We start from the raw sequence: 72,089 nt of genomic DNA on the forward strand, positions 1-72,089 counted from the left end.
TTGTGAAACTCCGGAAGAGGATTACGTTGAAACTTCAAGCAAAGTTGGCTATTAAGGAAATCAGCCGCCATAATTACACCCAAGATACTTGGACAGTGGCTTCCAAATCCACAAAAAAATTCCCTCGAGAAGGAGATTGGCAGGAGACTCATGGGAACATCAATTCCTACTCCGACCTGTTCACGATTCTGATTTAGAAATATTGTACGTTTCTATCACGGTCTCTGGGCTAAAATCCTGGAATTTCTGTCCCCGAAGGCATTCTGGGTCGGTCAGAGCACACAGACTGCAGCGACTCAAGAACGTAGTTCACTACCACTTGTCAAGGGTAGCTTCGAATACACAATAAATACTGGCCCAACTAGATGCCCTAGTGTGATGAGTTACTAAAAATGCCAAGTCTAAGTTGGTTGCGGCAAGTGTAAACGTGGTGCTTAGATCAAGGAAATGACAGTTGTCATCACAGAAGCTTTGAATTAGAGAATCTTAAAGTAACGGTAATGGGCTATTCAGCACAACGTGTCCTTCCTGTTCCAGATAGCTCTAACCAGCTGCTCCCATTGTCCAGCCCTATTTCTGAAGCTAAATAAACATACAGTTATCCTTTCAAACCTCCTTTGCATTCCACTTGCACCACCCTGCCTGGCAGCATATTTCAAATCCTAAACAGTTTCTGCATGAAGACGTTGCACCTCATTTTGTTCCTAGCTCGCTCTATTTTGCTGACAATCCAGAAGTTTTGACCATGACTACTGACAAACGAACCAGTGTAAATAGAATATTCAAATTAGCCTATCACATTTGTTGGTAGTTTAAAACAAGTAGTACACTTCTTAATTTCTCCTGCTCCTAGAAGAGGAAGTCCAACTTCTCGAACCTTTCCTTGTGTCTGAAATACATCATTCCGATTTTCATTCTCGTCAAACCATTTCCATAGCTCTTGGGATTTAAAATTCTTCCTTACGTAAAGTTACCACAGTTGTGCACGATACGCCAAATATAGTTTGACCAATTATTTGTAAATATATAGCATCATTTCCTCGGCTTTACATGATTTATAATCCCTAGGATCCATTCAAACTTCTTACCAACTCGTGTACCTTGCCTTGCCACCTTTGATTTCCTACCTACGCTGTCCCTCGCTCCTTAAACTGAGATGATATCTTTTCCAATTCTTTCTGAACGTTCTGATGGTAGTGATTTCTGAATAATCGCCAGCAATGCCTAAAGCATCTCCTCCGCTATCTCCATCGAACTATGAGGGGTAACCATCTGGTCTTGGAGGTTTATTTATCTTTTGTCCTTTCAAATTCTCCTCTCACTTCTGCCCTCTGACTCTCTTGAAGTTCTGGCGAGCTGCTGTTGTCTGCAACCATGAAAACTGATGCAAAGTAACTATTTAATTCCTCTGCAATTTCTTTGTTTCCCATAATTACTTCTTCAGTCTTATTTTTCAACATTCAAATGTTTGCACTTGCCTCTCTCTAATGTTACAACACGGTGGTGAATACTTCTACTACATAACACAACACCCAGAAAAGCTCACCTCGCCTCGTAATCTGTTCAAGTATGAGTGACAGAAAACTCCCCAAATTCCACTACTTAACGGAAGATAAGCATACTTTTCTTTAATTCCAAAAGTGAAAATGAAACAACAACTATTTGCACCTCGAAGCCTCATTTCTCTTCAAGGTATTTATTTTGATCTGCCTCCCACTCTATAACAATATTCCAATCAATTAAAAACGGCTGTCGTCCTTGGTCTGTCTTCCTTCAGATGAATATCTCCCTGGGTCGTCTTTGGTCTTGTACAGCAAGATGGCAGTTGGTCACTGTCTGACTAAATGTCAAAATACTAACTTCTTTCGACATTAATTTCAAGTTCTATTGGGTTTCCGTATTCTGGGGCATAACGTGAAGTTATTGTTTGAAGTCAAAATCGTGTAAAACAGACAAATGTTACATAATTTCAACAATTCTGTACATGATTGTGATCCATGTACAGAACTTTCTTGGACACATTATTCATGACGTAAACATTATAATGTTGTAAGGTGAGTATCAAACTTAGTAATTACCTATCTATCACAGAGCATTTTCTCTGCTGAGATATGAGTTTCCATGAAAAATTGTCAATTGGCAGTTCAAGTCCTTCATCATCTTCCTGCAGCAGTACAGGTCCAACTCCTATGTCGCTTGCTTCGATTGCAAGTTTGAAGAGATTTTAAAACGTTTGGCGTAGCTAAAGTTGGTGCGGTGATTAATGCTGTTTTTAAATTCTCAAATGCCTACTGGCATTGTTCTGACCACCGAAATTTTGTGTTGTTCTGAGTAAATCTGTTTGCTGTTGGGAACAACCCTCTGGAAGAATCTGCTCAGCTGCCAAAAAGTGAAGTACCTCCTTCTTTGAGTTCATTCATGGAAATTCCTCAATGGCCTTCCTCTTTGAGTTCTTTGTGGTCAACATTCCTTGACGCATGTTATGTCCCAAGAGAGTCACTTCTACTTTCACTAATTCTGTTTTCTTCAACTTTATGACCAGTTTTGCTTCTCTTAATCGTGCAAGGAATTCTGCCAAGGAGACCAACAGATCTTTCCAGGGCTCACGGAATATCACTACATCATGCAATCAGAGGACACAGTTTGTTAACCCAACCATAACTGTGTTCATGGGTCTTTGGAATGTGGGTGGTCCATTCTTCATTCCAAAGGGCATCTGTTAGAATTAATATAGCCTATTTCTGGTTACAACTACAAAATTTACTCTCGCTTTCTCTGATAATGATATTTTCCATTAACCACGCAGTAAGAGCAACTTTCTGATGTAACTGGATTAACCAACTTTCTCCCTACAGTCCTCCAATCTTGATATTGGGTATGAGTCCGACTTTTTTGATGCGCTGACCTTTCAATAGTCCACAAAATTGTTTACTTAAATCATTTTTAGAAGCTAACAGCATCTGTGAACTCCACTCACTTTGACTCGGTTTGATCATATCTTTGTTGCGCTTCGCATTCGCTTGCTTTTGGATCTGTAGGGGTATTGTTTTATCAGACCAGCATCCCCTACATCCATCTCAAGGGCAATAGTATTAGTCCTCACGACTTTAGTCCTGAATATGTTCTCATACTGCTGCAACAAAAGGTTTCATTGGATTCTTTCCTCCTGAGACACATATTTCACAAACCTAACCCAAGCCTCAAGATTTCCTCATTGTTTTACGTATATTGAGGCTCATCCAACGCCCCAACATCTAGATTGATTCCTGAACATTCTGGCATCAAATTCTGGTGCATTTCTGCCAATTTCTCATCTGCACTAACCTGCCTTGGTCTCCATTTTCGTCGCAGGATTCTATTTTTAAACTATCAACCCTCTGGAATGTTCACTGCTTTCTTTTCAGAGTACCCATCACCATAAATATGTTTTATGTTCTCATTTATCTGTTGTCCGTCCATTTGACATTCAGGATTAAAGGCCAGTGCCTGACCGTCTGCCTGTTCAGGTTGAACAGTTCAAACCCGAACTGAATTTTAACTCCTTAATCTTTATCTTTGGTTTTTGTGTCGTTATGTGACTTATAATGGTTCTACATTGTTCCTATACAGTCTTCGAAAATGCCATAGCGATTTTCTTTTAACTCCTCATTTCCCTGGTCATCCCTGGGTACTCCACTAGAGAGGGTCTCATTCCCTCCTTGGATCCTGCTGGATTTCACCTAAGACCATACTGTATTCCTATAATTGACACTCTGTCCATCACTCCCATTGTTACTTCTCCGCATTTGAGTTGGCATTCAATCTTTATCTGACACAGGGGAAAGCTAAATTACAGTCCATCTATTCCACAAATTCCCACTCTCTCGGGTAACAAGCCAGAAAGAGCGCAAATACGGTCATCTATTATTATTAGAGCTTGGTTAGCCCCGTATTTCTGAAAATTAAACCTTCTTTCCCTTCTGCTCCTTTCCGTCTAAGTAGCGAAGGTGGTAAGTTCTTCATCGAGATCAGGACGTAACGACAGACCGAACACCTGTCTCGGCTGTGCACTCTCCTGCAGCTCCTCGGCTTTGTTTGCTCCTTTCACTAATTCCACTGGTTTCGTTTCTTCTATCTCATCTTTCCGAACAGTGCCTATCTTTAACAAAAACACTTGAGTTTTATATCCCACTTTACCTCAATGGAAACAACTGAGGCTTTATACCTCTCTTTCACCCCATTATCCTTACTTTTAAGGTAAGTAATCACCGATGCCCCCTCTTCCTTGATTTTTAGTGTGTCATGCCCACTTCTCCTAATTTCTATCCTACTCAGGATTACATGTTTGCCTAAAGCTCAACATTGCCGTTTGCAATCATGTATGTTTATCTGCGATCTTGCTACTCTTCTCACTTTTGAAAGTTCCACGTGAATTGTTATCATCTCCCAAAGTGAGATTTTGAACTTTTTCAACAGAATCAACTCTCCTAGAACGTGAAAGGCATGATATATTTATATGGCTGCACCCGTCTATCAAAATTACTGTTTAGTTTTTTCGAACTCAACAAACGTCTGACCTGTTTCCTTCTTTATGTTTCTGTACATCTATCATTTCGCTTCTGGTGAAATTCATAAGCTCTGGTACAATCCAAAATAGCCAGTTTGACCTCAACATTATCTCTTAACCCCTCAGCTGACAGGGCTGCAAATATCTCACTCGCTCTGCCTACTAGTTTCGCCTGAAGTATATTTACCCGGTCATCTGACCACTCTATCTAAATTAGATTCCTCAAGTTGTGGAACAGGCCGTTCAGCCGAAGCAGTCCACACCGACCTTCCGAAGAGTAACCCACCCAGATCCATTTCCCTCTGACTAATGCACCTCACATTGGGGGCAAATTCGCGTGTCCAAATTCACCTAACCTGTACATCTTTGGACTGTGGGAGGAAACCGGAGCACATGGAGGAAACCCATGCAGACACAGGGAAAGAGTGAAAACTCCACACAGACAGTCACCCGGGACTGGAATCGAACCTGGGACACTGGTGCCGTGCGGCAGCAGTGCTAACCACTGAGCAACTGTACCGCTCCAAGCTAATTTTTCAAATTAAATACAGAAGGCATCGACATCTTTCTCTTCAATATGTAATAGCGTCAAGCTTAATCTCCTTCCTGTGACCTTTAGTTTCGTAATTAGGTCGCAACTATTGAAATTCAAACTGTCTCTCTTACTCTCTCTTTCCTCTGTCTCTCTCTATGTGCTCATTGAAGAATCTTCTCTCTCTTACTTTTTCTTGCCTTCAAACTGCTACGACGCGATGGTGAAATCTTCTGCTAATTGAAGCAAATACCCAAGAAAACTCACCTCGCCTCGTCATCTGTTTAAGTATGAGTGAGAGACCACTCCACAAATTTCACCATTTAAAGGAAAAATATCAATGCATTTTTCAACTCTAAAAATTAACATTAGACAACAACTGTTTGAACTCTAAGCCTACTTTCTCATAATTTTTGTTATCTCCCTCCCACACTGGAACAATATGATAAACCAATAAATAAAACCTATTAAAATTCCATCAACTAAATCTTCTAAACCGCCCACCAATGTCATCGGTCTGTTTTCTTTCAGCTTCAAATCTCCCTGGTCATCTTTCGTGTTTTGCTGCATAGATGTTACCTTTGAAAAAGAGACGTTTGATAGAGAGTGTTAGCTTGGCACATACTCAGACGATGGCAGTTTGTCGCTTTATGTTTGACCCAAAATGCCGACTACTGCAGACATCAAACATTGGATTGTCTCTTTTGTTCGATGTTGTAAGAAACAATAAATTCAAATTTGTTGTAGCCTGGAGCATAATGTATATTCGAGAGTGTAATGCTCGAAAAACACAGCAGGTCAGGCAGATTCTTAGAACCAGAATAATCGAAGTTTCGGCCGTAAGACCTTCATCAGGGCCGAGGCTTGTGTGTTGGAGATGAGAGTTAAATAATTGGAGGGGTTGGGTTTGTAAGTAGCTATCTGGGAAAGCAATAGTTAGAAGAAGGTGAAGGAGAAGGTGAAAGGTCAGAGGGGGTGAGTGATGGACGGGTCTGCAGGGCGGTGCCGAGTTGGGGACTTGGGACTGGCATAATGTGTCGGGTGAGGAAATGAGGAAAATGTTGAAATCCACATTTATCCCGTGTGGTTGCAGGGTAACAAAGGCGAAAATGAGGCACTCTTCCTCAAGGCGTCAGGTCGTAACGTTCAGGAAACAACACATATACTAACGATAGGACAGCCTGATATAATTTTTGTGGTAAATATTAGAATCTTCACAACAGAATGTCATCACTCGACACTCGGGGTGTCAGGCGAGATTCAGAGAGAAATTAACTTTGATAACCCTGCTGCAAGTTGGGTTATTAAAATCATCTACAAGTAAGTGCCAGTGGGAGTGGTGTATTTGAATTTTTAGAAGACTTTTGATCCGTCAGAAATTTACCTGTACCTCTACCATTGTCATTTACTACATCCGTTTCACCGTATGTGGTCTCCTCTGCATTGAGGAGACAAGACACTTTCTTGTGGATTATTTTCAGAGAGCATCTATGGGACACAAACAAACACCAAACACGCTCCATTGGCTGAACACTTTAACTCCCCTTCACACTCCGTCAGGGACAACAGCCAAAAACATAATTTCAGTTGATCAGTTAAATTCAAACTATTGTGAAAAAAGCCCAAAGTTCTTATTTTCAATTTTCCAGTACACTCTGAGACATCTTGTCAGTCCCTTGACATGTGCTTGCAAACTCGCGGTGCAAAACAAATTTCGCTCTCTCTTAAAGGTACAGAACACACCTTTAACTGCATAACACTAGCCCGTTCAGTATTCAGAAACATCTTGCAGTCTTTTTAATGCTATTAACAAACTTGCTATCATATTTTGCCTTCTCCTCGCTGTTGAGGTGTTTTGTTTGATGTTCACTGGCTTTTAAAGGCTTCTCAATCCTTTGGATTCCCAATAATCTTACGACATTGTATGCATCCTCTTTTGTTTTAATCCTGTCCATTACTGTGTTTATAAGACTTTGTTGTGTCGTCCTCACTTCAGTATGGTTATTCTTCCTTGAGATGAATTTCAGCTGGAACACCGAATCATCCGAGAAACTCCTGTCAATACTGCTCCATCGTCTTCCTTGCTCGGCTTCCCATTCATTCAACTCTGTCCTAGTCCTCCCTCATGTCTTTGTAGTTACGTTATTCAATTATAATTGTGTCCCATACAAATGTAAGCAATAGAGGTGAACTGAAAAATCGTGATATTGAGATGTTGGAACATGAAAAACCATTGGGGAGAAAGAGAGTGAGACAATATGGATGAGAAGAAGAATAAAATAGAAAATGACATACATTGAAGACAGAAGAGGATATATTTCCCTTTTTTGGTGCAATTCCCATGTGCTTTGGTCCTTTCTATTGTCTGTGCATAACAGAGCAATATATTCACATTCAATGTGTTATGAAAAACTTATAACTCTAATAAAATGACAGACACCAGCTATTGGCAGAAACTAGCAGGTCAAGTTATTTATTTACTGGTAAAAAGTGGATTCATTGAAATAAGGTGGGATACCAAATACAGGAATTTATAACACACATCCAGATACGAATGAGAGGCTGGAGCAAGGAATCCCAAAAAGGCGCTGGAGGAGGATCGTTTTTGAAAAACGAGGATATACTGAGGATCAAATAATATTTCGTGTTCTTGTACAGTACATGCATTACTTTGTGAACTGTGTCTCTGTTGTTAATTCTTGTTATTTGTGCACACATGAATAATATATTCCGCCTTCAGGAACACACTGATTAAACTATGTATATGAAATCATTTTTCTACCAAACATTTACATTATCCTGTTTTATTGACATTGTCACTCGTAGTTTCTTCTTCCAAATGGATTCGGTTGCTTTCTACGCATTTACTTTTACTCTGTCTGTGAAATAAACAATATTCGTGGCTGGCGTCACTATGCAGCTTTTTTTTCGTTTCTTAACCAAAGACAAATCTGCCCTGTCTCTGATCCTTTAATCTGCGGTTTCAATAAAGAAGATAACTGTAAATATATCATATACGTTTGGACTAAGGCCAAAGAAAAAGACAGACAAATTATAAATTCAAGTCACGAAAACTGTGCAAAACGTTGTTTTCAGCTTTGGTTTATAAAAATTGAACTGCTTTGTGTTGCAGATAAATGTTGTCCTATTAGAGCAGGGAGAGGAAATTCTGAAGAAATCCACACTTCTTCCATACTGTCAGATTTTCAATTTTTAGTTTGGCAGTTGGTTCCGGAGACTTCAGTGCCGTAAGAACCTCTCGATTATCTCAATGGAACGTGGTTACAGAGAACATTGTATGTGGATAACACAGCACAATCATCAAGCCTGTGAAGTGGAGCATTAACTTTTTCCTTCACCCCTAACATTGACAGATTAATTGGAGATGGGCGATAAGGCCAATAGCAGGCGATGTCAACATTCCAGCCAGAAGAAGTGCTATTGTGACATATAAAGGCTGTCGTGAAAGGAGTTAACAGGACATGGTTGTTCAGAGACTGAATGATGTCAGTCTCCATGGATCTGAACTGTGTCAACAGAGGGTTTCTTTTGTTGTGTGGATAAGCAACTTCTTTCAATATGTTGCATCATTGTCTCAGCGGTCACGTCATCATCATCATGATCAGGATTAGCAGAGAGGGAGAGATCAGTATCTGAGAATAACAATTGGGATGTTCTAACAATTTATAAGAATCTGACAATAATAGAGTCGAACATTACAAGAATGTATCATAATGTGAGAACGAAGATTGGAATATAACAACAATGCATCAAAATCTGAGAACGATAGAATGGAATATTACAAAAATGGATCAGAATCTGAGAACCACAGACCGGAATGTTCCAAATATGGATCAGGATCTCAATGTTCAAACAATCGACAGAAGTTTATCCTATGGTTTTTTGTTGGTTTCTCATTATTGGAAATGGATAGTGTGGCGGATAGAAGGTGTACTCATGATTATTCAGGCAGGTTACTATCCCATCCTCGCTATTGTTGGTGTTCCTGGTAAGTTTGTCTCTGTTCATTTATTAATTCTCTAAACCATTGTGAACAAAATCGCGTTTTCTGTTATCTATAGTTGGGGAAGACGTGAACCATTGTATTCACTTACATTCACAAACTTCATTTTTATTCCTTTGATTTCATACCTTTCACTAGCAAATATATGAGGAGGAACAAAACATTTTATAACAACGGAAGCCCCATTTTATCCGACGCTGATTTATATTTCAATATTCCTTCCCTTACGAAACCTGTCCACTACCACCACCATAATACATTCAGTCTTCACTTCTTTTTCAGTGCTTTTTCAAAATAAACCATCGTCTTGATATTTGAGGTGACAGTGCTCTTCCAATCACTCCTCCAGCTACAAATAATTTGATAATAAACTTATTATTCTCTTCACCTGGGCTTGTGCTGGTGCAAAATGTGAAGCCGCGTTGACTCTAAAATGAGATGTTACAGATTTCTGTCACCTCTTTCAGCATAATCTGTAAAATCACACATGGGTACAGAACTGTGCTATCGGTGCCCATGAAATGGCGGTTCTACGGAACTTTTTTATGCTCGAACATGTGATTCCTAGAGTGCGTAACGTGTCCATCATCTCCCAAGTGCAGTGCCCAGATGTGTTCACATGGTGACGGAGGCTGTTTGTCCTCACTGAAGGGAATCTTTGCAGAAGAATTTACGGGACAGAGTAACTGATAAAAGTGAGAAACTTTGTGAGATTAGAATTAATAAAGATAAATTAGACGAAGAACCTAATTCAATGGAAGGTTGATAGGATGCTGCACCAGACTAGTCCATTCCATAGTATTCAGGAAGGTGGCAAAAGAGCTAATGAAATAGTTAGAGAGTCATCCCTTTGGTCCATGCCAAACATCACCCAGTCTAAATTAGTTCCAACCGACTGATCTTCCTCCCAATCCCTCCAAACATTCCCTCATCATATATTTATCGAAATGTATACCGAAGGTTGTAACTACAAGAAAGAATCGTTCATTATCCTTTAAAGTTGTTCCTAATCTGAAAAATCGAGAAAGTAGTACGCCGTTAAACAAAAACAAAGTAACTTAACGATAGGACAACTTGATTTCATTTTTGCGGAAATATTAGAATCATTACAACAAATGTTATCATTAGATACTCGGGGAATTACTGTCAGGCTAGAATTAGGGAAGAGAAATCATCTTTGATAATCGTGCCAAAACGTATTGTCATTAACGCATCTGTAAGTAAGTGCCAATTGTAGTGGTGTATTTGAGTGTGCAGAAGACATTTGACATGTTGTTCCACAATGAAAGAAGGAAGTCAGAATCCAAGGGTTAGGGGCGAAAATACTCCATGGATTAAGAATTGGTTCATGGAAACAATAATGGAAGTGGCATCCTTTTCTCGACTGAATGCCGTTACTCATGAAGTATCATTTGTATCAGTATTTGGACCATAAAACCGTGGAAGACATAGTAATGAATTGGAGGTTGGACCAAATAATACACATCTCACTTGGTATTTATTAAATGGTGCGAGGTTCAGAAGTATTGCTTAAAGTGAACTGATTGCCCTTGATCGTGTGTGTGTGTGTGTGTGTGTGTGTGTGTGTGTATGTGTGTGTGTGTCTGCGTTGCACAGTGCTGCTGTCATTCGGAATATTGCTTTTAGTAATACACCTCCTGACACAATAAAGCCTATTCACGATCCACATTCAAATGTCAGGAGCGTGACGGAATATGACCCATGAACTGGATGGTTATGTAATGATGGTGAACCTTTAACAAAGTTATTTTCACATTTGCAGCTTTTTCAGAGTTGTCGTAAATTCAGAGTTTTCACAGTGTCTAGTCAGGATGGGTTTTCGGGGCCAATTTTATTATACCTATAAGAAACTAACTCAAGCAAAAAGCTTTCACGATTACACAAAAATCTTGTTTTATGAAAGGGGAATGGCGAGTTCTCCGCCCTCAACTTAAATTTGGTTTGAGCAAGCAGTCAGTTTCTGTGGCTGCTGATCAAAGTGACAAATGGATGGAAGAAGATGTTTCATGCTAAATCTCTGCATCTCTCGCTCCCCTCTACGACACAGACCTTTTCGTTTAAGGGGTGGCTATGGGGCTTGTTGCAGGCATTTGGATCAACATCGTTAAGTTGGGATAGTCTTGTTTATTTTCGGACACGTTAAGTTATTCTGCATTATGTTCACTTTTGTTTGTGCTTCATTCTGTCGTGTGTAAATAAATTATGGTTTGTTTGAAGCTGTGAAATTTTGAACAGCGGAATCACTCCTGAAATTTCCACTGTACACTTGATGAAAACAACTGGAAGATTCAGTATCTCTGCTGGCTTGTTGAAATGCATTGAGGGTACCTGACATGATCCATAACAGATTGGAGGCTGGTTTGAGGATTTTTCCATAATTCCAATTTGAGATTAGCGTTGCTGATCTCAAAGGAAACGAGTGACAGGTGTTAATGTCATTTGTTGTGTGTTGAATTCGTTTGGTTTCAACATTGCTGGGATAGCTGTCTCAGATACTAAGAGTTTTCTGGCTGTGGATGAAATGATTCCGGGAACTTTACAAAAGGTGAATAGCTGACAATAGCTGACAGTTTGGAGTTTGAGCTGTCTCCTTCCGTGAGAAAATGAGAGATAATTTCACCAAATCTCAGCATATAAAATTGCTGGAAACATGATCAGAATGTTTAGAGACGACGATAATTCAATTGAAAATAAATTGCGTTAGAGGAAAATTGAAGGAAAGTGCGAAAGAAATGGAACTGTTTGAGTTCCGGTTGAAAGCAGAGGAAAGAGAACAAGAATGAATCACTTTTGCAGATTCAAAAGAAAAAGGAAGAGAAAGAGACAGGAAGAAAGAGAGAAGAGAGAGATAAGCAGACCGAGAAAAGGAAGAAAGCAGGGGAGTTTGAGCGTCGGGCATTGCCAGATAGGAAATTCATTTTAAAAGAATGGTAGACGAAGGCTGAATGTAAACTTAGTGAGGAAAAGCGTGAGGATGAGCAAACCTACTGTAGCGAAAGGCCGAGTGAGAATCTATTTGAATATATTTACGCATTACATAAATTTGTCAAGAGGAACGGAGAAAACCTCTTTTTTGAGGAGGTGGTTATACAGATGCACTGGCACAAGAGCACGCAGGTTCTGTTGATCCACACAAAACCTGGAAGTAGATCTCGTGAGGTATTTGCATCCATGCGGAGGTGGAATCTGAGGCGTATAAGGAGATGAAGGAAACCATTTAAAGTGCACATGAGCCTGTGCCAGAAGCCAACAGACAATGTTTCAGAAATCTAAGGAGGCACCCATGACAAACATATGTTGGGGTTGAGAGGCTCAAGCGAAGGGATTTTGACAGGTTGACAAGCGCATTAAAAATTCAGCACATTTATAACGTTCTTACAGAGATTATTAACTTGAAAGAGTTTAAAAATACACTTCAGGAAGTAATAAGAACTCATGTGAGAGGACACAGAGTGAAAATGACAACATTAGCAGCTGAAAGGGCTGATGATTAGGAGATAGCCCATAAATCAAATTTTCGCTTCAAACATCACTTTCAATCTGTAAGGGATAGAAATTGGAGAAAAGATAAATCCTCACGTCGAAAGGGAAAGAGCGATATTGGTGAAAAGCATGGGACATCTTACTAAAGAGTAAAAAGGATGTCATTGAAGCAGATGTAGATGTTAATAAGCTCGGGTGTTTGCACTACAATAAACTACGTCACGTACAATCACAATGATGGCGTGTTAAGAAAATAACTGGATGCCTGATGTAGGAAAACAAGATATGTCAGTGAATTCAGTGGGACGAAACACAGTGGCGGCGAAAATGCTACACCAGAATGTCAGATATGGACGCGGATTCGTTAAGGAGTAACTGCCAAATCTGCTTAAACCTCATGCAAAGATGAAATTTGCTTGCATAGGCCAGCAACAGTATGTAAGTACGTTACAATACTTAGAGACACAATATCCTATGATGTTGAATCTTTGATGTTGAAAAATGAGTAGATAGGTACCTCTGACGGACTATTGTCAAGAAACGGTAGTCGTAATGGGAATTTACGGTGAGAAAAAAAATCTTGAAATTACGTCGAGTGATTTCTGAGTCTCCAGCGAAGAGTGGAGATGTCATGGTAGGAGTACTGGGAAAACTCTCAGTTCCAGGAATAAAATTTGTCCTCACTGATATAAGGGGTTCACAGATAGGAGTGCTATCGAATGTGGTTGAAAGGCCATTGGAAACTCAGGCAATCTAAATATTGTGGGACATATATGCTGGGTTGTTTTGCGGACTCTGGGATAACAAGGTCTAAATGTCAACAGTTGAAACACGGGAGATCAAAGAGTACAGATAACAAAGTTGAAGTTGTCATGGACTATCGCAGAACCCTCAGAACAAATCCAAGAAAGTAGCTCGGTCCCTAACTTTGATAATTATTTTAAGCCAGAATTTCTTATTATTTAGAAAGCCATAACTTGATTAGATATCGTCGCTGTGGCCTTCTGAGGGGCAGGTCATGCCTCAAAAACCTTATTGAATTCTTTGAGGATGTGGCAAAATACATTGACGAAGGTAGGGCAGTGGATATGGCGTCCACTGATTTTAAAAAGGCGTGTGAAAAGGTTCCCATTTGTTGGCTCATTCAGAAAGTAAGGAGGCATGCGATGTCGGGAAATCAGCATTGGCTGGTTCATAGCAGACAGTGTGTGGTAGTAAATTGAAAGTATTCAGCCTTGGAGTTGGTAACCAGTGGTGTTCTTCAGGAGTCGTTTCTGGAAGCTCTGCTGACTGAGATTTTTACAAAGGACTTGCATAAGTAATTGAAAAGTTGAGTTAGCCAGGATGCCGAAGAAACGATGGTTGTTAGAATGGTTGATAGTCTGAAAACCTCTTGTAGGTTGCAACGGGACATTAACAGGATCCAGAGATGGTTTGAAAAGTGGCATTTGGAGTTCAACCTGGATAAGTATGAAGTGATTAACTTTGGAAGGACGAATTTGAATGCTGAGATTACTTTTAAGGGCAGGCTATTTGACAGTGTGGTGTAAAAGTGAGACGTTGGTATCTCGGTCAAAGTTGCCAGTCAAATTGATCGAGTTGCAAATAAGGCAACAAGTGTGTTGGCTTTCAGTCGCGAGAGGGACCGGGTTTAAGTGACATGCGGTTATTTCCCAGCTCTATAAAGACCTGGTTCGATCACACTAACAATATTAGGTTAAGCTTCAGAGATGCCGGTGTTGGACTGGGGTGTACAAAGTTAAAAATCACACAACACCAGGTTATAGTTTAATTGGAAGCGCACGAGTTTTCGGAGCGACGCTCCTTCATCAGGTGATTGTGACAATCACCTGATGAAGGACCGTCGCTCCGAAAGCTAGTGTGCTTCCAATTAAACCTGTTGGACGATAACATGGTGTTGTGTGATTTTTAATATTGGGTTAAGTTCTGGTCGCTGCATTATAGTAAGGATGTAGAAGCTTTAAAGTTGGTGCAGAGGAGTTTTGCCAGGAAGCTGTCCGGACTATAGTGCATGTCTTATGAAGAAAGGTTCAGGAAACTGTATCGTTTGTCACTAGATTGAAGAAGGATGAGCGTTGGCCTGATGGAAGTGTGTAAGATGATGAGAATCATAGATAAAACTGATAGTCAGAGATTTCCTTCTCCGGGCGGAAATGTCTATCACTGGAGGACATAACTTAAGGTGATTGCAGAGATGTTTACAGGAGATGTCAGATGTAGGTTCTTTACGCAAGGAGCGGTGGGTGCATTGAATCCACTACTAGTTGTATTCTTAGTGTCAGATATATTAGGGACTTTTATCGACTCTTGGATACGCACATGGACGAAAGTACAATGAAGCTAATGTAAGCTTGTTTGATCTGCTAGTAGGAGAAAAGGTCGTTATAGCATCGATGACCGAAAGCTCTGTATTGTGCTATACTGTTCTATATTCTGTGTTCAATACCTCATATTAAATTGGGCAATAAAGAAGATGTCAAAAATTAGAAAAAAATATTGAGTTACTTTCTAGAGCAAAAATTCGATATGCCCCGCAAGAGTACATAGTGTCGCATAGGGAGATGTTTAAATAAGCTTGGATGTACGAACCTGATTATGCCTAGTGTGGATGTAGAAGATACTGTTCGGATTTAGCATAATCCACTAAATATGGCTCAGTTTCAGAAAGAGATCTAACTCATCCTCCAAGACGGAATAATCCAATTGAGTTAAACTGATTAGAACTCATCCATATTAATAGTGTCGAAATCAGATGGTATCTGACTGTAATAAGTGAACGATCGCAAATTCAATGCAGTTATGAAGACTGTTGGATGTCCGACTCTGTGTTTGGAAGGCAGGGTTGAAAAGGTTGGGCAAACATATTTCTCAGATGGACTTGCTCAAAGGACATTGGCAAGTACCTTTTCCAAAAGACCAAATAAAGTTTTCGGTTTTGTAATGTTGAATAGACTATATCAATTCAAAGTCAGGCTATTTCGTACCAAATAATGTGCCTGACGTATTTCATGGATTAAGCAATAAAGTCGTTTCTGGATGACCAAATTGTGCCACATACATATAGATAATGTGTTAACTTTTCGTCAGACATGGAAGAATCATTTGTAACATTTACCAAAATTGTTCGATTGACTTCGTTAGGTACGCTTGGTTTTCACCTTGGAGAAAGTGAGAACTGCAGATGCTGGGGGTCAGAGCTTAAAAATGCGTTGCTGAAAAAGCGCAGCAGGTCAGGCATCATCAAAGGAGAAGGAGAATCGACGTTTCGGGCATAAGCCTTTCTCCAGGAAGGAGGAGCATTCTCCTGCTCCTTTGGTTTTCACCTTGGTAAAAGTGATTTTTTTCCGAAGCCCAAAGCATCTTCCAAGGCCATGTTATTGTTCATGGACAAATGGACCCACAGGATGAAAAATAAAGTTAACTGGGAGCTTTCCATCCTATCGAGCAATGAAACTGATTGGATTTCATTGAAAATTTATACCAAATTTTAACATTGTGGCTGCTCCAAACACTGAATTGCTAAAGAAAGGCAATGGGTTTCAATGAAAAGGGGACTGTTAGAAGGCATTTGACAGCCTAAAACGTGTGTGAACCTCTGCCCCAGTTTGAGACAGACAAATTAATGCAAAGCCGTTCAAGGTAGCTATTGATGCGAGTGTTGTGGGTTTCAGTGCTATGTTCACGCCAGAAGACAACGAGAAGAAAGAAAAGACCTATCAGGTATTTCTCAAGATGTTGAACATTCATCAGCAGAAATATTCGATAGTCTAGAAGGAGACTTTGAGCTTGTGGTTGGCATCATAACTTTTTAAATGTTTATGCGACGAGTAATGCATCTGAGACAATCATATACACGAATCAGAACTCATTGAATTTTGTGGAGAAACGTAAGGACAAACATTCCAGAAAGGTTATTTGGAGCTTGTCGTTACAGTCAGTCAATTCGAAGATTATGCATGTGGAGGACTAGAAAACATGAATGACGACGTATTTCCGAGACTTGGATGAGAACGAGACTTCGATGACAGGAGTATAGCAGGTTGCAATCGGATTTAGTGTGCATGCTTGCATGTTTGAAGCATATATCATCTATATGAATGTTGCAGTGCAATGAGAATTTAAGATTAAAGTGTTTTAAAATGAATATATCTTTAGATATTGTTGTTTCGTTTTATCAGGGAGGAGCTGTGATGATGCTACTCCGTCAACGAGGTTATGTTGTCATTGGGTTTTGTTTCAGAGAGGTCGTATTGGAAGACGTACGGGATTTCAAGTCTGGATAGGTTTTAGGGCCAGTTTGATTATAGCTAATAGATGCTGCCTAAGAAAAAAGGTTTTCACTTGTAAAGAAAATCACTTTTGCACGGAAAGGGGAGCAGCCAGTCCTCTCAGCTCAAATTTTCTTCGATCTGGTTTGCTTTTCGCAAGCAGTCAGTTTTGTGTGGCTGCTGGTTAAAGGAACAGTGACATGAAATAAAGCGTTCCATGCTGAATCTCTCTGCCATCTCTCTCCTGCAATATTCTGTGTTTGACTTTACCTTAAGGGCTGTTTATTCGGAATACTGCACCGATTTGAGGGAAAAAGAAGTATTAAGTTGAAGTAGTCTGTTGGGTTTTCGGCTAGGATAAGTCATTCTGCATTGCGTTCTCGTTTGTTTATGTTTCATTTAGTACTCTGTAAAGAATTTTGTTTTGTATAAAACAGAGGGACTTTACCAGATGTGCCACTTCTGAAATATTCACTATAGATATCGTGAAAATAACTCGAAAAGCTGTGGTATGGGCTAACTTCGTGAAATATTGCGATGTTTCCTGACATGGTCCATAACAGGTTCAAATTCAACAACACTCTTGAAGCTCAACAACATTCAGGAATAAGTTAGAGGATCGACGGGTATTACATACACATGTATGCACCCCCTCCACAACCAACAATTAACAATGGTGTCTAACATCTTCAAGATTTATTTCAGAAATTCACCAAAAATCCTCATATTTCACCTTCGAAAGCGAGGACCACAATATAGAACATAGAACATAGAAGAATACAGCGCAGTACAGGCCCTTCGGCCCTCGATGTTGCGCCGATCCAAGCCCACCTAACCTACACTAGCCCACTATCCTCCATATGCCTATCCAATGCCCGCTTAAATGCCCATAATGAGGGAGAGTCCACCACTGCGACTGGCAAGGCATTCCATGAACTCACGACTCGCTGAGGAAAGAACCTACCCCTAACATCTGTCCTATACCTACACCCCCCCACCCTTAATTTATCACTATGCCCCCTTGTAATAGCTGACTCCATACGTGGAAAAAGATTCTCACTGTCGACCCTATCTCAACCCATAATCATCTTGTACACCTCTATCAAGTCACCCCTAAACCTTCTTTTCTCCAATGAAAACAACCCCAAGTGCCTCAGCCTTTCCTCATACGATCTTTCTACCATACCAGGCAACATCCTGGTAAACCTCCTCTGCACCCGTTCCAGTGCCTCCACATCCTTCCGATAGTATGGCGACCAAAACTGCACACAATACTCCAGATGCGGCCGCACCAGAGTCTTATACAACTGCAACATGACCTCAGGACTCCGGAACTCAATTCCTCTACCAATAAATGCCAGTACGCCATATGCCTTCCTCACCGCACTATTTACCTGGGTGGCAACTTTCAGAGATTTGTGTACATGGACACCAAGATCCCTCTGCTCATCCACACTACCAAGTATCCGACCGTTAGCCCAGTACCCCATCTTTTTATTACTCTTACCAAAGTGATTCACCTCACACTTAGCTACATTGAACTCCATTTGCCACCTTTCTGCCCAGTTCTGCAGCTTATCTATATCCCGCTGTAACCTGACACATCCTTCCTCACTGTCTACAACTCCTCCGACTTTCGTGTCATCCGCAAACTTGCTCACCCAACCCTCTAAACCCTCCTCCAGGTCATTTATAAAAATGACAAACAGCAATGGTCCCAAAACAGATCCTTTCGGAACACCGCTAGTGACGGCACTCCAAGATGAACTTTTGCCATCAACTACTACCCTCTGTCTTCTTCCAGCCAGCCAACTCCAAATCCAAACCTCCAACTCACCCTCAATGCCATACCTCCGTATTTTTTGCAGAAGTCTACCATGGGGAACCTTATCAAACGCCTTACTGAAATCCATATACACCACATCTACTGCTTTCCCCTCGTCCAACTCCTTAGTCACCTTCTCAAAGAATTCAATAAGGTTTGTGAGGCACGACCTGCCCTTCACAAAACCATGCTGACGATCCTTGATCACATTATTCCTATCCATATGTTCATAAATCCTATCCCTTACAATTCTCTGAGATTTTGCCCACAACAGAAGTGAGACTCACCGGCCTATAGTTACTAGGGTTATCCCGACTCCCCTTCTTGAACAAGGGAACCACATTTGCTAGCCTCCAATCTTCTGGCACTACTCCTGTAGACAACGAGGACATAAAAATCAAGGCCAATGGCTCTGCAACCTCCTCCCTTGCTTCCCAGAGAATCCTAGGATAAATGCCATCAGGCCCAGGGAACTTATCTATTTTCACTCTTTCCAGAATTTCCAACACCTCTTCTCTACATACATCAAAGCCATCCATTCTACTTAATTGTGACTCAGTACTCACATTGACAACAATGTCCTGTTCCTGATTGAATACTGACGAAAAGTATTCATTCAGTGTCTCCCCAATCTCTTCAGCCTCCACACGCAACTTCCCACTACTATCCTTGACTGGACGTATTCCTACCCTAGTCATTCTTTTATTCCTGACATACCTATAGAAAGCCTTAGGGTTTTCCCTAATCCTATCAACTAAGGACCTTTCATGTCCCCTCCTTGCTGCTCTTAGCTCTCTCTTCAGGTCCTTCCTGTCTACCTTATAACTCTCAATCGCCCCAATTGAACCTTCACGCCTCATCTTTACATAGGCCACCCTCTTCCATATAACAATGGATTCCAATTCCTTATTAAACCACGGCTCCCTCACACGACCCTTTCCTCCCTGCCTGACGGGTACATACTTATCAAGGACACTAAATAGTTGCTCCTTGAACAAGCTCCACATATCAATTACACCCTTGCCTTGAAGCTTACTTTTCCAGGCCACACATCCTAAGTCATGCCTCACAGCATCATAATTTCCCTGCCCCCAGCTATAACTCTTGCCCTGTAGTGCACACTTATCCCTCTCCATCACTAGAGTAAAAGTCACCGAATTGTGGTCACTGTCCCCAAAGTGCTCACCTACCTCTAATTCTAAAACCTGGCCTGGTTCATTACCCAGAACCAAATCCAGTATGGCCTCACCTCTTGTTGGCCTATCTACATATTGTGTCAGGAAACCCTCCTGCACACATTGGACGAACACTGACCCATCTCACGAACTTGAGCTATAGCTTTCCCAATCACTATCATGAAAGTTAATGTCCCCCAAAACAACCACCCTATAACTTTCACTCTTCTCTTGAATCATCCTCGCAATCCTTTCTTCTACGTTTCTAGGACTATTAGGAGGTCTGAAAAAACTCCTAACTGGGTGAGCTCACCTTTCCTATTCCTATCCTCAGCCCAAACTACCTCAGATGGCGAGTCTTCACCCATCGTCCTTTCCACAGCTGTAATTATATCTTTGACAAGCAATGCCACATCTCCCCCTCTTTTACCCCCACCTCTGACCCTACTAAAATATTTAAACCCTGGAACCTGCAACAGCCAATCCTGTCCCTGTTCTACCCATGTCTCTGTCATAGCCACAACATCGAAATTCCAGGTACAAACCCACGCTGCAAGTTTACCTACCTTATTTCGTATACTTCTTGCATTGAAGTATACACACTTCAAACCACTTTCCTGTTTACAGGCACCCTCCTTTGAAATTGATGCCATGTTCCTAACCTCCCTACACTCCAGGTCCTGCACCCTAAAGCTACACTCTGGGTTCCCATGTCCCTGCAGAGTTAGTTTAAACCCCACCCCAAGAGCACTAGCAAACCTCCCATCAAGGATACTGGTGCCCCTCAGGTTCAGGTGCAGACCATCCTGTTTATAGAGGTCCCACCTTCCCCAAAAAGAACCCCAGTTATCCAAATACCTGAATCCCTCCCTCCTGCACCATTCCTGTAGCCACGCATTTAACTGTTCTCTCTCCCTATTCCTCGACTCTCTATCACGTGGCACAGGTAACAAACCAGAGACAACAACTCTGTTCGTTCGAACTCTGAACTTCCAACCTAGCTCCCTGAAAGCCTGCCTAACATCCTCAGTGCTCCTCCTACCTATGTCATTGGTGCCAATCTGGACCACGACTGCGGGCTGCTCCCCCTCCCCCTTATGGACCCGGAAAACACGATCAGAGACATCACGTACCCTTGCACCTGGGAGGCAACATACCAAACGCGAGTCTCTCTCGTTCCCACAAAACCGCCTATCTGTGCCCCGAACTTTCGAGTCCCCAATTACTATTGCTCTGCTCTTCTCCACCCTTCCCTTCTGTGCCAGAGACCTGAGCCCCGTTACTTACCCCTGGTAAGTCGTCCCCCCCACAAGTATCCAAAACGGTATACTTGTTCTTGATGGGAACGGCCGCAGGGTGTCCCTGCACTGGCTGCTTCCTCCCAGTCCCCCTCACTGTCACCCATCTATCTGCCATCTTTGGAGTTACTACTTCCCTAAAGCTCCGATCTATGACCCCCTCTGCCTCCCGAATGATCCTAAGTTTATCCAACTCCAGCTCCAGTTCCCTAACACGGTCTTGGAGGAGCTGGAGATGGGTGCACTTCCTGCAAGTGTAATCAGCAGGGACGTCCATGGCATCCCTCACCTCAAACATGTTGCAAGAGGAACATTGCACTGCCTTCACTGCCATCCCTCTGAAAGTAATCTTTTATTAAAAAAAACTGGGTCTAAAGAATACAACAAGCAAAATGCAGCACTTACCTACTTACCACAACGGGTCTTATTATTTAGGTTAGAAGAGGAGGGCGGGTGGGAGACACTACCTCTGTAGTGCCTCGGCTTCTTCTCCTGCGCGCTTTTAAAGGGAAAAGAAACCTACCGGCTGCCCCTCCGGTCTTCGTCACTTCCCCCTGCTGCTCCCGCTCTTTCTGTAAAGAGAGAAAAAAAAACACCGCTGCCCGCTACCGGTAAGTAATTTTAACACAAACTGTCTTACTTTAGCTGCTGCTCGCACTCAAAGTGACCGTTGGCGTCGAAGGGTGAGTATTTATACTCACTGCTTTCCTTCCCGGCTGCCCCTCCGGTCTTCGTCACTTCCCCCTGCTGCTCCCGCTCTTTCTGTGAAGAGAGAAAAAAAACACCGCTGCCCGCTACCGGTAAGTAATTTTAAAACAAACTGTCTTACCTTAGCTGCTGCTCGCACTCAAAGTCACTTCTACACAACAACTCATCATCGTGTCTCTGAAACATATCAGCACTCTCTCACTGTTGCTGGAATTCCCTCAATAGGAGCAATCTTGATCAAAGTAGTGGGGAAGTGATTGCTGGGACTCTTGCTGAGATATTTTTATCAGCGATAATGTCTTGTGAGATGCCAGAAGATTGGAGTTGGCTAGTGTGGTACAAGTGTTTAAGAAAGGTGGTAAGGACAAACCAGGGAACGAAAGACCTGACGTCGTTCGTGTGTAAGTTGTTGGAGGGAATACTGAGGGACAAGGTTTATAAGTGTTTGGAAAGGAAAGGACGTATAAGGAATCGTCCGCATGGCTTTGTGCGTGTGAAATCATGTCTCAGAAAGTGGATTTTTTTGAAGAAGGAACAAAGTGGATTGATGAGGGCAGTGTGGTGGACGTGGTCATTTTGGGCTTCAGTAAATCGTTCGACAGAGTTCGACATGGGGTACTGGCTATTAAGGTTCGATCTCACGAAATACAAGGAGAACGAGCTATTTAGATAAAGAATTGGTAGAAGTCAGAGGGTGGTGGTGGTGGATTGTTGCTTTTCAGACTGGAGGCCTGTGACTAGTGGCGTGCCACAAGGATCAGTTATGGATCAAGGATCGTCTCAAGGATCCTCTACTTTTCATCATTCATAGAAGTGATTTGGATGAGAACATCAGAGGTACAGTTAGTAAGTTTGCCGATGACACTGAAATTGGAGGTGTAGCGGACAATGAAGCATGTTACCTCAAATTACAAGGGGATCAGGATCAGATGGGCCAATGGGCTGATGAGTGGCTGATTAGCTTTAAATTTACATAAATGCCATTTGCTGCATTTTGGAAAAATAAATCAAAGCAGGACATATACACTTAATGATAAGTTCTTAGAAAGTGTTGCCAAACAAAGAGATCTTGGAGTGCAGTTTCGTTGTTCCTTGAAATTAGAGTCGCTTATAAATAGGGTGGTGAAGAACGCGTTTGGTGTGATTTCTTTATTGGTCAGAGTATTTAGTATAGGAATTGGGAGGTTTTGGAATATTCTGGAATATTTTGGAATATTGTGTGCCATTCTTGTCCCCTTCCGATCTGAAGAATGTTTTGATAGTTGAAAGGTTTCAAAAGGGATTCATAAGGATATTGCCAGGGTTGGAGGATTTGAGTTACAGGGAGAGGTTGAATAGGCTGGGGCTGCTTTTCCTGAAACATGGAAGGACGAGGGTGACCTTCTGGACGTTTATAAAATCATGAGTGGCCTAGGTAGAGTAAATAGACAAAGTCTTTTCCCTAGGGTGGGGGAGTGCAGAAATAGAGGGAATAGGTTTCGGGTGCGAGGGGAAAAACAGAAAGGAGCTAAAGGGCAACATTTTCACGCAGAGAGTGGTGCGTGCATGGAATGATTTGCCACATGAAGTGGTGGATGCTGTTTCAATTGCAAATTTTAAAAGGCATCTGGATGGGAATATGAATGGAAAGGGTTGAAGGGAATATGTCCTATGACTGGCAAGCGGGTTTCGAGTACATTGGTGGGCAAGGACGCGTTGGACCTGTTCGAAACAAAATCAATAAAATTAAACGAGACAACAAAAACCGGAAACAAGACAATTTATTCTACGATCTTATAAGAAAGGGTATCAATTGCATACGCAAATGAAAAATGAACATTCAAACCAGTACACAGATATACTTTTGAGCTGCGTGAGGTCACCTCTTCTGACTTCTAAATTACCCAATCAAATTTACGCTCTGACTAACTTGCGATCTGGTCTTGTTCTTTCCCCACCCCCTTCTCCAAGTTGGCGACCCTTCCCTCTGTAAGTGCTGACATAAGGAAGATTCTGCTAAACTTGGATCTTGATGTTCTTTTTACATTGCTTGCAACATCTTCCATTGTTCATTGGTACATTCCATTCTTGAACATACGTTTTAACAATGTATCTTTTCGTGCCTAGTTTATGCGTTTCAGCTATCTCAGCTATTTTGCTGAGACTATTATTCAAAACATTATGATGAAAGAAATTATTTGCTTGAATAATTCTGCACTAAAGTCAATACTCAATTATCCACAATTTTACATTACACATTTCCCTAATGCTTGCTTAAGTGATATTTTTCTTGTACCCCTTTTCTGCACATACACAATCTTGCTTTTCTATTTCTGCAAAAGCAACACACTTCCCCATTTCTTTTTTTATACTATTTGTTGTTTTTGCATTTTTTTTCTGCCCTCCTTTCACCCTATGGTGCCGAGGTTCACAATCTTGCCATTTCTGCACTTCTATGTCTGTCTTTTTTCAAACTCTAGGAGTAATCTTCTACTCTCTCTTTCTTGCACTTGTGCTATTGTCATGACCATTATTGATGTTGTCCTCCCAAAGACATTACCAGCTTAGTTATTATCCAGTTTAACACATTAAATCCTATTGGTAGACCTACAATTATTAGTAATACATAAATGCCTAAGTTAACTAACCATTTTCCCCAACCGGTCAGTCTCCAGTCACCTCACCTTCATCCTTCATCTTTTCGGAGTTCATCCCCAATTTCTCTTATACTGCTTATCTTTTTCTTTATTATTTCTGTCTTATCTTCGACTATGGAAGAGGTGTCTGGGATGAAGGTGCAGCATTCCTTACCAATCAGAGCACAGGTTTTCCCTTTTTCAACCAAAAGATAGCCTAAAGCCATTCGATTCTGTAAAGCTGTTAGTTATCTTGGCAATCAGTTCAGTGGTCATTGCCAATATTTAGGATTGAGTTTCTCCCATTGTGCCGGCGGTATCATTAATTAAATTTTCAAGGGCAGCCGCCAGTTTCTCTATTTCCACCCCAGCCCTTGTAGTGCCATAGTTTGGGAGTAGTGTTCACAGCAGACGGTCTCCTTCAAAGACCTCTCGGGTCTGACGTCTTACCCTCCCCTTTATCAAGTTGGGCTCATGTTTTTCTATTCGGAGGTGAGGGACTATATGAGCGAGGTAACAGCAGCCACTCCAGCCTTTCTGGTCTTGAGACAGTGTTTCCTGAACTTCATAACATGCATGTATTGCTGCACATTCAGTCATGCAAACGTATTTTTCCTCGGGAATAAATGGATCGGCCTTCAGACCGCATACCCGATATGTTCCGTTTACTATTCTGGGAGTGGTCGTGGCAGTGGCTTTGGTGGTGTAGACGCAAGATGATTTTCCTAATTGGAAGGGTGCGGCGTCATTCTGATTACAGAAACAGGTGGTATTCACTGGTCCTTTCGGTGGGGAAATTCTCAGGCTATCGAAAACTCCCTGGGTTTTCGGGGCTGGCCTTGGGAAACATCCCTCAAAGTTATACTTGCTCCTTACAGATTCCCACTTTGTATTATTTGAACCTAAGTCAAATTGTTGTACATGGTATACTTCTTTTTTAATAAGCGGTATTACCGAGGTGGGGATTCCAGATTCGCCATGGTGTGGAATTTCTGCACAGACCCAACAATCGGCAAGTCCCTCTTGTTTAGCATAATTTTGGCATAGTGTAGTGAAGTGATTTTTCCCGCTTCCTTGAACAGTTACTACTACTAACATTACAATATTATACCAGTACCCACCCATCACTGAACCCTGCCTACTGCCCTGTCTTAATCTTTTAGGCGCCAGGGAGAAGTGAGTCCACGCAACCCTTTGAATCAATAACAATACATATATCATCAAACGTTAAAAGAGTCAATTATCTCAGTTCATTCCTTTTTCTCAGCTTAACTTTCAGAGGGTTGTCTGTAGGATGAGAGTGCTACTCCACCAATGGGACGTTCAAAGGACCTTTAACGCGATGTGATGACTCCACCCTTTCTCTGCAGTCCGCTTAGCTGTCTCAGTAGTGAGAAGGGTTAGGAATGGTCCATCCCAGCTCGGGTGGAGTTTGGTATCTTTCCAGGTCTTGATCAGGACCCAATCACACGGCTGTATACGGTGTGCTGCACATTCGAGTGGCGGTACCTGTATCAACAGGCCTTTATTCCAAAGAATAGATAATGAAGAGCCAAGTGCCGTAATGTATTTTTTCAAAAACGTGTCATTAAACTCAGCTAGGCAGTTCTCCTCTCCCTCCTAGGATTGGTAGCCCAAACATCATTTCATAAGGATAAAGTTCGATATCGCACCTTGGGGCACTCCGAATGTTTAATAGCGCAATAGGCAAATATTTGGTCCATGGTAATCGAGTTTCTAGGACTAGCTTAGACAATCGCTTCTTTAAGGTTTGATTCATTTGTTCCACCCGTCCAGAGGAAGGCGGGTGCCAAGGAGTGTGGAATTCCCAAGAGATTTCTAATCCTGCCATTACTTCTTGTCGGCTCTTAGAGGTAAAATAGCTACCTTGGTCTGAATCTATACTTTCTACCACTCCATATCGAGGGATTATATGTTTAAAAAGAGTTTTCACTACTCCCTTCGAGGTAGCTGAGGACATTGGAAATGCCTCCACCCACCCAGTTAGGTGATCTATTCGGACTAATACTTATTTTTGCTTCCCTACTGGGATTAGTTCGGTGTAATCCACCTGTATACTTTGGAAGGGTCTCACCCCGGGTTTCTTCTTCCTCTTGCCCCCTGCATTACATTCTTGTTAATCTTTTGGCAAGTTGTACAGCTTGCGCATATCTGTTTTGCCAACGCATATAATCTCTTACATCCATATTTCCTTACGATTAAATCACACATTGCTCGCACTCTCCAGTGACTCTCCTGATGTAGAACAGCTATAATCTCGCATCATCATTTTATTCAACACTTTCCTCCCATCGGGTAACAACCAGCGCCCATCTGCTATCTTTGCAGCTTCTACATCTTTTAGTCCCTTTTTCTCCTTTGTAGTAAACAACGGGACACCCTGAAGATCTGAAATTGTAGGTATTAGGAAGTATTTCACTGCTCCTTGTGGATTCTGGGTCGCTTCTTCAGCTACTTCATCGGCCAGTCTATTTCCTCTTACCTCTTGTTCATTCCCCTTCTGATGTCCGTTTATATTAACTATCGCTATTTCTCTCGAGAGTAACAGGGATTCCAGCACTTGTTTTATCAATTCCTCATGAGCTAGTTCTTTTCCTGTGCTATTTATCAGTCCTCTTTATTGCCATTTTTTCCAATGGTAATAACCACTCCAAACGCAGATTTGGAGTCTGTACATACCATTCCTTTTGTTTTGTTTTCTAAGGTCCTGAGAGCTCTTTCTAGGGCAGAGAGTTCACATGTTTGGGCTGACCAGCCTTAAGGCAGTCTTTCAGACTCGATAACGTTTCCCTGTATCCCGTCTACTACAGCATATCCATTGTGCCTTTTACCCTCAATCATCCGGGAGGACCCCTCTATGAACTACCGACCTCCCACATGCAACGGTACGTCTCTTAAGTTCATTGACACTTTAGTCAGATATTCATTAATATCAACGCAGTCATGTTCTGGATTGCCAAGGGCGACCCCCCTCGCCCCGCCACAGAAATGCAGCTGGATTCAAGCAATTGTCTGTGACGAACACAAGGTCATCCTGTTCTATTAAGATTGTCTCATATTTCAAGATCCAAGAGTCTGTGAGCCATTGTCCTGCTTTCTGATTTAGTATGGTCCATACTTGGTGTGGGGTGCTGACTATTAAGTCTCCCCCAAAAGTACGTTTCCGACTCTCCTCTACAATAAGGTTGTTGCTGACAATCCCTGCACACACTCCGGCCAGGAATGTAGCTTTCCATTCATTAATTAACAATGAATTAATGCAGTCATGTTTTAAATTAACCATGAATCAATATGACAGGTCACTGAGAATGTATTAAGGAATCCTGCCAATTAATATTGATTCAGGCTAACACAATTGATATGTTATAAATATTAATTATTAATTGTATATATTATATAAGTCAGGGTGGAAACGCAACAAGTGACTAAAACATTTTAAAAACTGTAACCGCACAGTTCTGTTTGTTTACCAGTCACGTGTGACTTCTCATTCTGTTTCTGTAATTGTTTTGCTCGAGCGCATTCAAATGTAAGAACCTGAAAAGATTTCATCGCACCATTTACAGTTAATTCAATCCCCAATTTGCTGGCAATAATTCGTCATGAGCGCCAAACTGATTCTTCGTGCCTCTGATCACAAAACTGTTGCCATAAACCAATTAACTGTTTCGTTCCCGCTTCCTTGGGCTTAAAATTTAAGGATGAACTTGCTGCCCCCGTATCGACTAGGAAAACTACGTCCTCTTTGTAAGGTCCCACCTTTAAATTTATCAACTGTTCTTGGTGGGTCCCCGGGGGCAGGAACCCCTGACACGACTTTTCTTTTTCACCATGGTTCATAAACGGCACTGCCTTTACTTGCTTTTTTTGGATCTGGACACTCTCTCTTAAATTGACCTGTCTTTCCATAGTTCTAACATCCCGCCTGTGAGGATTTCCACTTTGATCCTTGTTCCTGTCTAACAGACCCCTTAACATCTCCTTCTCCTCCTTTTATTTTCAACATACTGCCCGCCACTATTCCGGTTTCCCTTTCCTTTTTGGTTTGTCCTTTTTCTTTATTACCTCATCAAATGTGGCTTATCATTATTTTTGCCTTCTGTTTCTGCTTCTCATTTTACGTTGCCAGATCAATTGCTGAGCCGATCTAACCAACTGAACAGCTTTAGGGCCATCTCATGGCCATTCCTCATCACTCAATGTTTTGTTTAGACCTTGGCCTTTTAAAAGAAATATTGCAATATTTCTTGCTATCAGTAAACTCAAATATAATTTATCAATTTATGCCTGTCCAACTTCAAAGCCCGTTCCCAAATATACATTTAGGAATCCTACCTGTAAACATGCATTTAAACTCGATAGTTCGTGGCACAGATAGGCGGTTTTGTGGGAACGAGAGAGACTCACGTTTGGTATGTTGCCTCCCAGGTGCAAGGGTACGTGATGTCTCTGATCGTGTTTTCCGGGTCCTGGAGGGGGAGGGGGAGCAACCCGAAGTCGTGGTCCACATTGGCACCAACGACATAGGTAGGAGGAGTGCTGAGGATGTTAGACAGGCTTTCAGGGAGCTAGGTTGGAAGCTTGGAGTTAGAACAAACAGAGTTGTTGTCTCTGGTTTGTTACCCGTGCCACGTGATAGAGATTCGAGGAATAGGGAGAGAGAACAATTAAATGCGTGGCTTCAGGGATGGTGCAGGAGGGAGGGGTTCCAGTTTTTGGATAACTGGGGTTCTTTCTGGGGACGGTGGGACCTCTATAAACAGGATGGTCTACACCTGAACCTGAGGGGAACCAGTATCCTTGGGGGGAGGTTTGCTAGTGCTCTTGGGGGGGATTTAAACTAACTCGGCAGGGGCATGGGAACCCAGATTGTAGCTTCAGGGTGCAGGGCCTGGAGTGTAGGGAGGTGAGGAACATGGCATCAATTTCCAAGGAGGGTGCCTGTAAACAGGGAAGTGGCTTGAAGTGTGTATACTTCAATGCAAGAAGTATACGAAATAAGGTAGGTGAACTTGCAGCGTTGGTTGGTACCTGGGACTTCGATGTTGTGGCTATTACGGAGACATGGCTAGAACAGGGACAGGATTGGCTGTTGCAGGTTCCGGGATTTAAATGTTTTAGTAGGTTTAGAGGTGGGGGTAAAAGAGGGGGAGGTGTGGCATTGCTTGTCAAAGATAGTATTACAGCGGTGGAAAGGACGATGGATGAGGACTTGCCATCTGAGGTAGTTTGGGCTGAGGTTAGGAATAGGAAAGGCGAGGTCACCCTGTTAGGAGTCTTTTACAGGCCTCCTAATAGTCCTAGAATCATTGAAGAAAGGATTGGGAAGGTGATTCAGGAGATGAGTGACAGTAATAGGGTGGTTGTTATGGGGGACTTTAACTTTCCTGATATTGATTGGGAAAGCTATAGCTCAAGTTCGTTAGATGGGTCAGTGTTTGTTCAATGTGTGCAGGAGAGTTTCCTGACACAATATGTAGACAGGCCAACAAGAGGTGAGGCCATACTGGATTTGGTTCTGGGTAACGAACCAGGCCAGGTGTTAGAATTAGAGGTAGGTGAGCACTTTGGGGATAGTGACCATAATTCGGTGATTTTTACACTCGTGATGGAGAGGGATAAGTGTGTACTACAGGGCAAGAATTATAGCTGGGGTAAGGGAAATTATGATGCGGTGAGGCATGACTTAGGATGTGTGGCTTGGAAAAGTAGACTCCAAGGCAAGAGTGTAAATGATATGTGGAACTTGTTCAAGGGGCAACTATTGAGTGTCCTTGATAATTATGTACCGGTCAGGCAGGTAGGAAAGGGTCGTGCGAGGGAGCCGTGGTTTAATAAGGAATTGGAATCCCTTGTTAAATGGAAGAGGGCGGCCTATCTCAAGATGAGACGTGAAGGTTCAATTGGGGCGATTGAGAGTTATAGGGTAGCCAGGAAGGACCTGAAGAGAGAGCTAAAAGCAGCAAGGAGGGGACATGAAAGGTCCTTAGTAGATAGGATTAGGTAAAACCCTAAGGCTTTCTATAGGTATGTTAGGAATAAAAGAATGACTAGGGTAGGAATAGGTCCAGTCAAGGATAGTAGGGGGAAGTTGCGTGTGGAGGCGGAAGAGATTGGGGAGACACTGAATGAATACTTTTCTTCAGTATTCACTCAGGAACAGGGCATTGTTGTCGATGAGAATACTGAGGCACAAATAAGTAGAATGGATGGCTTTGAGGTATGTAGAGAAGAGGTGTTGGAAATCCTGGAAAAGGTGAAAATAGATAAGTCCCCTGGGCCTGATGGCATTTATCCTAGGATTCTCTGGGAAGCAAGGGAGGAGATTGCAGAGCCATTGGCCTTGATTTTTATGTCCTCTTTGTCTACAGGAGTAGTCCCAGAAGACTGGAGGATAGCAAATGTGGTTCCCTTGTTCAAAAAGGGGAGTAGGGATAGCCCTAGTAACTATAGGCCAGTGAGTCTCACTTCTGTTGTGGGCAAAGTCTTAGAGAGAATTGTAAGGGATAGGATTTATGCACATCTAGATAGGAATAATGTGATCAAGGATAGTCAGCATGGTTTTGTGAAGGGCAAGTCGTGCCTCACAAACCTTATTGAATTCTTTGAAAAGGTGACGAAGGAGGTTGATGAGGGGAAAGCGGTAGATGTGGTATATATGGATTTTAGTAAGGCGTTTGATAAGGTTCCCCATTGTAGGCTACTGCAGAAAATACGGAGATATGGCATTGAGGGTGAGTTGGAGGTTTGGATTAGGAATTGGCTGGATGGAAGAAGACAGAGGGTAGTAGTTGATGGCAAAGTTTCTTCATGGAGTGCCGTCACTAGCGGTGTTCCGCAAGGATCTGTTTTGGGACCATTGCTGTTTGTCATTTTTATAAATGACCTGGAAGAGGGGTTAGAAGGTTGGGTGAGCAAGTTTGCGGATGACACGAAAGTCGGAGGAGTTGTTGACAGTGAGGAAGCATGTGGCAGGTTACAGCAGGATATAGAGAAGCTGCAGAGCTGGGCAGAAAGGTGGCAGATGGAATTCAATGTAGCTAAGTGCGAGGTGATTCACTTTGGGAAGAATAACAAAAAGATGGGGTACTGGGCTAATGGTCGGATACTTGGTAGTGTGGATGAGCAGAGGGATCTTGGTGTCCATGTACACAGATCTCTGAAAGTTGCCACCCAGGTAAATAGTGCGGTGAGGAAGGCATATGGCGTACTGGCTTTTATTGGTAGAGGAATTGAGTTCCGGAGTCCTGAGGTCATGATGCAGTTGTATAAGACTCTGGTACGGCCGCATCTGGAATATTGTGTGCAGTTTTGGTCGCCATACTATAGGAAGGATGTGGAGGCATTGGAACGGGTGCAGAGGAGGTTTACCAGGATGTTGCCTGGTATGGAAGGAAAATCGTATGAGGAAAGACTGAGGCACTTGGGGCTGTTTTCACTAGAGAAAAGAAGGTTTAGGGGTGACTTGATTGAGGTGTACAAGATGATTAGGGGGTTAGATAGGGTCGACAGTATGAACCTTTTCCCGCGTATTGAGTCGGGTATTACAAGGGGGCATAGCTTTAAATTAAGGGGGAGTAGATATAGGACTGATGTTAGGGGTAGGTTCTTCACTCAGCGAGTCGTTAGTTCATGGAATGCCCTGCCAGTAACAGTGGTGGACTCTCCCTCTTTATGGGCATTTAAGAGGGCATTGGATAGGTATATGGAGGATAGTGGGTTAGTGTAGTTTAGGTGGGCTTGGATCGGCGCAACATCGAGGGCCCAAGGGCCTGTACTGCGCTGTATTCTTCTATGTTCTATGTTCTAAATTCATTTATTCAGTGTTTAATATTTAAAATGTGAAATGCATACAGCTCCCAACCTTGAAATCCACCACAACTGCCCGGTTTTAGTCCCCCGATTCAAATCCAAAACTAGTTATCCCAAGTAGTCCCGACCAGCCACCGCTCAACTACAATGCTATAGGTTGTTAAAAAAAACTTCTAATTCATGAACAATGGCCAAATCCAAGGTCACCGATCCCAACCATAGGATTTTTTTTTGTTTATTGCAATCTAATTTTGAACCAAAACTCCAACTGTCCTCCATAAGTCGCTTTTACGTAAGGACAAAAGAGACCAGCCAGAAACCGACAGTAAGGCAATCACAACCTCCAAAAATAGCAAAATCCAATACTCCACTTCACAATCTGCAAAAGCCTTAACTCCAAAAGAAATCATGTCAAAATTTCCATAATAGAAATCAGGCTCAAAACAATCCCGGATCTCAAGCTCCAGAGAACAAAGCACAAACATTCAATCACCAACAAAGAAATGTGCATTCCAATTGAATTACAAAGGGTTAAACTTTCTGTTAGCTGTACAGTTCTTTTCTCTCTCTCTCTCTCTCTCTCTCTCTCTCTCTCTCTCTCTCTCTCTCTCTCTCTCTCTCTCTCTCTCTCACACACACACACACACACACACACATACACACACAAAATATCTCACAGACACTTTGAGCTTCCCGTTATGACTCCTCTAGGTTTTGAATATTTTTTCTGGATGTCTGGCTATAAGTTAGTTACAAAGTGTAACCTCAGTGACCCTTCAGCGACTAGCCCTTCTGACACGAAGCATAATCTGATTCCTTCTCACTGTAAGGCTGTTTTCCATTGACATTTTATCTTTTTTTCTCCTTTCCTCGCGTCCGAGGATTGTACTTCCAATTTCTTAACCTTTTTCCTAACGGACTGTCCGTTGGGATGTGGTACTCGGACGTCCCTCTAATGTCTCTTTCTAAACTTAAATCACTATTCTTATTTCCCATTTCAATACTCGGCCGTTTCTTTATGTAATTTAATTAACCTTACTGAGGTCCGGTGTCACCTTCTTCAGCACCCATTTCAGGGTACTGGCATTTTCGTGGGCGATTTCCCCTCTTTACAACCGGACTAAGGCTGGGTGGTCCAATCAGATAGACACCTTACTCGCCAGATCCAGCTAGCCAATTAAATACTTTATTTTATGTGTTGCCAATTCCCTGTACTTCTCGTACATGCCCGACCACCAAGGCAATGCTTAAAGGCCCATTTTCATACCTTGGTCTGTGCACAAGAGTTACCTGGTCGAATCAGAGCGCCCCATCCCGTGTCAATACCTGGCAACTACCGCTGCCTATCCCGATCGCCGGGATATATATCTTACCCGGGTCTTGTATACCCAAGAGTTACCCGACCAAACCTGCCACGTGTCAGCGCGCCCTGTCCCACGGCAATACTTGGCAGCAACCACCGTGGCTTACCCCGGTCAGCCAGAGATATATATCTTATCCGGATCTTCTGTACACTAAAGTTACCCGACCAAATCCGCCGCGTGTCAGCTCGCCCTGTCCCGCGGCAATACCTAGCAGCAACCACCGTTACCGATCCTGGTCGCCCGGATAATACTGATAAGATCTTTTCTTACCCGGGTCTTGTGTACAAGTGTTACACGACCGAACCCGCCGCATCTCAGCGTGTCTTGTTTCCAGGGTCTCCCAGTCCGGATCACGCTCGCCTGAGCTGCCGCAGCAAGTAGGGAAACTAGAGACAGCCTAAATCAGCGAGGTGCACTTCTCCGTTTTCCCAAAAATTGCTGAGCGACCAGACTTGGGAGGCCGGACGAGCCCCCAACTCTGTTCGAAACAAAACCAATAAAATTTAGACGAGACAACCAAAACCGAAAGCAAGACAACTTATTCTACGATCTTTTAAAAATGGGCATCAATTTCTGAAGCAAATGAGCAATGAACATTCAATCTTGTACACAGTTATACTTTTGAGCTGCCTGAGGTCAACTCTTCTGACTCCTACATTATCCAATCAACTTTATTCTCTGACTAACTTGCGATGTGGTCTTATTAATTCCCCCCTTTCTCCAAGTTGGCGACCTTTCCCTCTGTATGTGCTGACAGAAGGAAGATTCTGCTATACTTGAATCTTGATGTTCTTTTTACATTGCTTGTAACATCTTCCATTGTTCACAGGTACATACCATTCTTGAACATACGTTTTAACAATGTATCTTTTCGTGCCTAGTTTATGTGTTTCAGCTATCTCAGCTATTTTGCTGAGACTATTATTTAAAACATTATGATGAAAGAAGTTATTTGCTTAGTACTCAATTATGCATTAAATATAAAGACGCATTTCCCTCATGCTTTCTTAACTGATATTTTTCTTGTACCCCTTTTCTGCACATACACATTCTTGCTTTTCTATTTCTGCAAGAACAACACACTCCCCCATTTCTGACAGACCGAAGGGTCTGTTTGCGTGTACATCTCTGTGACTTTATGATTCTATACTGCATGTTGACTGTGAGGTAATCGGACAATCCCTTCAGTGTGTAAACAGTATCTTCAAAAGAACGGGTCCCTAATGAACATAGTCCGCCGATTTCTCAGCAACACTCCCAAGTAGGATAGAAAACACGTCCAGAAGCCTAGCCACTCGCCATTACAGCGAAGACATCTCGAAAATCACTGCCAGACTACTTGAACCCCTTGGTATCATGGTAACCCAGAAACGCACCAACACAGGAATACAGTTGCTCATGTACTTGAAAGGCTCCAGACAGACAACAGGGAAAACTGATGTCATTTACAAAATACCTTCCAAGAACTGCTGCCTCACAGCGCCGGAGACCCGGGTTCATTTCCCGCCTCAGGCGACTGACTGTGTGGAGTTTGCACGTTCTCCCCGTGTCTGCGTGGGTTTCCTCCTGGTGCTCCGGTTTCCTCCCACAGTCCAAAAGATGTGCAGGGTCAGGTGAATTGGCCATGCTAAATTGCCCGTATTGTTAGGTAAGGGGTAAATGTAGGGGTATGGGTGGGTTTCGCTTCGGCGGGTCGGTGTGGACTTGTTGGGCCGAAGGGCCTGTTTCCACACTGTAATGTAATCTAAAAAAAAAAAACTGTAACAAATACTACTTGATCAAACAGGCAGAAAACTAGCCATCAGGGATACATCAACATCAACGAGCCACAAAAACACATGACCAATCTCACTAGTATCTTTTTGTACAGGACACGACCTTGACTGGGACAGGACGTGCAATCTAGTTCAAGCCAAACAAAAACACGCACGAGAATTCCTAAAAAAACATAACATTCCAAGCGGAACTCTACCAACAAACACATTGACTTCGATTACATTTACTACCCCATGAGAAAATTAACAAGAAATGACAGCACCACATGAAATTCCGTCACCACAGGAAATGACGTCTCAAACTTAAGGAAACATGATCACATAAATAAAATTCTCGCCATGCCACCAGTCTTTCTTCAAGATGCTCACTGATGGTTTTTCTCAGTATGATGACAAAAAGTCTGAAAACTAACCTTCCAGCTTAGCGAGCGAACCGACATCCACAGTGAAAACAGGCTATTCGGCACACCAATCCACACGGAACGTCTGGAGAGTATCCCAAACTGAGACATCCCCTACCCTGTTCATATCACCCTGTATTTACCATGGCTAATACACCTAACATAAATAGCCCTGAACACTATGGGCAATGTTAGCACGACCATTTCACTTAACTGCGTAGTTTTGGCTTGGGAGGAAACCAGAGTACCCGGAACAATCCCACGCAGACACCGGAAGAAGATGCAACTCCACACAGACAGTTTCCCAAGGCTGGAGTTGAATCCCGGTCCTTGGCACTGTAGGGTAGCAGTGTTAATCACTAAAGCAACTTGCAGCCTCTGCATGTTCAAGAACTGACCACATCAACACCTCCACACATGCACCTTGGAACAGGCTATAAAGGGCCACATCCCGTGAATACATGAAAAGAAGCGAAATCCCAACTGTTTTTCACCCTGTTCTGTATCCATATGGTCTGTCTTCGAGAAGGCCAGAAGAGAGTGGCATTGCATAATGTATGTCACCACACGAACTACCAATCAGTTGCATGCATAAATGTAGAGAGGTATCAATAAACAAACATATTAACCCGCAGACAGAGCAACATGCACTTTCGCTCTGACACACACAGAAACGCACACTCACAAAAAGTCAAGCATAACCAAGCGCACCCAAATACAGACACAAAAGCATCAACAAAAATGCAGAGAAAGGTAGGTTGTCAGTATTTCCCTTGCTCTGTGGAGGGCCTTTCACTATTTCACTTGTTCTAGAAAGTGTGTATTAGCATTTCTGTTGCTTATTTTGCATGGTGTCATTATTTTAATGGCTCCAATAGCAGTGTGTCAATAGTTCAGTCCCTCCATGTGCAGTTTTCCAGTATTTCACTTGTTTATATTAATGGTTGTGCCAATTTGTCACTTCTTGTGTGAGGATCTTGACTCTCAGAAAATGCCAATGCTTACAGGTGTCACCAAACCGAGAAGAATTGTAAGATTTGTAGAGGACAGAGTGGAACACCAACAAGACAGTGACAAGTTGGTGACGTATTCAAGTAGATGACACCTGAGGTTCCATGCAGAGCAGTGTGATGTGATGCACTTTGGTATGAAGCACATTGAAAGACAATATAAAGTAGTCTGCAGAGTTATTAATGGGGGATGAGGGAACAGAGGACTATGAGTGTATATCAGCACGGATTGTTGAAGAATTCAGGACAAGTGGAGAGAGCAGAAAATATGGCAGATTAGTTTCATTTTCTGAGTTGTTTACAGGCGGGGGTGTTGGAGGGGTCCTCCGTGCTCCCTTCCTGGGAGATGGTGGAGACGATATGTTTTCCACCCACCGTCAGCCCAATGATACCCAGGAGATTTCATTTGAACCAGCTGAACACAAAAGGGAAATGGCATCAGGGTCACGGCTTTGTGGTTGCTCTGAGGGAACGGAACTGACAGTGGGTTGAAAGTGAGAATTTCCATTCCCTGAAAATTGCTCCTTACCTGGTTGGTGGGATGTGCTCGTGCGGGGGGAGGGTGTGTGAGGGAACGGATATTGGCCACTCAATGACCCAGCTTGACCATGCCTCTGTCCTCTTCGAGGCTGTTTAATTTTCTTGGAATAGTAGAAAAGGAGGGATGAGTGAGTGTGGTAATATATGACCCTGCTGTTCGGCCTGGTGTTGGTGGTGGGGTCATGGTGTGTTTAATGAAGGGAGTCAGTCCACAATGTTGTATCCATTCCGTGTTATTAGTGTGTTGGAGGGCGGGGTAAAGTAGAGGTGAATGGCGGGGGAGGTACTGCATGCAGTAGTGAGAGAGGAAAGTCATGAGCATTGTTTAGGGGTATGTGCAAGAACAAATAGACAGTGAGTGTGAGGGAGCAGAGAATATACAGCAACACTTATCCTGACAGAGCGGGAAAGGTTATTGGTTCTTATCCTGTATTGCTGGACATATTTTAAGATCACTGGCTTTGCAATGAGCTTGGTGGTAAACTCAGACTATGCTCGGTTGATATGCACTGTGGCCACCTTTGGGAACAGAATGGTTTCCTCTGTACTAGCCCATCTACCAGGAACTCCGTGCCCTGTCGACAAATGATGATGTAATTGCCCCTACCTGCCATGCTCTGTGTCATCTATGTAGGACAACTCTACACTGAGAAAGCTCAAACGTGTCCCCCTTGGTCTTTTAACGAACAAACCACTGCCAGGGATCAGGGAATATCCAGGGGCATCCGGGTGTTGGTGACTACCTCCAGACATGATGGGTGGGAGAAATGGGACTAGCATTGAATGAGAGGATCACCTTCGGGATGGGTAGCTGGTTAATGAGTTGGGTTCGATAAGATAGCACCAGGAAACTAAGTCAGCCTCGTGCAGAAGATCCCTCCGTCACAAAGAAAATGTCACTGAGACCAGTTATTGTTTGATTCAGGCCAGTGAGACGGAGTATCTGCTGTCCCCACCCACAGTTACAAAGCTGTAGTAAAAATCGTCACCCCACCAAAAAGTCTCCCTCATCTGGACTCAGAATAATATCCCACCCATCCATCATTACTGGGAACGCTAACTCATGTTGTAGAATGTACTGAAATGTCTACATTGCAGCATTCAGAAACCTGTGAACACATTCTTCGATGTCACTGTCTCTTCGTCTCCCCTTCTCTGTCTATTTCCCAAAGCAGTTACGTTTGTTGGTACATCAACTGATACCAGCTACTATTTTTCTCTGTCTGTGAGAATCTAGGATGGTTATGTGAGGTAGATTGAGAATCTGGCAATATTTCTTTTTGTTCTCATTCTTGTAATTGGCCCCTCCAAGTTCTAATTCCTACAGCTAGTCCCATTAGCCAATCTACCTCCATATTTCAGCATTGTTGTCCAAAATGTACTTGTCCATTTTTAACGTGAACAGCTGTCCTGTAACATTTAGTGGCCTTCGGTGTTACTCACCCAAGATTATCGGGATACACCACTAAAAAACCGCTCGGGTCACTCCTCAGCCTCAACACTCCAGGGATTATAGCCCCAGCCTACTTAACATTCCCTGTAGCTCAACCCCACTAAGCCACCCCCATCAAAATACCAGCAACATACTTGTGAAACTTTTATATTAGCTTTCAAGTTTATCAATGTCTTTCCGGAAGCAGAGAGACCAGGATTAAAGGCACTATTACAAAACTGGCCGAACCAATGTCCCATACAAATGCAACGCGTCATCCAAGCACTTTAACTCAAAGCACTGTCCAACAAAGGTAATTGTATAAACTTCCTATTTTACCACCCTGCTTTGCTGTGACAAATGCAACAAATGTGGCATACCAAATGCAACACATCACATTTATGTGAAATAAATTCCATCTTCCAATGCTCAGCACAATCTCGTTAGTCCTTGCTTTTCCAAATGCATATACATCCGACCAATTTTCGAGAACATGTGCCGTTCAAGTTGAGGTTTTGAATGTTAGTTGGCCCACTGAGCTGGAAGATTTGGTTTCAAACGTTTCGTCACGAAGTTAGGGAACATCATTTTTTTTTTCTTTCACGTTTAGTCACCATCCTGCTGGTGTTACCCCGTATGCTGACGAATCAAACGAATGCTAAACTTTCAGCTCAGCGAGAAAATTTACATCCACAAATAAATCCTTCCCTCGAAATTCTCCATGAAAAACTGAGTCAAAGTTAAAGTCAGGCTCAGCGGGCTATAGTTCCTTACTTTCATAAGAAGTGGCATCACATGAACAAATCTCCAATCTTTTGGCACCAGCCTTGTGGCAATAATGACATAAATGTATCAGCAAGGTGCATGGCAATCACTTTCCTAGCGTCCAACAAAATTCTTGGGGACAACTAATCATGTCCCAGAGATTAATTCACTTTTATGCTCTTATGAAGGTTTAGAGGTGTACTGTATTTTTAATAGAGTTCGAAACCTCGCAAGGACCGACAAAACGCGGAGAGTCTTGAAAAAGGTAACAAGATGACTCTTGGACGAAACAATTGCAGCATCTTGTTTACCATGAAACATGATGAAATTCAAATTCTGCCCATCAGTTTGAATTATATCCCAACACAACAAAATCCAATCAATTTGAATTTAGTATTTTGAAAATATCAAAATCAATGAAATAATCCAATGTTGTATGTTATCAATCGGAAATTTTGAACACTTAGAAGGAGAACTGCCAAAGACCAACAAATGTAGATTGCTCGCTGAAGAACTTTCTGAAACGTTCCTGTGGATAAGAAGTTTGCAGAGCAGAACGTCGAAACTCACCTGGAGGGAATCTAAAGAGGAAAATCTGCAAAGGAGAAATACGGAAAGCTGACTGGTTTTGTAGACGCTATCCACAGGTTTATATTATCAGCTGCTGGTTTCATTCTGGTTACTCACGGATCTGCTGACCCAATCTGCTGACGCTGCATTTACAGAGTGCCTGCGTCCATGGAAAACAAAAACAGCTAAGACTATCCAGAAGGGAAACTTTGCAAACAGGGAGGGGCAGAGCACTGCACTGTCCTCCCTGGGATTTCCAGTAACATATTTTGTAAATTGGACCCATTAAGGTGGCATGAGTGAAATCAGCTTGTTTCAAAAATGATGCTCTTGCACTTGCTTTAGTATAATCTGTATTCTCAGACTAAGGGTGGGACTGTGCTGACACTCACCATAAAGTGAACTGCATTGATTTTGGAACTTTTCAGGCAGGTGTGGGTAACATATCCACCATGTCTGGAGTGTAGTCCTTGGATGTTTTCATTCGCTGAGAGAAGCCACCTGCCACTGAGGGGAATACATTGCTTCTATCTTCCCCAAAAAGTTATGGAAAATAATGTTATGATTTGGTAGAGTCGGCCTAGATTTAGGAAAAGGAAATTATCTTTGTTTAAACCGCTGGATTAAACCACCAATTGTCCGTGGTCACATCGACAATTGAGATACGATGGGAGTAGAGTATTTGAATCTTCAAACGTTTGACATGGTCGAATGCAGGTGAGTGGTGTTCGAATCCATGGATATATAAGTGTAGAAAATAGTCCGAATGGATTCAAAATTCCATAATAGTCAAAATGAAGAAAGTCGTGATTTTCCATGGACTGAATGCTGTGGGGTATCAAAAATCAGTGTTTTGTAAAAACAGTTCGCAATGTATACAAAGTATTCAGTTGTGAATAACAAATGTAATAATTCTCATTTGTGTTCCTTAAAAAGGGAGATGTTGGGAAGTGCTGTCTCTAAAATGATCTTGGTTATACGTCACCTTCAGAATCCATAGGGGACAGTAAGTAATTATAACTGTAAATGACATGTGAAATGCGAAATAAGAAATGTACCAGAGTAAATATATACTACTCAAGGTTGTGTTTTGTTGAAACAGTATTTGGAGTATTGCGTACAAACTGAGTCTACTTTATAAATAATGACCTCCATGTCATCGACACAATACGAAGGAGTTGCAGCAGACCATAACCTGTCCTAATGTTACCATAAGTAGAGAATGCAGTAACTAAGGGTTACATCTGTTGCGCTTTGAGAGTCTAAGAATTTGAAACTTGGTTGTGGACAAACGTTCATTATGTCGCAGACAACCATTGATAAGGGGAGACATGCCATACTTTCCATCGAATGTCCAAGTCCAGATAGTTTACATGCCTATGCAGAGATGTCACATAGATTTGCAGAGAGGGAAAGGCTCTAAATGAACTCTGAACACTTTAATTCAGAGTTATTGTGTATCTCTGCACTCAAAGTTATATTGCTCAAAATCCTGTAAGCACCCACGATACCTTCATTCTGAAATAGTCAGCCATTTCCCACCAGCTTGTGACCTCAAGAGAGAACATGGGTCTGCTCTCTCAGAGTTGGAAAATGCCTTTGTGACCAGTTTAAAAGAAGGCTTCTGCCTCGTGCCAGAACATCATGCTAAATAATACATATGAACTGAGTAATGAAGCCACGAGGAACAAGTGGGGAAGTCCATCTGTGCAATCCTTACTCAATTTTTTTCGTGATGTTGGAACATTTTGACACCTGTGTTAGTAATTTGAGAAGCGGAATGACCTCTTCCTGTTCCTTTGTAAATGATTTCAGGTTTGAAATAGTCTCTTTCTGATGCGTGTATTAGACTTGTAGCCCTTAGCAGACTGCTTGTCTTCCGACATGATAAGCAGAGGGACTGAATAAGCCGTCCCTTTTCTTGCACAGTAATTTTGATGTGCTGAATAAGGTGCTCACATTCTTGTGAAAACTAGGTTGAGGTGCTAAATGAGCTCTTCCGTTTACTGTGGAATTGAACAGTGTCTGGCAGTGCTGTTACATGAATGCTACTCACGCATTAACAGCACGATATTGAATGATGTCCAGGCATTGTTTCAATGGACATAGACTGCTTTAAGTGTGGAGGGTAGACAAATAGTCTGAACATCGTGTGATCATCAGTGAACATCTCACTTTGGCTCAGTGTAGACTAAATGGGCTGAATAGCCTCCTTCCACACTTCCTAACACAAGCTGGAGATGTCTGGACCGGGACAGGAGCCCTGACGATCTCTTGCAGAGATGCCGCAGGGCTGAGATGATTGATGTGCACAGACCATAAACATCTTCGATTGCGATATGAATGACTCCAAACAGTGGAGGATTTGCAAATGATTCTCATGAAGTGCAATTTTGCTCAGACTCCTTGATGTCACCCTCAGTTAAATACAAATTTAAGAGATCACACAACACCAGATTATAACCAAAGACGTTTATTTGGCAGGACCAGCTTTCGGAGTGCTGTTACTTTTCAGGTGGTTGTGCTGCGATCTTCTTGGAGATACTCTCTAATTTCAGCTGGCAGTTCGTGGTGTCGATGATGAAGAAGCAGATATCAAGTTTCAGCAGAAATTCCTTCAATAACAGACAACATTATGCTGTTATCTGACTTTCTGTCCATCTGCATTGCCAAGAATTTTACCATTAACCTCGTTCTCTGCATTCCTGTTACTTCTTCCAAAGTGAACTACTTCACATTTTTCCACATTAACCTCTATTTGCCACCACTCTGCATCTTATCTATGTCACCATATCAATCGCAAAGTCCTTTGGCGCTATACAGCTCTGCCTGCCTTAGTGTCATCCGCAAATGTACTAGCCCATCCTTCTACGCCTAAATCCTGATCATTTATAAAAATGACAAACCGCTGTGGCCCCAAAACAGATGCTTGCGGCACATCACTGGTAACGTAGCGCCAGGATGATAACTTTCTGTCAACCTTAACCCTCTTTCTTCATTCAGCTAGCCAATTTCTGATCCAAATTGCCGAATCACATTCAATCCCGAAACACTGCAATTTGTGCAGTAGCCTACTCTGTGTAACCCTATCAAACGCCTTACTGAACTCCATGTACACCATAGCAACCGTTTTATCTTCATCCCACTGTTTTGTAAACGTCAAGAAGAACTCAATAATGTTAGTCAGGCACGACCAACCCTTCGCTAAACCGTGTTGGCTATCCCTAAAAAAAATGTTCCTTTCTAGATGATTATAATTACTGTCTCTTATTTTCTAACATCTTACACACAACCAAAGTATGGCTCACTTAGCTATAATTACCAGTTTTGTCCCGACTCACCTTCTCAAAAAAAGGAACAACATTTGCTATCCCTGGCACTACTCCTTTCGCCAATGATGACATAAAGTTCGAAGCCATTGACTCTGTAAACTCCTCCCTGGCTTCCCAGAGAATCCGAAAATAAGTCCCACCTGACCCAGGGGTCTTACACACTTTCAGATCTTCCACAATTGCTAAAACGTCCTCTTTGTCAATAGGAATCTCATCTAATCCTGTAGTGTGCATCTTCGTATCCTCACTAATATTGCCTTCTTCCAATGTGAACGCTGATGAAAATTATTCATTAAGCGCTTCTCCGATGTCCCGAAATTCCACACACAACTCTCCACTTCTATCTTTGATTGGCCTTAATCTTAATCATTCTTTTCTTGCTGATATACCGATAGAAGGCCCTGCGAATTTCCTTGATTCTATCTGCCAACAAGTATTGATGATCCTCCTGGGTATTATTAGTCTTATGCTTAGTTATTTTCTGGCGAACATATAGCTCGCAATCCCCTTAACTGAGCCTTCATACCTCATCCTCACAGAAGCATTTTTCTTCCTCCTGACAAGAGGTTCAACTTCTTTAGAGAACCATTTCTCCCTTTCTAGACAACCATCTCCCTGCCTGATAGGTACATACTTATCAAGGATCCACAGTACCTGTTCCTTAAATAAGTTCAACGTTTCAAGTTTGACCATCCCCTGCATTACTATCACCCTTCCGATGGATGCTAAATCTTGCCTAATCGCGCCCTTGTGCCTTTCCCACAATTATATCTCTTTCCCTGTGATTTATACGTATCCCTGCCCATTTCTCAAGTAAACATAAGCGAATCATGGTCACTCTCGCCAAATCCTCATCGACCTCCAAATCTAACAGTTGGTCAGTGTCAAATCCAATATGGCATCTCCCCTTGTTAGACAGTCTGCGTACTGTACACATTGAACAAAAACTGACCCATGCAAACTACCTGAACACTAGTATTCCCAGTCCATATTGGGGAGGTTAAAGAGCCCGTAACAACTATCCTGTTACTCTTGCTCTTATCGAGAATCATCGTTGCTATCCTTTCCTCTACATCCCTGGAACAATTCGGAGGTGTATAGAAAACTCCCAACAGGGAGACATGTCTATTCCTGTTTCGAACCACAGCCCAAACTACTTCAGTGGATCAGTCCTCCAACGTTATCCATTTGTTGTAACGGTACCCGTGATTAAGAATGCTACACATTCTCCTCTTTTACCATCACCTCTGTTCATGCTGAAACGCATAAATTCAGGTATCTGCAACAACCATTCCTGTCGCTCCTCTTGTCATGTCTCCGAAATGTCCACAACATCGAAATGCCAGGCACTAACCCATGCTGCAAGTTCACACACCTTCTTCCGGATGTTCCAGGCATTGCAGTACACACATTTGAAATTAAAATCCTGGTTGCCGGTGCACTTTCATGACCTTGTAAACCTATACATGACCTCACTACCCTGTCTCACGTGTACACTAGAAATACAATTTAGGTTCTCATACCCCTACTGCATTTGTTTAACAATCCTGCACCCCCCAAAGAGAATTAGCAAATTTCCCTCCCAGGACATTGGTGACCCTCTGATTCAGGTGAAGACCATCCTGTTTGTAGAAGTCCCACCTTCCACAGAAAGAACTCCAATTATCTCTAACGCAAAACCCTCCTTCCTGCGCCATCCCTGCATCCACATGTTCAGATCCCCTTGTTAGACAGTCTGCGTACTGTACACATTGAACAAAACTGACCCATGCAAACTACCTGAACACTAGTATTCCCAGTCCATATTGGGGAGGTTAAAGAGCCCGTAACAACTATCCTGTTACTCTTGCTCTTATCGAGAATCATCGATTCTCGATTATTCTGTTCCTCGATTTGATGGCTTGTGGCATGGACAACAATCCAGAGATAGCAACTCTGTTATAACACTAAGCGTCCACCCAACTCCCGGAATTTCTGCTTTAGGTCCCCGTCTTTCTTCTTACCAAAATAGTCGGTGCCTATGTGGATCACGACTTGGGGCTGCTCCGCCTCCGCTTCCAGGATCCCGAAAACGCGATGAGAGACATCATGACCACTGTCACCTGGGGGGCATCACGCCGCTCATGAGTGTCTCTCGTTCCCATAAAGCCTCCTATCTTCCCCTTAACTGTGTAGTCTCCACTGTCTAAAGCTCTGCTCCTCTTCTCCCTTCCCCTCTGAGAAACCAGAACAGACTCTGCACATGATACCTATGCCCCATTCCTGACCCTTGCTAAGCCGTTGCCCCGAACAATATCCAAAACGGTATATGTGTTGCTGAGGGGAACTACTACAAGAGATCCCTGCAGTAACTTCGAGTTCCCTTTCCTACTCGTGATGGCAAACCATTTACCTTCATTATGTGGCAAAGGAGCAGATTCCTCCCTGCAACTCCTGTCAATAACCCATCCAGCCTCCCGAATGATTGGAATTTCATCCAGCAGCAGCTCCAGTTCGCTAACGTGGTTCTAGAGGAGCTGACGTTGGGTGCACTTGAAACAAATTAAATGAACAGGGACACGAGAGGCGAACCGTAACTGTCACGTACTGCGGGAAGGATGTGCAACTGCCTTAACCATGATTATCACTGTTCTACATTCGCAAATAGACCACTGAAAATAATGAAACACGAAAGAAAACACTTGTCATCTTACCAAACGACGCACAGTTTTTGTTTGGTTAGGTGAGTAGGACGGGTGGGAGACATTACCCGAGTAATGTTACAGTTAAAACAAACGCTCAAATTTGTAACATGGTTAACTCTCCGACAGTCTCCTGCTCGACGCTGCCGCACTTTCTGCTGCTGGAACACTAACGGTGGGACCCGACGCTAGAGGTGAGTTTTAACTTTTTTGCTCACTTTCCCTACAGACGTCTGCTTGATGCTCCCACACGTACTGCTGTTAGAACAACAATTTGCTGCCAATTAAACTGATTCCCCTACGTCCAAATTTAATTGCCGAGTTTTGATGTGAATAACTCTCCTGTATCTTTCCCTGGACCTTACTGTTACTCATCCTACAGCATCTGTTTCTCCCATTTCAAAGCTTAGAAAAAACATTTAAATGTATAGTTTGCGTCTTTTCACTTCCTGTTGTCCTGCCCTGAGCGTCATTTTGGAGAGTGGTGTTTCAGCGGCTTTGAGACGTGTTTTTTGAACTGATTCTGTGCCTATCCACTGAACGCTTCTCATTTTCACTCTCTGCTGATCATGTGCACAGTAACATGAGCGATCCCCTCAACTGTTATTGATTCATACCAGGCTTTAACCTGGAGTTGTGTGGCGTTTGAATTAATTCTGTTTTTGGAAAGTCAGTAGAAATACTGAGGATAGTTTCCCGGAGTTTGTATTTTAAACTGCTGTGAACAGTCAAGAAGACAAAACGCTTTGGTGACCAATCTCGATGAGTCATGGTCACTGTAGTTACTGCATGTGGACCTACAACATGATCAACACTTGGAGCAGAGGCTGCCAACAGGGGAATCACCGTAAAATGGAATGAGGAGTCATAATCAGATCAGCCATGGCCGAAATGTGTTTTGGGACTCGCTCAAATGACTCACTCCTGCAACATATTCATATATTTCTGATCTTAACAAGCCAATTCACCTTCTCTCCTACTGCCACTTACTTGTAGAGATTGAGCCTCTTCTCCTGATCCTGGGTAACAGTATCGGCTCACTCGACGCCAGATTTCCCTGTGCCCGATTCTCGTGTAGTTGAATATTTGCCTCCAGTTCCTGTATCCCGGTCTCGAACAGTGAAATGTTTGCCTACTGTTCCTGTGTCCCAGTCTCAAGCAGTTCAGCGACTGCCTCCTGTTCCTATGTCCCAATCTTGAGCAGTTGAATGACTGCCTACTGTATCTGTGTATCAGATTTGTGGAAACAAGTGTCGTCCTCCTGTTCCTGAGTAACAGGCTACAATAGCTGTTTGCTCTCCTTTTGCTCCTGTGGAACAGAATTGAGGGACTGAATGGCCTGTTCACATTCGTGACATCTTCGATTGGTGAAAAACGTTCTCCTGCTCTGTAAAACATCCTTTAAATCTGAATAATGTAGCTGTGTTCTTTTTTACTGTCAGTAAGTGAGCAAACAAGATGACTGGCTGTATTTTGGTGTGGCAGGTTTGGGAAGCTCAAGTGTAATAGGCTTCAGAGTCTTAGAGTCATAGAGATGTACAGCACGCAAATACACCCTTCAGTCGAACTAGTCCGTTCTGACCAGATAACCTATCCTAATCTGTTCACGTTTGCCAGCATTTTGACTATATCCCTCCAAACCCTTCCTATCCATAGACCTATACAGATGCCTTTTAAATGCAGCAATTGCACCAGTCTCCAGGACTTCCCCTGGCAACACATTGCACACATTTTCAGAACAATCCCATTTATATCTTTCCCCTCTCACCCTAAACCTATGCCCTCTCGTTCTGGGCTACCATACACAAGGGAAAAGACTGTCTCTAATTATCCTATCCATGACGCTCAAGATTTTGCACACCTCTATTACATCAACCTTCAGCCTCGGACGCTGCAGGGAAAACAGCCCAGCATATCCAGCATCTCCGTTTCGCTCAAATCCATCAACCCAGGCAATATACTTGTAAATCTTTTCTGAAGCCTTCCACGTTTCACACGATCCTATGATATGAAGGAGTCTAGAACTACACGCAATATTCCAAAAGTGGCCTAACCAATGTTCTGTCGCGACCTGACTCCCAATTCCTACACTCAAATTTATGATCAATAAGGTACACATACCAAATGCATTCTTCACTCTCGTATCAAACTGATGTTCTACTTCCAAGGAAATACAAACATGCGCTCCAAGGTCTCTTTGCTCACTAGCACTCCGTAGGACCATACCATTAAGTGTATAAGTCCTGCTAAGATGTGCTTTTTCCAAAATGCAGCACCTCACACTTATCTAAATTAAACTCGACTGCCACTCCTCAGCCTTTTGGCCGATTTGATAATGATCCCCCTGTACTCTGAGGTAACTCTGCTACACCTCCAATTTTGGTATCATCTGCATTCTCAGTAAATATACCTCCTTTGTTCACATTCAAATTATTTATATAAATGACGAAAGATAGTGGTCCCAACACCGATTCTTGTGACACTCCATTGGTCACAGATATCAGGCTGAAAGGCAACCCTCCAACCCCACACACTATTTTCTACCTTCGGGACAGTTCTGCATTAAAATGGCTAGTTCTCCCCGTGTTCCAAGAGGTCCACGCTTGCTGAACAGTATCCCATGGAAAACCTTGTCTAACGCCTTACTGAATTCCAAGTAGATCATGTACACCACACTTCTCTCATAAAGTGAGTGAATGGCTTCCACCTTTTCCTGTATGACAAGTTTCAGGGGCTGAACTGCCTCCTCTTGCTTCCAAATATACTCTCGAATGAGTAAATGATCGCCTCCTGTGTCTATGCAGCAGAGCCGGGAGGCTCAGTAGCGTCTCTGCTTTTCGTACCTCGGCAGTTACAGCACCAGGGTCTGCAAAATGAACAACAAATGGAGCAGAGGCTGCAGACAAGGTAGCTCTGAAACCACGGAGTAAGTGTTTGTCTGGGGATAGGGATCTGCAATATCCAACCCGTGTTTTTCAGGAACAGCTTCCCAAGCAATACTGAGCCCAGGATCAAAATATAAGATGACCCTGAGGGAACAAGGACCTTTTCACAGAGCGTTGTCGCCTCCTTCAACACGATCTGCAGCTTCACACAAGGGGGAGAACGGCGCTGCCAGTGGTTGTTATGGTCATAATTTCAGTCAGCTTCTAGGAACAGGCACTTTCTAGGAATGAGTAGGTGACATATCCATCATCTCATCGTATGTCGCCATCAGTGTCACCATTCGTTGACAGAGGATACATATGGTAGATGAGATGAATACAATATTTTCTCCCTCACAAGGGATTGCCGGATGTTTTGCCAGTACAGCGGGTATCGCGATGGTGCACATGGCTCGGCAGAGACCCATATCAATCGGGAGAGGCAGAGGTATTTATGCAAAACTTACTTCATTAATCCTGAAGTGTGTACACGCCCAGTGCATTATATTAATTAAGACCCACTGTCCTGGCCCACTGCAGCCACAGCCTCTTCATTCAGAAGCAGGCAGCCACTCTCATCGTCTTCAGGTTTCCAAGTGGAAAGAGAACATGACAGCTCGGATAAAGGCGGTCACGTTGATAGACTTCTCAATGCACCATCCCCATCACCATTTCTCACTGCCAACAACCACAACAAAATATACCGTGTTTACTGAAAGCAATGTTGCTACTGGGAAATTCAGAGAGCAGACCATCAGGGAGATGGAGCAACATGTCTGATGTCTGAATAGGTGACAATGAGCCCTCCAGTGCACACTGTATCACTAACTCCAATAATCGCTTTCGATTTCAGGAACATACTGTCTTCAAATCTTCCTGAAAACAAAAGGCAGGTGCTATATCATGTTACATTCCACCTGTCAAACAATAACCCATTGATGTTACTGGCTGTATCCATTCGCAGCACCTCCACTTTGTCTCGACAATATCATTTCCTTTTTATGTAAGTGTCATCAGCAAACTCAATAGCTGTACATTTTTTCCACTCCTGATCATTGAGATTGATTGTAAATAGTTATGGCCGTAGCACTCGTCACTGAGTCACTGCAGTTAATTTGTGTTAAACTGACAAAACAAATCAACAATTTATCGCTGTTTAGATTAGATTAGATTACAGTGTGCGAAACAGGCCCTTCGGCCCAACAAGTCCACACCGACCTGCCGAAGCGAAACCCACCCCATACCCCTACATTTACCCCTTACCTAACACTACGGGCAATTTAGTATGGCCAATTCACCTGACCCTGCACATCCTTGGACTTTGGGAGGAAACCGGAGCACCCGGAGGAAACCCACGCAGACACGGGGAGAACGTGCAAACTCCACACAGTCAGTCGCCTGAGGCAGGAATTGAACCCAGGTCTCAGGCGTTGTGAGGCAGCAGTGCTAACCACTGTGCCACCGTGCCGCCCACCGTTCCTCACCCTGTAACCAATCCTCACCGTATTTCTTTGTAGCAGCCCTGAAAGGCTGAATGTTCCCTTCCATTTGACGTGTAACAGGTTTGACAGATTAAAAGATCTACTCCAATTGTTGAGTAACAGCGTCGAATGGCTGGAACGACTCATTCTGCTCCTGTTTGAAACTCTTGACGTGTTGAAGAGCCTGTTTCAGTGTAGGTGCAGTTTTGATTGATGTACAACCTTTTTCGAACAATCAATGAACAACCCACTCCTGACGTTATGATGGAGTAAGGCCACTGATGCTGCAGCTGCTGATAGACCATCGTGGCTCATGGATGTGCAGTTTCCAATTGTTCGGTCGGCTGGATGTATGTCTTACGTCAAAGGATGTAGTGCCACATTACACAGAGGGCGTTACCTTCAAAATGAGGCTGAGAATTTCCTTCCACCAGGACTCTATGCTGATTGCTCTGACCGATACTTTTCTGGATAGAGCGATCTGTGACATGTGGGTTAATGCGCATGTTTCCGTCTTCATGGTTCCACTGTCATTTCCCACAGTCTGGCTGCTGTGTACTGAGGCTTCGCCCTGCTCAGTCAGCCGTGAGCCTGTGGAGACACTCTTGGTGATGGACATTGAAGTACCTCACCCAGAGTACGTTCTGTGCCCTTGTGACTGTCAGTGCTTCCTCCCATTTGTTTTCAACATCGAGGGGATCTGAATTATAACCGCGGTGTTGTGTGGATGGCACACTACCAGGAGATTTACTTATCCATCTCTAACCTGTTCCTATGAGATTTCCCGTGTTCTGTAATCAACCTTGGGGAATTCCAGGATAACTCCTTTCCTGATTGCACCCTCCCGTGCCACCACTACTGTTGAGTTTGTCCTGCCAGTGGGATAGGATATAACCGCGGATGGTGGTTGGGGCTTCAGGAAACATTAACAATCAAGTTTGAATCTGTGTGTATGAAGGTATCATCGAATACAGGTTACAATGTGTCAGGGAATAATGGGTTAAAAAGCTGAATGAAAGGCACTCGACCTGAATTTCTTCTATATTCTCAAAACAGACTGAGGAAATTACTGAATACATTGAGGGAAATGGATACGATTTAATGGCATCAGAAAGACATGGCTACAGGGTCACCAATATTGGGAACTGAATAGCAGAACATTTTATATCCGGGAGTGTTAGACAGAACTGAAAACGAGATGGGGAGAATAGCTGAATATGTGTTGACATCTACACAGACATTAAAGACGATCTTGCATCACGTTTTTGAGCTTTATCTTTGTCTTATTCATTTTGTGAACAAAGCACCAGTTGAGTTGTTTGGCGGAAGGATTCCCACCGTGAGCCTGAGTGGGTCTCACCAAAGTTAGTGGGTAGAAGGGTCTTTCTGATGAAGGTCTTTGTGACTCTATCAAATTCTGTACCCGACATTCCCTGGAACATTCTATACCGGCCAATCCGCGGAATAATACATTGCCCACATTTCCTGGAACATTCTGTACCCGACATTCCCTTCAAATTTATTTGCTCAACATTTCCTGGAGCATTCTATACCCGAAATTACCCAGAATATTACTTCCCTGATTTTACTTGTCAACGGCCGGACGTCAGCGAATTGAGTGAAAGATACGATCCTGAGGGAAGAGATCCCATCCCAGGGACATAAAGACACTATTCCGAAGTCCCCTCAAGCAGTTAAAGGGGTGAATACGTTTTCTCTGCATTTATATGTCTTCACGACACAGGATCGACCACAATTTACACGAAAAGTCAGAAATTTCCAAACTCCATTTGTTTTCATGGAACTGGGAGGGAATCCTTCAGGAGAGCAACGTTTACACACGAGGTATGAGGAACTTGAAAGAAGTGAACTGTGTCTGTTCTCAACTGATCGAATGTGTTGAGAATTGTTGTAAAAACTGTCTGTTCTTATGAATGTGTCTCTCTGTGTTTGGGGTGGGAGGGTTTCTTGTGTTTTGTGACACTTTTTTCATTTATTCAGACCATCCATTTATTATTTCCTTTCGAATTATTTTAATAAATCCATGAATATTGTGACACGTCTAAACATCTCACTGGGCCCTCTGTCAAACTGGTCAATTTCGCTTCAGTCTAATGTACAATTTGTTTGTTTTCCTTCCTCACAGTTAATATAGTGACGGTCTACGTTCTGCTTCATAAAGATTGTGGATTGTCTCCATGCGTCACACGTTACCTGGAGGCGATGGCAGTGGCAGATCTACTGGTCATTATCCTCGACCTGATACTAAGACACATTCCCATTGTTTATATGGAACAGTTTTCTTTTCTGAGGAACATTCCCGTGTGTAATATCCACGCCGTCCTGCTTTATACAGCCACTGACTGCTCTGTCTGGTTCACCGTCACTTTCACCTTTGATCGGTTCGTGGCCATTTGTTGCCAGAAGCTGAAAAGTAAATTTTGCAGTGAGAAAAAGGCGGCTGTGGTTCTGGGAGCAGTGACTGTGCTGAGCTGTTTAAAGAACATTTTTTGGTATTTTATGCTTACAGCACGGTATGGGCTGTCCAACGCCCCCTGGTTTTGTGATGTAACACTCGCTGTTTATTTCTCCCGTAACTGGGCCACAATCGAGTTCCTCCACCACATTCTAACACCAGCTCTCCCATTTCTCCTGATTCTGCTGCTCAATGTTTTCACAGTCAGACACATTTTAGTGACCAGCAGAGCCCGCACGAGACTCCGGGCTCACGCCAATGGGGCAGCTCAGTCTGACACAGAAATGAGAAATCGAAAAAAATCTCTCGTTTTACTGTTTGTCATCTCGGCTAATTTCATCTTGTTATGGTCAATGTTAATGGTGTTTTCTATATGGAATCGGATGGATTATATTGGGTATCAGTCTGTTTATCTACATCCCTTTGTGCGAGAATTGGGCTTCATGTTGCAGCTCCTCAGTTGCTGCACAAACACGGCGATTTATGCCGTGACCCAGACTAAGTTCAGACAGCAGGTGAAGAATGTGCTGAAATATCCCTTTATCAAAATCCATCAGTCAATTAAGTTCACACATTAATCAATCCATCTGAGATTTTTAAATTTCAGTATAATGTTTCAGCGATAAAGCTGCCTATCGCTATGGTAACACACTGCTTGTAGTGCTGGTTTGTCCAAGCTTATCCCAGTAGGGACTTCGGAAACACATTTCATTGCTTCTCACAGTTCAGGGGTCAATGAGAAAAGGCACCATCCCATTGACTGAATCGATCACTTCAATTTGTAAACAATAAAGTTGTATTAAAAAGTCCCGAGCAGCAGAGTGTATGGTATGTTTGTTTGTCTTTGCGTTGAGGAAGCTGATGTGAGCAGAGACAGACTCAGCCCCAAGTCCTGGTCCTCAGGGACGGGGACGGTATCGGGCCTGAGCTCAGAAATTGGTTTTAAATCACTCTATCCTGGCTTTCAACTCTGTGTCCCCTAATTCGATCTGGACACTGTACGATTCATCTGTCTCCCTTTTTCTTCCTCCCTACGTATCTCTCTCCTAATGTCACACTGTCCCTCTGTCTCTCTCTCCTACTCCTATTTACTAATTATATTTCATTCTCCCTCCCCTTCACATTTTCTTTCACTCTCTTTCCGTCATGTACTCCCTCCCTCCAAATCTCCTCTCTTCCTCGAGTCCTGTCTCACCTGTCTTTGCAAGTGGAGCAGAGGAAGTGTGCGGATATTCAGGCCGATCCTACACGAACAGAGATTGGTGCGGCGCTTTAGACGAAAGGTATTTTAACAACATCAGGCTTGGGCCAACAGCCATTGTTAGGGGACACAGTAGGTTTGAGCGAGTGAGCATTGGTGGGAGAGACCGAGTGAATGAGTGAGACCGGAGGGCTGGGAATAAGCCATCCCTGGAGAAACAGTGAGTTAACGAGTGAGGTTGGGAGGATGGGATCGAACGAGAGAGATCCACAGGGAACTAGTAATAAAGAGATAGCCAACCTGGTGGAGGAAAAGTGCGAGTGAATGAACGGAGCGAGGAGGAAGGAAGGGCGGTAGTGAGCCTGGATGTGAAACAGCGAGCAAACAAGTGATGCCGGAATGGAGGGGGTAAAGAGATAGTGCCTGAGAGTGCTAACAAACAAGCGAACATCATTCCCGAGAGTGAGGTAGAAGCGACTCTGTGTGGAATAGAGAGAGCAAACTCGTGAGAGCGGGTTGGGACGGAATGGGCAAGCCTATCTGGGAGAGAGAAAGCAAACGGGTGAGGCGGTGATGGAGGAACAAAAAAAGCCTGGGTGAGAGAGAGTGAGCAAACGAGCAATGTGGAGAGTGAGGAAACGAGTGAGCTTGGATGGGCGAGCGCGAGCAAGGCTGGTGGGAGAAACAGCGAGTGAATCAACGGGACCAGAATGAGGACGTAGCTATTCTGGATGTGAGACAGCGAGCAATCAAGTAAAGCAGGAAGGACGGATCAAGCAAGAAAGCGTTGTAGAATGCTAACAGACAAGAGATGGGGAGGGAGGGAGAGAGAGATCGAACCTGCCTGGAAGAGAGCAAAAGAGCATGCGAGATGGGGCGGATGGGAGATAGCGAGCTTGTGTGGAAGAGAGCGATTGAACGAGTGAGACCCGGAGGGCGGGAGAGAGCGAACATGGAGGGAGGGAAGTAAGAGAGCCTGGGTGGAAGTAAGTGAGTGGAAGAGGTGAACCAGGAAGGAAATAGGTATAGAAACAGGGTGGGAGAAAATGAGCAAACGAGTGAGATCAGGAGAGTGGGAGGCAGTGAGCCTGGCTGGAAGAGAGCGAGTGAAAAATGAGACCAGGAAAACGAGAGGGAATGAGACTGGGTTGGAAAGGCCGAGTGGATGAGCCCAAGAGGAAGGAAAACAGCAAGAATGGGTGGGGGAGAGCGAGTGAACACGTGTCACTTGGAGTGAGTTAGAGAACAAGCGGGATTGGCAGGGAGGGACCGAGCGTGGGGTGGTTGAGAGACAGCGAGTCTGGGGCTGGTATAAAGGCCGTACAAATGAAATCAAGAGGAAAGGCTGGAGCGAGCCTGTGTGGGGTAATTCAACAAAAGAGTGAGACCGCAATGGAAGAAACAAGCAACAGTGTCTGGGGGATCGTGAGAGAACAGGCGAGAAAAAGAGGGAGAAAGCTTGCAAAGCTGGTTGGAACAGAGCGAGCAAATAAGTGAGACTGGAAGGAAGGGAGGAAGAGAGCCTGAGTGGGAGAGAGCGAAGGAATGGACTTGAATAGGATGGAGGAAGCAAGCGAGGCTGTGTAGAAGAGAGTGAGTGAACGAACGAGATTAGGACAGAGTGAGAGAGAGAAGATGTGGTGTAGAGTAAGTAAACATCAAGACCAGGAGGGATGGAGGAAGCGAACCTGGGTGGAAGAGAGAGAGCGAAGCAGTGTGATCTTGAGGGAGGGAGGGAGCTTTCCTTTATGGGAGAAAGCGAGTTAATGAGTCAGATGGGGAGGCAGGGAGTGAACATTCCTGGGTGGGAGAGACCGAGCAAACAAGGGAGAGTCGGAGGGAGGGAACGAACGAACCTTGTTGGGAGAGAGTGATCGAGCCAGTGAGATGGGGAGCGAGGAAGCGAGTGAGCCTGAGTGGGAGGGTACGAGTGATCGAGTGAGATCGAGATGGAGGGAGTAAGTGACACTTGGTGAGAGAGAGCGAGCAAATGAGTGTGACCGGGAGGGAGGGATTGCATCTTAGAGACAGGAGGGAGAGAACAAAAAAGCCTGGTGAGAGAGAATGAGTAGTGAAGTAAGACTGGGTTGGAGTGAGTGACTGATCAAATCAGACCAGGAGGTTAATAGCATTTGAACCTGTTAAGGAGAGAGTGAGCGAATGAATGGAATGGGGAGAAATTGAGCGAGTGAGCCTGACTGGAAGACAGTGAGTGAACAATAGATATCAGGACGATGGGAGCAAGCATGCCTGGGTGGGAGAGAGTGAGCAATCGACTGAGACTGGGAGGTACGCAGCGAGCAACTGGAAGAAAACCGGAGGGAGAGAGTGAATGAGCCTGGGTGGGAGATAATGACTGAGACGAGGAGGGAGGGATCGATCGAAAGGGAGAGTCTGATAGGAAGAGAGTGAGCAAGCCTCTGTGGGAGAGAGGAAGCGAACATGTGGGAGCAGCTGGGAGGGAGAGAGTGTGCCTTGGCGACTGTGAGGATGCAAACGAGTCATACTAGGAGGGAGGATGGTGCAAGCCTGATTGAGAGAGAGCAAGTGAACGGGTGAGACGGGGAGAGAGGGAGGGAGGGAGCCTGTGTGGGATAATGCCAGCAAATAGGCGAGACCATAAGGGAGAGAGCGAGCGAGCCTGGGTGAGAGACAACCAGTGAGACTGTGTGGGAGGCAGCAAGTTATTCTTGGTAGGCGTCACCAGTTGAACAAATCAGACCAGGAGGAAGGGAGTGTGCGAGCCAATTTGGGAGAGAGTGAACGAGCGTGTGTGATGTGGAGGAAGGGAGGGAACGAGCCTGCATGAGAGATAATGAGTAAACAAGCGAGACCAGGAGGGAGAGAGCGAAATTAGTTTGAAGAGAGCGAGCGAACGAGTCACATCAGGAGGCAGGGTTCGTATCTGGGTGGGAGAGAGCGAACGAGCGAGTGAAACAAGGATGGATGGAGGGAGGGAGAGTGTGAGCGAGACCGCGAATTATCAAGAGGGCCTAGTTTGGAGAGACTGAGCTAACGAGTGACATTGGAAGGGAGGGAGGGAGCGGGAATTTCAGGTTGTTTCCTCCCCCAGGGCATTTTGGTCCGAATCAACTTTGCCAGGCATGGCACACAGCGTTTGCAATCGCGAAGGCGTTGATATATACGATTTCACTTGCCAGCTGGATTGTGTTTCAGTCTGGTTCTGGCCATTCAATAGGAAACTACCGTTATCCTCATGTGCGAATATAAATTCCGAACGGATCTCATACTTTTTTTTCTGAATTATGTCAGTGAAATCAGAAGAAATACATAGCAAAAACATAGGATAAAACAAAAGTGAGTAAGCTTTTCGATTACTTTTCACTCGTGGGCTGTATACCATTTCTGTCAGAGAGATGATCACTTATTTCAACTTTATAACGCAAGCCATTCGTGTTCAGGTCACGAGAGAATTTTGCTGTCTGCACATCTGTATCATCCTTTGAACAAAATGAGCAAATTGGGCCAGTTTGTTCTTGTCGTCGGGGCATGCTTCATTCACATTACTCTGATTCGCGTGGTGGCCCCTAGTTTAGGATGGTTCAGGTCACACATCCGCAATATATCGGCTTTGAAGACTGGACGTTTCATTTTCAAAATAAGGAAAAGTTTCTAATGAAATGGTTTGCTGGTGAGAATCAGAAAGTGTAAGGGGCTGAGTGGGTATCCTGGAATAAAACCCACTTCAGTGTCATCCCCATCCTCAAATAGGATAGGTGTGCCAGACAAAGGCTCACGATTTTGAGGAATATCTGAATTCATTTTTTAAAGTGTTGTTGCTTTCACGCTTATGCACATTCCTCAGCCGTAGTGGCCATCCACTGTTTCTCCAGTTCCCTTTCGTTTTCATCTGGCCATTTGCACTCAGATTTTAACTTCTCCCAGCTTTGGCGAGTTCCATCTGGTGTACAAACCTTTATTACCCTCTCACATGCAGAATTCCTTGAACTGGCAAGGAAGGTTTTTTTTTCATTTACTATCAGCTTTATCATTCACTTTTTTAAAATTAATAATTAATCAATGCAGCCATGCTTCATGGTAACCCCGAGGCAATGACACAGGTCAATACCAATGTGAAAAGGTATAAAATCAATCAACCTGCCAATGATTTCTGGTTTTGTGATTCAGGGCTAATACAATTGGGTATTTAAAAATAATAATTAGGTGTAACTCAGAGGTGGAAACTGAGCCAGTGAAGAATACATTTCTGAAGTGATCAACAAAAAGTGGAAAATCATTTATTAAAACTATTACAATTACTTGGTTCTGTTCCCATAATTGCAAACCCAGATAAGGCAGCTTAAGCGGTTTTGACCAGTCATTGCACATTTACAATGTTAAAAAGCTGTGAAATGACTGCAGCTGCATGAAGACGTCTTGTACACTCACGTGGCAACAAAATACTTCTCTTGCACAAATAATGGTCGAATCCAAAGACAGAGATATTAAAAATATGGTATTAAGTTTTGTTAGTGATTTTCATAACACAATGTTCAAACAAAACGTCAATTCTCAGTGACGGAGAGGAATTGATATAGAACAAGGCTACAAATGGCACTCCATAATCACGAATGAGATGCAACAGTCTTAAGATTGAGTGGAGACATACGAGTCCGAAACAAACAAACAAAAAATTCTGCCAGTATCATTTTCTGAAAACAATATTGGTCGATTGGGATATTTTAGATCTATCGTTATACCTTCAGCTCCATTTTTTTTAAGTAAACTAAATTCTATAACGCTCATGTAATTCCTCCACTCAATGAACAAATCTTAAAGTTTAAGGTGATTTTTCTCAATGTTACTTCTGGATTATTATCTCTGAAAAAAGAGCAGGCACCTGCTGACGCCAGGGTTTGCAGTGCTACTGCGTTTACTGCATTTAGTCAAATCTTTGATTAATCCAATGAGATCAAAATTGGGTGAACTTCAAATTTGGCAATCGCTTGACACAAATTGGGTTTTTAGAGCAGGTTCATACCAGTGTCTAATCGGAAAGTCGTCGCCCTCGAGATTGAACTAATTCAAATTTAAATAAGGTTGGCTTTCATGCAAACATAAACTGTGACCAGTTAGAAATTAACAGTACAGCGATCACGGTCTGTAAGAAGGAATGGTGGGCTAATATTTCAATAATATTACTTTTTCTGCCATTTTTATATTTAATAATCACCCATGGTTAGTGAAGAAAAACGTTAAAAAGATACCGCCTTAAATTCCCAAAGTGCAAATTAAATTCAAAACACTCCTGAATCTCGAGCTCCAGTAAATAAATCACAAACATTCAATCACCAACAAACAAATGTGCATTCTAACTAGAGCGCAAAGGGTTAAACATTCGGCAAGCTGCAGGGAATCAACGCTGAGTCAGTCTTTCTGTCTCTCTGTCTCTCGCATACACACAAGAACGTTTTCCAACGTTTATTCCATTCTTCAAAGGCTTTAATGCAGTTCCCCCCATCCTCATGTATCCTGGGCAATACATTGCTCAGCCAGTCCAGATCCTGGGACCCCAGCAAATATATTGCGATTATCTGACACACTCCCAACTATCTTATGAACGAGAGCATCATTCTTTTTACATGTGGGAGCTCTTTGTCCCTGCTATCATCCTCATCCAGGGAGTTCCCTTCGGATCCTGATCCTGATTCCAGCTCCATTTCATCCGACCAGTCTCCTGCTGATCGCCTTATGGTCCTCCTCTGAACACGTTGTTATACTTCATTTTGCCACTTCTATGGGTCACTTTTCCTCTGACACCATTCAACACTCTGTTTATCGTTGAGAAACTCCTCATACTGTTTTTGTTCGTGTACTGTCCGAAGTAACCTGAGTTCTTCTTCCAATTACTCCCTTTGTGTTTATGTTTTTTTTCCACTGACTCTCGTAATATCTTGCACTCCTTCTGCCATTCCTTGATTAACCCCTTCACTTCCTCCTTTCTGTGGTGCAGTTTATCCTTATCATTACCGTCCTTAATTCCTGCAATCGAGGTTTCTTTTTGGGACTGTTGTGCATATTCAGAACAGCATAATTAAGTCCAGATTGGGTAGAGTGAGTTCTGTATGGGGTCATTTATTCTGTTCTTTGTGTTTGATTGTGTAATTTTGGGAATACATTTTGTCTACTTAAATATCTAGACTTCAACCTCGCTGACTTACTCAATGTAATTTTTACTGTACACTTGACGAAACAAATTTCAAAGTAATGGCCTGGGGCTGCCGACTAAAGAATGTTTCGAATGGCCTGGACTAGTCGATAACTCTTCCTACGGCTCCTCCCTGAGCCTGGTAGATGCTAGAGTTATTATTTCAGGTTTTGGTTCGGTTGGGTAGATAGGGCTTGGGATAGTAATAGCTCTTTTAGTCCCCAGAATTTATCTGTATATGGATGCGGTGATAACAACGAGTTGGAAGAATTAACAGAGAAGCTGCAATTGAAACTGCCTGCTTTTGTGAGGAAACGAGAGATAATTACAGCAGCACCATAGCATTAAACTTGCTGGAGCAACCAACAGAATCTATAGATTTGGCAAGAATTCAATTGTAAATGTAACTGTTTGAGTCAGAGATGAGAGATAAGGAAAAAGGGGTAGAAAGAAAACAAGTTCAGTTACAGTTAAAAGCAGAAGGAAGGGAATAAGAGAGAGCAGCAGTAGAACAGAGAGAAAAAGAGACCAGCTGAACGAGGGGAGAAGAGAGAACAGAGAAAGAAGTAGACAGAGCTTTTGAACATCAAAAACCGATACTTAAAAGAAAAGTCAGCTTAAACGGCTGTAGGTTAAGGCTAATGGTAGGCTTACTGAGGAAAAGAGTGAGAATGAGCAAACCCCTAGTAGTCAGAAGGCTCGTAAGTAAGTGTTCAGGTATGTTCACGCGTGGTCTAAATTTGATGAGAAGGACGTGGGCGCCATTTTTACTTCAATTTAAAAGATGGCTAAACAAATGTAGTGGCCGTGGCAATGTGGGTTTGCATGTAGGGTTAGTGATGTAATCGCAGAACTATGAGAAGAAGTATCTGGGGATTATAAAGAGATGAAAAAAGCCATTTTAAGTGCAGATACGTTTGTACCAGAAGCCGGTAGGCAAAGTTTCAATAGGGACCCAGGTCAAACATGCACTGTGTTTGAAAGAGTTAAACAGAGTAGTTTCAACAGATGGATAAGAGATTTAAAGATCCATAATGACCTGAGAATGGTAATTCCTTTGGAGGAATTAAAATTATTTACTGTCTGAAGTAGTGTGAACTCATGGGAAACAGCACAAATTTATAACAGCAAGATTAGCAGCTGAAGAGGTTGATGATTATGATCTGGTCCATAAAACTCGGTTTCGCAAACAGAAACATCTTCAGCCAATGCGAGATAGTAATTGGGGCAAAGAGACATTATCACATGGAAAGGGTAAGGTAGGTATCAGTGAAAATCATAATGATTACTTACCACAGGGTAAGAAAGAATGCCTTGAGGGGGACAAATAAGTTAGAAATCTCCGGTGTTTTCATTGTAATAAAGTGGACCACACGAAATCGCAGTATTAGTGGGCTCGGAAAAAGTCTGATGTAGGAAAACCAGACAAGCCTGGAAGTTTTGTATGACTGGCAACAAGAGGCACAAGAGAAGTTAGACAACTGCCTCAGAGTGTACAAAACGATCAGAGGTCGATTAAGGAGGAAATGATAGATCCACTTTTAAATACACATGCAAGCTTAAAGTTTATTCACAAAGGCTCGGAATCATAGGTAAGGAGGTTATAATATTAAGGAATACAGGATATCCCAGTCTGCAATGCTGAAAGATGAGGAGATATGTTCTCCTGAGTAATTCTTTCCAGAAAATGTGCTGGTAACATTAATTCATGGTGAGACAAAAAGTGCTCAGTAAAATAAAGTGAGGCTTGAGATTCGAGAGAAGTCTGAAGAATTTATGGTTGCAGTATTGGAAATACTGTCAGATACAGGAACACAACTTGTCCTTGCAAAATGATATAACTGATGCACCGGTAGGCGTGCTGCCTAGTCTAGTTGCAAAACCAGTGCAGGCGCAGGGAATTGAAGACATGGAAAATGTTTATCCATGAATTTTCATTGATTGTGTGTTTACAAGATCACAGACGAACAAGCTGAAGCAGATGGTTTCAAAAGGCACAAATAAGCAAGCTGACATAGCTTTACCGAGAGACTTTTGACCAGACAAGTGGGACAGAGAAAGAGCAAATAGCTCTGCTAAGTTGATTGAATTACAGCAGAAAGATGAAGTTACAACATTTATATTAAAAAGCATATGCAGAGAACGAGAGTGAATGCTTCCTATGTGTTATTACTTAACAACTGATGACTTACCGAGGAAATGGAGACAATGAACCATTCAAGCAGATGAGAAATGGGTAGATATTTGTCAAATAGTGTTGCCTTTAGTCATAGGGAGGAAGTGCTGCAAGTGACGCATGACCTACCACTTGGAGATCATTTAGGGGTATGGAAAACACGGCTAAAATACAAAGACATTTTTACTGGGCTGGACTACGTAAGGATGTCGTTGAATTTTGCTAGAAGTGTCATATATGTCAGCTAATCGGAAAACTTAAGTCAATAATAAAACCGTCTCCGTTAATACCAATTCCAAATTTGAGGAATCTTTCACAAGTGTCCTGTTTGATTGCGTAGGTTCTGCACCTCGAAAAAGAAGTGAGAACAAGTATGTATTAACAATATTGGATGTTTAGACTAGATTTCCAGAGGCAATTCCATTATACAATATCGCAGCAAAAACAGCTGCAGAAGAATTACTTTTTAACAAGATCCGAATAGATAGCATTTAAAAGTATAACAGCAGAGAATGAAACAAGAAGCGAATATGAAATCACAAATTTTGCAATTCGGGATAAGGTATTGGTGCTCCGTCCAGTTACAGGTGAGCCTTTAAAAACAAGGTTTAATGGAACTTATCAAATCGAAAAGAAATTAAAGTGAGGTGAATTACTTGATAAGGACTCCAGACAGGACGAAATCTCTCATAATGTGCCATGTGAATATACTCAAAAGGTATTTTGACATGGAAGGAAATCAAGAAGAGAATATGTTAATTGCAACAGCATAGAAGGAAAAACCAAGTTAAGTGGATACTGAATTTGGCATTCCGCAAATCAAATTGGGTACTGAGGAAGTTGACAAAAATGAAGATAAATTATTGAGTTAACTTCACAAAAAGATCGGAATGACCTGAAAGAGTAATTACTATCACATGAGGAGATACTCAGAAATAAACTGGAAAGTATTAAGCTAATTGTGCATGTTGTGCATGTATGGGATGCTTTTACGATTAAGTAACATCCTTATCGACGTAACCCTCTAAAGTTGGTACATGTTCAGAAGGAGATAGAGCACATGCTCCAAGATGCATACTAGAAGTGGGTTACAGTGACTTGAGCTGCCACATCGTCTTGGTGGCACAGCCAGATGTATCTGAGGGCTATGTGTGAGGTATCGCAAAGTAAACACCGTTACAAAGACTGATGCCTATCTAATTCCATGGTAGGAGGATAGTATCGAAAACTTGTGACAAGCAACTTACATTTCTCAGTTGGATTTACTCAGAGGATACTGGTAAATATCTCTGTCAGAGAGACCAAAGGAAATTTTGACTATTGCAACACCATATGGACTTTCTCAGTTGAGTCATGCAATTTATTATGAGAAACACTCCAGCCACATTTGAGAGACTGGGTAATAAGTTCATTGGCAGATTACCTAACTGTGTGGTGTATATTGATGACCTGGTGATTTTTAGTCAGTTATGGAAGGAGCATCGACAGAATTTATCAGACATGTTCGATCGACTTTAGAAGGCAGTTAAACTTATCTGTTGGTGAAATTAGCCCAATCAAGCAGAGATCACAAAACACAGAGCAAAGAAAAATTAACAAACCGTTTATTAACACAGTGATGTCGTGGAAAAGAGAAGAACTGAGTTGAAACAGCACAGACAGTCTGTTCATGTAGACGAAACACCCTTCCACGAGCTGAGAATCAAGCTGTTCAATGATGATAATTAAAATAGGGAAAATACAATGGTCTTGATAATCAATGAATCCAGTTAGTGTTAGTCGCAATACAGTTATCAGAATATCTTGAATATAGATATAATGCAGCACCCTGGCAGCAACGATCAGTTCTTAACGGGATCAGGAGATCTCAGTGCTATTAGAGGGTAGATGAGAATATCCCTTTTAAAGCAATAAGTGTTTAATTGCTTCTCTCCTGTGAGCAAGGTAATCTGGTGCCACTCTATCTGACCTATCCTTTGTGTGGCTTTGGTATCACTGGGTTACGAGACTGCCCTTAACCTTTGGTACAGCTGTGATGATCGATTCCAAGAAGATTATTGTTAGGTTCTCTTTCGAAGTGTATTCGTTGGGCTGAGAGTGACTCTGGACATGTCTGGTTTGCCGTGTCAGCCTGCTTTGTCAATGCTGAGGCATTCCGGGAGTTTATACCATGGTTGGGACATGCTTGATTTTCTGGGTTCTGTGTGGCCATGCTGTGGGTAGGCAGGGTAACAGACTTTTTCGCCACAGTTCCCCCTTTTTTAAGGGACGGAATGAGAAGAGGGCAACGTAGCCAGTTCGAGGGGAATTGTCGCTTGGGGAAGGGGATTGTTCGTTATTATAGACATCGTCCTCGGTGTCTGAGCACAACTCAGCAGAGGTTTCTTGGGGGAGGGATGATCCCCCATTTGTTCTGTACTAGCGGAATGGTGACGGGGGCAGAGGGCAATAGTATGGAACACAAGGGTGAACAGCAGAGTCGGATGTCCATGGCCAGTGCTACACTCCGTGCAATGATAGCAAGGATGGCAATCAGTGCCTGTAGCAGGGATGTACCCCATGAGTGCAGTCAGGCGGTTGCCCAGTCCTATAAGTCCCAATGCTATTCCTGCTCATGCTAGAGAGAAGGCATCTGCTGGATATACTGGTCCAGGTCCGTGATGTCCTCGCGGGGATCAGGGATTTAAGTGCAGCAGTCAGCAACAATGAGGGCGCATGTGCCCCCTTTTGCAGCGAGCAGGGAGTCAAAGGTCATCCTATTTTTCAGGGTAACAGTGCGAATGGGAACATCCTCCGCATTCAGCTGTGTGAGCACACCAACTATGAAATTTGCTAACTCCTCTAATATGGTGGTGAGTCTGTGGACTTGCATGTGCAACCGCACGGGTTCAGGGAGATGCCTTCACTGAGAGAGCTGCATCAAGGGCATCAAAGGCTCGTTTGCAACAAGTGGGGGCTTTGGGAATTTAGGGGTCTGGGAGTGATAGATTAATGGTATCACGCACCTGACATACCAACTGCCACCCCAGGACAGCAACAGACAAAGGTAGACATTGTGGGCACGGATAAAACAGGTGCCTTTTTAGGTACAGAGTTTTCAAGTCTGGATCCTGTCCAGATGGTGAGGAAGGTGGTATTCTGGGTGATCCTTTTGAGGACCTGTTGGTTTGTTATGCTGCCTTGTGCTGCGGATCGACATGCTGAGTGAGTTAGAGGAAGGGAGTGAGTGCACAGACTCCAGCCAGCCTCCCTTCCAGATGGATGTGTGCTTTATAAATAGATGGATCCTGTCGGTGTCCACTGTTCGGTGGTGTCAGCAATGTGTAGGGCTGGGGATTAATCAGAGACGTTGTAAAACCACCCTGTAAATTTTCCAGGTGGTATGCCGCAGATTACCAGCGGGATGGGCTATTGTTTGTTACCGAGGATCGCGAATCTGGGGACGACATCCCTCAGGAGGCATTTTACCACTATGTATGCATCATTCTTTCTTGTGGGAAACGTTTCCTCCCGTTTAGAGAACATGTCGATGATGACAAGGATGTATTTGTAACCCTGTTTTGGGAGCATGTGAGCAACGTCAATCTACAAGTGGCTAAAAGTCCCCAAATAACTGGCAGTCAGTCACACCTGGCAACAGACTTTTATGCATTATTGTGCAGGCATACGAGGCATTGTGACAGCAAGGCTTATGCAGGGGCAGCAAATACCAGTGCAAACCAGGACTGTGTGACAGCATGTAACGTGCCCCTTTTGTCTGCGTGTCCAGCGCTGTGGGCTGCTAGGACGAGTATATGCAGGTGGGCTCTTCGACAAATGATATGGTCGTCGGGGTGTCCAGGCAGCTGTCGAGAATGTGACTGACACAATTCTGACCCAACTGTCCTGTATTTGCGGTAGAGCAGCCTGTTCGTCAGTTCACACTGCTTCCTTGGGGTCAGGGAATACAGATGCCTTCGATATTCTGGTGGCGTGTAGGACGGAAGTGGTGGGGTGCAGTGCAGCTTTTCGGGCTGCTGTGTCTGCTGAGGCATTCCCGACGGTCACAGGGACAGTGGCAGTGATATTCGCAGCACATTTTGAAATCGCTGGGGCTAAGGGTAACATGACTCTTTCGAGGAGGTTGGAGATTAGCGCAGCGTGTTGCAGTGGCCTCCCTGCTGAAGTGATTAGCCCTCTCTGTTTAAGAGTGTGCCAAAGTCGTGAAGGATACCACAGGTATAATTGGAGTCAGTGTAAATGTTGGTTGTGTGACCTTTTGCTGTGATGGAAGCCCGAATTTGCCTGAACAGCTCTACAGGCTGTGCAGCTTTTGCATTTGGTAACGCAGCATATTCCAGGATAGTGGAAGAGGTGCAGAAGGTCAGTGATCCAGTGCCTGCAGTAATTCGCCATCCCCAGGAAATCCTGCAGTCATGTTCTTGTGGCTGTAGGGGGAAACTAACTGGTGGCTACGATTCTAGCTCTCGTTAGTGCCCTGAGGCCACAAGTACCGGATTTTATACTGGCAGAGTTGCATCTTTTTTTTCCAGTGAAACCCTGTATCGATCTTTTGTTCGACAGCAGCGCAACGCCACAGTGTCCTGCATGCATGTTTCAGCGCAGGTGGAGGCCAGTAACAAATGGTCCACATATTCGGGGAAGGTGCTGCTGCACGGCAGGTATCGAGTGAAGATGGTACTGCAACAACATAGACTGCGGTGCTCTCTGTGGAACACTGGGACAGCCATTGTATATAAAAGCGAAAAGGTACCGGCTCTTGGGGACAATTTAATGGAGAAAAAGCATGAGCAGAGGTCGATTACAGAAAAAATGGTTGGCTGAAACAGGGCTGCTGGTGAGTATGGCGTTACTGTCCAAGACCACTAGGGAGAAATGACGAACAATTGCATTTACAGCCCTCAGATCCTGGACAAAACCCCACTTTTCTGGCCACTTGGGTTTTGGATGTGCTGGATGGGTGCATTACAGGAACTTGTTGTAGCAACTAGGGCACCCTGTTGTAAGAGGGAGTCACTCACCGGCTTGATCCCCTCTACTGCTGCTGGCGTCAGATGGTATTGCCGTATAAACGGCAAGATGGCGTCCAGCTTGAGTGTGGCAGGGTGTAGTAGGAGGAACTCACCTGGCCTGCATGGTGGGGGTGCTGTGCCTACAGTGACGTGGGAGGATCAGCTAGCAACAGAGGGCTTCGTAGGAGAGTAGCTCCCAGGTTTTGCATGTTAAAAGCGGGCTGGAGTTGCAGGAGCTCAGAAAACACAAAACACAATCTTCCCAAGTTGCACAACCCCTAACAGGGCAACGGGGGCCTATCTGAGGGACGTGAAGTGAAGGGGTCGCTGTCGTAAAAGTATCATCATGAGGCCTAAATGATGCTGGCAATCGATTTATACAAGGTCTGGCCGGCACAGAAAGGCGGCTGGGCTAGAGATGAAACTAATGGGAACATCAGGGACAGTGGAAGGTCCAAAACTGAAGTGAATGATTTGGGAGAGTCGCCCCATCCTAGGCACTGCAGAAACCCCTAAGTTGTGTACGGTTTTGTAACTCGGGAACAATTCTGCAGAGAGAGATTCAGGCCAGTTGGTGCCCAGAAAAGAAATGATACGTCCCCAAACCTCCACATCCATCATAGGATTTTTGAACGGGCAGTTGGAGAAGCGTATTGCGACCCATTTCAAAACTTCATCGCGCTGCAGCACAAATTTGTTTCTGGGGCATGAGGAAAGGGATCAGTCATGGGTTAGGCAGTCTGCCAAACTTAGGTGGCCTGCTGTCGTCCTGTAGGGGGTGGGGGAGGATGGAGGAGCCTGGGCGCCCCTGCCTGTGTGTTGACCAGCATTGTTTTGTCTAGTGTGCCGATTACCATAGTTCCAGCACGATCCTTCATGAAATCCCTTAGGTCTCTGTACTGGCCTTGTGGTGTCTTTACGGCAGTCCAGCTGTGCACTGCGGAGAACGCCTGCGTCTGTTTTGGCATTGTCAACAGCCCATTACTCTCCAAGTTACTACGTATGGTCAAGGAGAGCCCCAGGTATGCCAAGTGAGATTATGCAGAACATATGTAGGCAGCACGCAGTTCAATAGGATCTGCACAGCCATCTTTTCATTTTCTGCGAATGGAATGCCCGCCAAGGAGTTCCACACCTCAATAAAGCAGGCAATGAAATCGGGCAAGTGCTCGTCTGCTCTCGTCGTTACAGCACCAAAGTCGGCTTGCTGTCTTGCCCTGGCCTTCATTGCATCTTTTTTGACGGGGCTATCCAGCAATTTCTCCCGGTCAGCAGTGGTGTCCCAGGGTTGTGTGGGAATTTCAATAGCAGGGCGAATTGTCGCCCAGTGGGTTCGTTACGCAAGCTGCCATAGGATCTGCACATCTTGGGCAGACAGTTGTCAATGGTGCAAATTTGGAATAGACAATTGTAGACTGGGAATGGGTGCTTCAACGGGTCTTGCAGCATGCATGGGTCCCCACTGCATGAGTCCTGGTCTAATCGAGGGGAGTAGAGCCAATCATGATACGTGTAAACTGGCAGCCGGTGCCCTGGATTTTCTGGGCAGCTTCCACGCTACTTCTGAGTTTGGGGCTACCATTCGTGCTGGGCAGCTATGATTGTTCTGACCGAGTGGCGTCTGCTGTTAATTGCTGCAAGCTTCTAGTGGGTTTGTGCGGTGGGAAATGTCCCTCCCCACTTCATTGACAGTGGGTCTTGCTGTGCAGCTGTTAGGGGACGTTTTGGAGAAACGGCGTGCGGCCGTGTCCAATGATATTGGGATCTCCAATATTGCAGCGGTCTTTTTCCTTCGGGGGCTGATGCAGTTCGGCATTTTTCCAAAAATGTTCAAGACACTGCAGCATGTAAAGAGTGTCCTGGAGGGCTCCCCGAGCCATCCCGTATTGGTCATGACCCAGTAATCAATCGTATCCAATTTAAAGGTTCCTCCACATGGACAATTCCCTCGGGACCAGGTGTAAAGGTTTCCTGTGCAGGGGATGCATAATGTCTGTCACCTGTCTCTTTTAGCACGATGTCTACCGGTGAAGCAGGTGTAACAAGAGACACTCCAAGCTTCGTCTTGAATTTCATACCATGGCTTCTTTGCATCTTCTTGCTCATCTTCGGACCAGGCCGGTCTCAAAACGTATTTGGGGTCACGCAGCTCCCGCAGCTGGCACCTTCCGGCAGAGGGAGTATATCTGTGCCCCATGGCGTCTTGGTCATCCTGGGTTGAGTGCGAAGTGTTGTACTTTGGCTTTCGAGGAAATAAAGAACAGAGCGAGGGCTCATTGAACACACAAGCAGCGAGTGATTGACACGTTAAGCAATAAAGGGTAATCGAGCATATCCTCACTGAACACAACGTAAACAAACATTTTACGGATGGATGAACACATTCGGACAAGACACCTGAAATTCACAAGTCAAGCACTTAGTAACAGCAAAGCAACAGACACACACAAAACAAACACTCAGAAACCACAGAATAGAAAACAGTGAACAGATAGGTCCCCTGCCAATTTCAATTCAAGCTGAGGATCTCTCAGTATTAAAGCAAAATTTTAATCGGCAATTTCGCCTTCTATCTTGCCAGACTTCCGTTCGCTGACCGTGTTTCCCCTGGCTGGATCAGCTTGTTGGCACAAGCCCTGGCTCATGTTGGATCACACATCTGCCAAATTAGTTAAAATTTAGTTGATCAATTTAGGATCTTAATCGAATACCTCCTCAGAACAAGTCAGTGGTTGCTGAAAGCTAAATTGTTGCAGTTGTTGGATTTGAATTGTGGCTAACTTCCTGAGTCATCCAACCTTTCACTCGGTCTGACCCGCTGTGGCAGAGCTAGCCGCCAGGTGTGAATTGGGGTAACTTTAAAATGTCATTTTCACTTAACCTGTTGAGAGTAAAGGGGCTACCGAAGACGCCAAATGTTTTGGACAAATATGGCAGGCTGTCTAGATCTAAGTCAGAACTGCAGATGCTGGAGATCAGAGTATAGATGAGAGTGGATCTCGGAAAGCACACCATGTCAGGCAGCATTCGAGGAGGAAGAAAATCGACGTTTCGGGCAAAATAACTTTGTTAGTAATGAAGGCAGAGAGCCTCCGGGGTGAAGAGATAAACGCAAGGGGTCGTGGGTCTGGGGAGAAGGTAGCCAAGTGTATAATAGGTGGATGGGGATGGGGTTGAAGGAGGCAGGTCAGAGAGGAGAGTCGAGCGGATAGGTGGGAAGAAAGATTGGCAGGCCGGACAGTTCATGAGGATGGTGCTGAGCTGGAAGATTGGAGCTGGGGTAAGGTAGGGGGAGGGGAAATGAGGAAACTGGTGAAGTGCACATTGATACCCCAGGGTTAAAGTGTTCCGAAGTGGAAGATGAGTTCTTCTTCCTCCAGGCGTCGGGTAGTGGGGGAGTGGCGGTAGAGGAGGCCCAGGACCTGGAGGTCCTCGGCAGAGTGAGAGGGGGAGTAGACACGTTGGGACACGGGGCAGTGGGGTTGTTTGGAGCGGGTGTCCCGGAGATGTTCCCGAAAGCGCTCTGTGAGAAGGTGTCCAATTTCACCAATGTAAAGGAGACTAGGTTGGGAGCAACAGATACTCTAAATGACATTGGTGGATGTGCAGGTAACAATTTGATGGATGAGGAAGGCTCCTTTGCGACCTTGGATGGAAATGAGGGGGGAGGTGTGGGGGCAGGCTTTGCAATTCCTGCGGTGGCACAGGAAGGTGCCAGGAGGGGAGGGTGGGTTTTTGGGGGCGTGGTCCTAACCAGATCATCATGGAATGAACCGTCTTTGCGGAATGTGTAAAGGGGTGGCGTCTCTGTAGGTCACCGGAACTCTTCCTCGAGTTAAAAATTAAGCCAGGTTTTATAATAAAGTTGCACAATGAGGTTGAATAAAATGGGGAAATTACAATGTATTTGAAAAATAATAATCCAATTACAATGATGCTAATTACAAAGCAGCTATCAGAAGAATGTTCTGATTGCCGATGCAATGTAAATTTCCATCAGCATCAAACAGTTCTTGATGAGATCAGTAGGTTCCAGCTCTCTTCGAGGGTAGGTGAGATTTTCTATTTTGAAGGAGTTTCCATTGTTTCTCTCCTGTGAACGAGGTATTTGGGTGACTCGCCTCTGACCTGCATTTTGTGTGGTTTTGGTATGATTGGGGTACGAGACTGCTCTTTGAGTTTTGGCTCAGCTGTGTTGATCCGGTCCAGGAAGCTTATTGCTGGTTTGTTAAAGGGAATGTATTCTCTGGTCTGCGAGCGACTATGATCATATCTGGTTATCCTTGTCAGACGCTTTGGTCAATGCTGAAGCATTCTCGGTATTTCTTGTCTGGTTTGGACAGGCTTGATTATCTGTTCTGTGTGGGCAAGTATGGGTAGGCAGGGTGAAAGATCTTTTCCCGCATCTAGGGTATAAGAACGGGATGGAAT

The 72,089-nt window shown here is 43.5% G+C and overlaps 1 protein-coding gene across 1 annotated transcript; it reads left to right on the plus strand.

The window, feature by feature from the left end:
• Window positions 1–8,843: 8,843 nt before the first annotated feature.
• LOC148138811 (putative G protein-coupled receptor 139) lies at window positions 8,844–53,678 on the plus strand. Its single transcript, XM_087981164.1, has 2 exons — window positions 8,844–9,087; window positions 52,771–53,678. The coding sequence occupies exons 1-2, from the start codon at window positions 8,844–8,846 to the stop codon at window positions 53,676–53,678; spliced, it is 1,152 nt and encodes a 383-aa protein (XP_087837290.1).
• The last annotated feature ends 18,411 nt before the right edge of the window (window positions 53,679–72,089 follow it).

Source organism: Chiloscyllium plagiosum, unplaced genomic scaffold (assembly GCF_037043375.1).
Source record: "Chiloscyllium plagiosum isolate Xiang-an unplaced genomic scaffold, Cpla_swu_hap1 HiC_scaffold_39, whole genome shotgun sequence".
Classification (NCBI taxonomy): Eukaryota; Metazoa; Chordata; class Chondrichthyes; order Orectolobiformes; family Hemiscylliidae; genus Chiloscyllium; species Chiloscyllium plagiosum.

Excerpts from the sequence above, each read along its gene's own strand:
- LOC148138811 (XM_087981164.1), top strand. The coding sequence starts at position 8,844 with ATGCATCAAAATCTGAGAACGATAGAATGGAATATTACAAAAATGGAT. Across the intron at positions 9,088-52,770 it reads CGCTATTGTTGGTGTTCCTG|TTAATATAGTGACGGTCTAC; the intron begins GTAAGTTTGTCT and ends CCTTCCTCACAG.